Source organism: Molossus molossus, unplaced genomic scaffold (assembly GCF_014108415.1).
Source record: "Molossus molossus isolate mMolMol1 unplaced genomic scaffold, mMolMol1.p scaffold_m16_p_1, whole genome shotgun sequence".
In the NCBI taxonomy this organism is placed as follows: domain Eukaryota; kingdom Metazoa; phylum Chordata; class Mammalia; order Chiroptera; family Molossidae; genus Molossus; species Molossus molossus.
Window position 1 is genome coordinate 131,229,494 of NW_023425344.1, and position 60,948 is coordinate 131,290,441.

At 38.9% G+C, this 60,948-nt stretch overlaps 1 long non-coding RNA gene across 2 annotated transcripts; it reads right to left on the reverse strand.

Moving 5' to 3' along the window:
- Positions 1 to 9,908: 9,908 nt before the first annotated feature.
- On the reverse strand, positions 9,909 to 59,923 carry LOC118626623. Of its 2 annotated transcripts, XR_004958928.1 has the most exons (4): positions 59,646 to 59,923; positions 26,069 to 26,273; positions 10,354 to 10,537; positions 9,909 to 10,111 (listed from the first exon to the last, which is right to left on the reverse strand). It is a non-coding gene; the product is annotated as an uncharacterized LOC118626623 (long non-coding RNA). The 2 variants fall into 2 exon arrangements; XR_004958927.1 differs by lacking the exon at positions 26,069 to 26,273 and having other exon boundaries at positions 9,913 to 10,111; positions 59,646 to 59,921.
- Positions 59,924 to 60,948: the final 1,025 nt, after the last annotated feature.

The window sequence follows — 60,948 nt, forward strand, 5'->3', positions numbered from 1 at the left end:
ACTCCTACAAATACTTTTGCATATTATCTCAAGAAATATTGATTTGGGACCAATCTTTTCATGGGTTAATCTTATTTTTCTACATTAATTCTCTTGCCCCTATTTACAACTTATATTCACCTTCTCTTCTTATATTACATACATTTTAGTAGGCTGCCTTATCTGTTTTGAAATATGGTGGGATACAATAAATTAGTTGTTGTTGTTTCTTTAATGTAATGCCAAGATGGTAACATGAAGCCATGTTACTTAGGTCCAAACTTCAGCCTCAAGTCCACCAACACTCCTTTCCCACTCTTCCCTGATGCTCACTGTTCTTTATCCTCCACTACAATCTTTACCACATTTTGTTACAAAGATTTTCTCAGGGCAAGGGTAAGAGTCTTGCCTATCCTGAAGCAGAGTTTTTTATTAATCTCTATTGGGTTAGCCATGTCAAAAATTAAAATCACTATTAATTACACCATTTATTATCATGATCAACCCAACTTTCCTCCTTATCCCATTTCCAATACCCTACATAGCTAATTGTGGGAAATTTTCTCTTTCTACTTTATTCATTTCCAAATGACTTGTAATTTTTATGAGGATAGTCTCTTTATTGTGACAGGGAAAAAACTATAAGAAAGGGGGACATCTGTAATACTTTTAATAATAAAGATAAAAAATAAACAACAACAATAAATAGAAAGTTCTTATCATGAGAAAAAATTTTAACTATGTGAAAAAAAAAAAAGATATATTAACATTTTTTTCTGGGTTAACTTCTAAGTGGTTTTAGTCTTGTCCTCCCAACCATCATTATAATGAAGTTTTAGAATAACTAAGATGTATATATACAACAGAGAATACCAAACAAACAAACAAAAACCCAGAAATTTATTTTAGTCTAGCACTGAGAATAGGAAATCATATTATGGGCATATTTTCCCCTCACTCTGATGTCCTATGTATACTTAATCAATAAGGACAACTGAATCAGAAAGAATACCAAAAAATAGATGAATCCATACAGAAAATGGAATGGGTTTCATTACTAAATAGCTAAATCTGTTTATTACTAGAAAGTAAATTTATTTGACCACTAAAAATTTAAGGAAGCATTCAAAGAATCTGATATTCAAGATTCATGTGAAATTAAGAGAATGAGTGAACATCTTATTTAGAATGATTTATGGCCCCTGCTGTGGTGAGCAAGCATGAAAAATATATATGGCCTAGTTTTATGTTTTGGCTACCAGATGATGACTAATCCCATCCTTCCCCTGAACCTGCCCTCATTCCCACCCATGCCAACCCCTGCCTATCCCAAACTCTCTCCCTTGTCATCCCCAGTCCCTGTAATCCATCCCCCACCAGAAGTGGAGGTTGGGGTGCAGTTAAGTGTGAGTCTCAGGTGTGAAGTACAGATGTCTCTTTTGTATATTATTGAAAACGAAAAGCTTAAAATGGAATGATTTGTTTCCTAGGACATATGTTGCCTGCATATAAATATTATGTACCTATCTCTCTCCTATTTGAAGCTCGTCTTTCTATCTTCATTGCCAAGACGGTTCCTAGAACATTGTAATTATGTAATAAATAGTTATTGTATGAATAAATAAATAAAAAATTAACCCATATGATAACCCAATAAAAAGGAAATAAAGGGAATTTGGCATAATCTTGTCTCTGTAAACCCAGTGTTCTTGAGCCACTTGTGTCTGTTGTAGAATTTGCTGAAAAGTCACATTAACCTTCTTGGTTTGTCATTTCTGACCTATATCATTTTTCCCTCTTGGAGAGCTGTGACATCACTTGCTTCTACTCTAGTCTTCCTTGCTGCTCATGTTTTTCAAATGATACCCCCAATGGAAGTGTGATCCCATTTGCAATCACTTTCTATTACCCAGATTATAATTCATCTGGTTTTACAGGCCCAACACTCTTCAGGTTACATGCTCTTTTACAGGAAATCAAATCCTCCCCCTACCCTTTATTTTTTTTTTTACATATTAATGTATATTTTTACTATGATAGTATCAAAAAATCTAGAAAGTAGGGACAAAGGGAGAAAAAAAAATCACTCATAAGACTAACTCAATGTCTGATACAACCTCTATTAAAATTTTGGTAAGTTTCTTTCCAAGGTTTTACCTTATGCATCTGATTTTACATCGTTGCATGTGGTGGTGCTCATATACTACAATTTTATTCACTGACTTTTCTAACCAGTCAGAAAAGTAGAAACAACGCTATCTAGTAGAGAGAATTTAATATAAGAAACTGGTTAAATAGGTATTAGAGAACTAAAAACGCACTAAGAGGACCCGGAAATAAAACAGTTATAATAAGTGCAGGAAGCAGCTGCTATCCCTAGGGCTGGAGGAACAAAGGGAAAAGGTCCAAGTACTCAGAACTAGAAGCTTCAGGGAAGTGGCTCCAGACCTATGGGAGGGACACCACCAGGGCTGGTGCTGATAGCTCTGAGAGGAGAGGTGATGAGGTAGCTTCCGGGTGTGGGTCCAAAAGTTGGAGACTGGAACTAACTTCTGGTGAAATCAACTGCCCCGCATCAGAGTTAAGGGCCATAGTAGGGTAACTGACAAGTTAGGAAGCACATTGGAACTGGCCTGTTCCTTCTCCCCTCTTCCGACTTCAATCTCCCTTTAGTACCTCCTATTGGTAAAGTCTAATAGGGGACCAGCATCCTAAACAAATGTAGTTTGCAGAGTTCCAGCTCTGGCATGACAGAGCAACATGGTTCCAAGGTGGGGGCCAATACCCTAATAATCCATCCATACCTAAGTTTTGTTTGGGGTGTTACTACACAACCTACATTTTAAGTGGCTCTATCATATTCCATATAGCCACTGTGCCTCATTTACTTGACCATCACTTTATTATTGGCATTTTACTTAATGGCCAAGATTTTACTTTTGAAGATGATGGTACAGTGGAAATTGTGCATTTGTTTTTCCATTCCCTGAGGATAAATTCTCAGAAGACGCATCTCTGTGTCAAAGAACAATGAAGTGTTATGACTCTTACAGTATATTGCCAAAATGCTTTTCAAACCAATTATTTCAATTTCTTCTGCCACTACCAGTATGTGAAAACGCAGCTAGCATGGAAAGTGGTTAAAGCCGACCCATACCCATAGACAATGCCGTGCTCTTGTACAATTCAGGACAGTCTTTCCTCCTCAGAGCCTCCAACCTGATTTTGTAAACAAACATAAACAGACAGACATCTCTATATAGCTTACATCAAGTAACACCAATGTTAACTCTATTGCTAACATTCTAGATTAGCGTATAGTGATGTGATTTGCTAACTTTTGGGTATAGTTCAAAAGTCATCTTTTTTATTTAGGCAACTCAGTTGAAGAAATTTCTTTTTCCTCTTCTCTCTTTACTTTTCATTGTTTTTGAGTTCATACACCCCAGGCATGCAGCCCTCTAAAAGGTTGTTCAGAGGAATCCTACCCAGCTCCTGGACCAAGAGCCCAGCTCTCCTAAAGCCATATGAGTAAGTAGTGTCTGTGGGACCCATTCAGTTGGTGAGCTTGAAGACAAAGAATAAAGAGCTTAATGTAAATACAAAACTCATGACAGACTGTATGCAAAAGCTGACTTACTTTTTCCAAAAATTTTTGAAACAACAAAAATTTAGTTTATGTCCTTATCTTTTAATTTTTAATATTATATGTAACCTCATAACATCGATTTTTTAAAGATGCCAGTGATCTGGAAAACAGAAGTCTGTACAGAATTCCTTAATGTCTTTAGATAGGACCTTTTAAAATAATGTCCTGTGTTGACTGTGCAAAGGAGGGTGGAATACATAATATGGGGAAACAGGCATACCCAGTGTGCATGTGTGTACCAGTTATTTTGACATAGAACAAACCATATAAAATTTTATTCCTTATGATAATAGTATGCATTAACCATACAATAAAATACTATTTGATTCTATATCTTTACAATGTTCTTTGTATGAATAAATTCACAAATCAGAAAAAATCCCTTTGGGTCTCATTATTTAAACCAGAAGAAGTTGTATATAAATACAGACAACACACTATTTTCTACACACATAATACCCACATGTATGGACAAATGTATATGTGCATTTGTATTCACAAAGTATTCCTTGGAGGGCTAGATTCTGTTAATAGATGACCATTTCCACTTCCTTTAATTAACTTTAAGAAGACAGATTTCATATAGCAGTTTGTTCTATTAAATCCAAGTCATCTCCTCCCAGCTCCCAAATTTATGATCTTTAATTTCAGCACACCTCATATTTATCAAAACCATGGAAATGATGGCACACATTTCATGGTGACTTATGATGTGTTGTAAAGATATTTGTTTTATCCTTTGGCCCTGCAAAGTTCATGGATCTCTGTGGAACACTTTTCTTTTTTCTCCAAGGGGATGGAAGGTAAGGTAAATATCCATAATGTGGCCCCCAGCTCTTCCTCAGTGTGATGCGAGTGATGGGGTGTGCAGGGCAACATTTACCTTTTTATGTTTGTTCCCTATTTATAAGTTAGTCAACAGCAGAGCAGAAGAGAAGGTAGAGAGACCATATCTGTAGCCAGCATTGGGTTGCCAGGCTGATGACCTTAGTCCTTAAAGATACATAAATAAGAAGCAACATTTGGAGCCAATTTTGAAGGACAGTTACAACTCTGCAAATGTGTGATTGAGAGGAAAGAAGGGTGGTGGGAAAAAACAGACGTAAATTCACAAACACCTGAGCAGGGGGCTTGGGAAGTGAGTGGCAGGGCAGAGGGGCAAAGCAGGGATGATGGTGATGGAAGAATTTAGAAGGGAGCTCAACACTGTACCTCTGCTGACAAAGAGGATGCATCCTAGTGACACTCTTTGTTGTGAAAACATTGTTATCAGAAGTAATAAATATATAAGGCACCTAAGGATGTACTTTAGAATGAGAGCAAAGAAAGACTTATTTAGAAAAACGTTCTAAAATGCTCAGGAAAATAGAATCTACTGAGTTGAGCTGTGTGGAGTGTTTAGATAGTAACTAAGATGTACGCTTGCTGTTATTATCAACAGCAGCACATGGGCCAGAGGAAGGGGAAAGGTTCACGGGGAGAACAGAGGATGGACAGCTAGAGGAATAGCGTCCAAGCACGCGTCTGTCTTAGGTCTCAGGGGGCTCTGGGTTACAGGGCAAGTTGATAAGAAAGTTGGCCAAATATATGCAGTTTCTGAAAATAGGTTTGGCGATGAGCCCAGGAAGCTCTGGCCTAGTCCTCCTCCCAGATCTCTCTGTAAGTGGTGGGGCAGAGAATGCTGACCTCTTCAGATCACCCACTCGGGCTAGATTGTAAGAATTATCAATCTAACTGAAGCACACCTGAACAATTTCAATTGCTCCGTCACCCAGCCCTCTCCTTCCTGTTGCCTCCAGTCCTTTTCATTTGGGACCCAAACTTTTGTTCCACAATTGAAGATAAAATATCTTAAAACATAAATCCTGAGTGCAGTAACCTCTTGCCTAAAACATATGTTCACTGTTGTAATTAATACATCAGTAGCTATAATTCATTCTTATTAGAACTTCAGCAGGGTGGCAAAAAGCCTGGGTTTTGATATCCAACAGACCTAGATTTAATTCCCGGGTCTGCCAGTTGCTTGTTAAGTGACCTTGTGCAAGTTGCTTAATCTTTAGGAGCCTCAGTCTCCTCATCCGTAAAATGGGGATAATAATAATAATAATACCTACCTTTGGGATTGTTGCCAGGTTTAAATCACCTCTTGTTTGTAAAGGATGTAGCACATACTAAAACTCAATAAATGAACATAGCTGTTTCTATGATTACTCATAATGTGAGTGGTTTAGAAGGCAGAGTGATGCTGACTACAGAGAGGGGAGTAGGGCAAGGACAGGAATAAAGACCCTGGATTGGCATGAGGTTGGCCTGTGCAGCTTCAGCCTTGCACGACTGTGCCGTTGTGATGCACAACACACTTAGGTCATTTGGTTATGTGATGCCCACTAGTGTTGCTCATGTAACTTAGAATAATTTTAGTTTAGAGGACTTTTTTCCTCAGAGGCATCCTCAGCGGAGGTATGGAGGCCTGGAGAAGGGAGGGGTTTGGAGTTTAAGTTCAGGGTAGGCTCACTTCTGTCTTACATTTCAAAAGATCTATGTGAAGTTTCTGAAGAAATGAGAGCACCCTACTAACTCAGATTATTAAATGGTATAGATACTGCAGCTCAGAAGACCTGCAGCAAGGCCATTTGCAAAGCATTTAAGCTAGAAGGCCCATCCCCACATCACATTGTTGTCACCTGTTCAAAAGGCACCACTATCTTCTGTGTTTCTAGACTGTATCCTGAAATATTTGCCCCTGTCTGTCCTGCTGGCTACTTCCCTTCCCCACCTGGTCCTGATTGTCCCAGGTCATGGCTATAGACCTGTTTCCTGTCCCTCTGACCTGTGGTCCAATACTGTTTCCATCAGGCTGATCTCTGGCTTCCTTCCTTAGCTCCACTGTTCACTTGTTCCTTTATAACATTGCTTTACGGCTGCTCTGAACCTCTGCTGGTAATAGTTTTCATGTCAGAATGCCTGCCCTCCAGGTTCACTCTACCTGCAGGAATGAAACTTAAACCCCCATCAGCTTTTCTCCCATAATAAATTAGATTTGAGCCACTTTAAAGAACTGGCTGACATTAAGACTTTAGAATTTGGTTATCAATAAGAACATAAATATAGATCGTGTAGCTAGAAAGGCCATGTGTACAAAGAATTGACTTCACCAGGTGTGCACATGGTAAGAACCAGACCTCACTCTTGTATAATTAAAGAGCAGTGCTATAAAGTAAAGCCATGCATGATAGTAGTCAAGCTGATATTCAGAGAAAGTAATTGAAATTGCCTGGTTACAAAGGGTAACATAAAGATTTTTTTTTTTCTTTCTGATTTTCTCTCTCCTTTATCTATGCATGATTAATCCAGAGTGTAACTATAATCCCATCTTCTTTTTAACTTATCTTCATTGTTAAATGTATTACAGATGTACCCCCTTGATCTCCCCATTCCCACCCCCCTCCTGCCTTCTCCACACTATTTCCTGTGTCCTTTGGTTATGCATAAATGCATAAAATTTCTTTGGTTTATCTCTTTCCGTTTCACCTCCCCCTTTTCTTTTGAGGTTCCTCAGTCTAACAACCAATTTGTACTTCTTAATCCCTTCATCTTTTCCACCCATTCCCCCAACCCCCATCACATCTGGCAACCAACAAAAAGTTTTCTGTATCTATGTTTCTGTTCTGCTTGCTTATTTTGTTTGTAGATTCAATTGTTGATAGATATGTATTTATTGCCATTTTATTGTTCATATTTTTTTGTCTTCTTCTTCTTCAAGAAGGCCCATCAACATTTCGTATAATACTGGTTTGCTGGTGATGAACTTCTTTAGATTTTTCTTGTCTGGGAACTCTTTATATGGCCATCAATTCTAAATGACAGCTTTGCAGAATAGAGTAATCTTGATTGTAGCTCCTTGCTTTTCATAATTTTAAATATTTCTTGCCACTCCCTCCTGGCATACAAAGTTTCTTTTGAGAAATCGGTTGACAGTCTTATGGGAGCTCCCTTGAAGGTAATTAACTGCTTTTCTCTTGCTGCTTTTAAGATTCTGTCTTTAACGTTTTGCATCTTGATGATGATATGTCTTGGTATGGACCTCTTTGTGTTCTTCTTGTTTGGGACTCTCTGTGCTTCCTGGACTTATACATCTGTTTCCTTCACCAAATTAGGGAAGTTTTCTGTCATTATTTTTTCAAATAGGTTTTCAATTTCTTGCTCTCTCTTTTTTTCCTTCTGGCACTTCCATGATGTGAATGTTGGTATGCTTGAAGTTGTCCCACAGGCTCCTTATACTATCCTCATTTTTTTTTCTTTTTGCTGTTCTAATTGGGTGTTTTTTGCTTCTTTATATTCCAAATTGATGGTTTGCTTCTTGGCTTCACCTGCTCTACTACTAATTCCTTGTAAATTATTCTTTATTTCAGTTAGTGCATCCTTCATTTCTGACTAGTCCTTTATTATGCTCTTGAGTTCATTGACTGTCCTTATAAGCAGTGTTTTAAATTCTGCATATGTTAGATTGCTTATCTCCATTTCGTTTAGTTCTTTACCTAGAGTTTTGTTCTGTTCTTTCATTTAGGACGTTTCTTTGTCTCCTCATTTTGGTTGCCTCCCTGTGTTTGTTTCTATGTATTAGTTAGCATTGCTATGTCTCCTAAGCTTCCTGCGGTGGCCTGTTGTAGTAGGTGTCTTGTAGGGTCCTGTGGCACAGCCTCCTGGTCAGCCTGCTGGGTCCTTGAGGTGCATCCTTCCTGTGGGCTTTACACTCTCTATTGTAATTGAGTCTTGATTGATGTTGGCAAGTGAATGGGAGGGATTTACTCAGGCTTATCAGGTGCAAGGACTGGCTGTGCCCACTATCCACCAACCTCTGATTACCTAGGATGATCAGAAGTGCAGGGGCCCACCACACAGAGCAAGACTTACTTTAGTAGGCTTTACCACTGAGTTCATTCCTTGAGTGTGTCACTTGTGGAGGTGGTTAGGTGGTAGTGCTTTGACATCGTCTGAAGCTGTCCACTGGGTGTGCTGACTCTGGGGCAAGGTCAGCCACTGCCTGTGTTCTACCCAGGGCCACCAGACATAAGCTACAAAGTGGTCTAGAGATGGCTGCTTCTTGTGCTGGGCTTAGAGGTGCCCAGGCAAAACTAAGCTGTGAACAAAGGCTGGCTGCTTCTAGTGCCAGGTCTGGGGCCACTTAGCAAGACATATGGGGCTCACTGTGACCAGATGCTGCTTGTTTGAGAGAATTTAGGAAAATCTGAAGCAGGAGCCAAAATAGACCAATCCTATGGTAAAGACACTGGAAACAGCTTGGGTGGACCCAAAAGTTAGGTGGAGCAGGGCCTCAGGCTATCACCAGGGCAGGGCAAACAGTGTGAACCAGGTTGCTGGAGTCTCAGATATGGCTCCCATCTGCTAGCCTCATGGAGGAAGGGCTCACCAAAGGAACGCTGGCCTCAGCTAGCGTGTATGTCTGGCAGAAAGTTGCCTCTCCAGCCCTTGCCTCGATGCCAAACAACTCAGTTCTTATTGGTATGTTTCTGGTGCCTTTCAAGCTGCCTCCCCCAATCTGGAGCCTGGAAGGTGTGAGTCTTAGTAAGTCCATGCGTGGGCCCTTTAAGAGGAACTGCCTGGGGCTCTAGGAGCCTCAGCTTCCCTCAGCCTCAATTCCCACTGGTTTTTACAGCCAGATGTTATGGGGACTTCTGTTCCTGGCGCTGAAACCCTGAGCTGGGTGCCTGGTGTGGGACGGAGACCCCTCACTCCTCACATTGGATGTTCACAGCTGAGGTAGCCCTCCTAATTTTTATTCGCCACATGTGAGTGTGGGACCATCTGTGCCTCCGCCCCTCCTACCAGTCTTGTTTAATTTCATAGTTGTAGGACTTCCATTCAGCTCTATTTCAGACAGTTCTGAAGGATGTTTGTTCTGTACTTTATTTGTAATTTTGATGTGGTTGTGGGAGGAGGTAATACCGCGTTGACCTATAGTGCCATCTTGACCAGAAGTAACATAAAGATAATTTTAATGACTTTAAATTAGATGGCATAATGTTCCAGCCACGCCTTATAATGACTTTCCAGGCACTATGTCCATGTACCAGAATATTCATGATTTTCTGAATACTGCTCTTTTTCAGATGAGAAAAGTGAAGCACAGAGGTTAAATACTTTCCCAAGGTCACAGCTTGTAAATGTTGAGCTGGAATTTAAGCCTAGGTAGTCTAGCTCCAAAGAGCTTTCATGCTTTCAATCCTTGCATTATGCTACTTCTTAAAAGAAAAAATTTAATCCAAACATCTTGCAATAGGTATTATTTTTATTTATTTGCTTGCATTATAGGATTCTTCAAGCTGGGGGTAAATTTATTGGACAGATGGTGCTATTTTATTCAAGGTGGCTACTGACTATTTCCAAATGCTAAAAGAATGAAGAGTTAAGGAGCCAGAAATACAAATGAGCTTGTTAAATTCATTCGTCCAGGCTTGGTACCTGCAAGCCAAGAGAGAATGTAAGTTATTATCTAATGTTCAATCGTTTTGAGGTCCTAATCTCTCATCCATGTTTGGGCAACTAGTCATAGAAAAACCTAGAATCAGCTGTCCCAGGCTTATTAGAACACTCACTTATTGGATTTTATTTTTTTACCCCCCCCTCCCCCCCAAAGAAGTCACTATCAACAAAATACTCTGAGAGTCTGGGTTATTTATTTATTTATTTACTTACTTACTTACCTATACAGCAACTTTTAGTGGCTGCCTTAAATTCATATAGTTTTGATCCAATCTTCCCCATTCAAATAATCTTTAGAATGAGGACTATAAGATGCTCCCACAGTTTCCATTTTGTCCTTTGACTGTGTTCACCAAGTCAGGAAAGTAGACATGTGTGCTAGATTGGTTCCCAAAATCACTGGCTCTGAAAAAATATCAATAACATTCCCTAAAATTTCTGTTTGAATACAGTTTTTCTATTGATCAAATTCATAATTTTCTATTACTATAATTAATAAGAAAAATACTTTGTGCACCTATCCTACATAGAGTGTTATATGGACACAGGTTGCCATGGGTGTTACCTTCATGACAGTAACTGTTTCGAGAGCACGCAGATCAGGAGCACTCAGCTACAGTCAATTGAATTCTGACAACATCCATTGAGTCTCCTCTGTGCAAGACCTGACCAGGCTAGGTGATATGAGTGAATCAAAACTCTGTAAGATATAATCTTACAGATGACTACAACATAAAGCAAACTAAAGAGCTACAACACTAAAAAAAAGTCATAGAAATGATCTAACTCAGAAATGGCAAATATGTGGCAATGAACTGCCACACTCCTTCCCATAACCATGGCAGATATTATCAATAAATCATAGTACTCTGTTAGTACTCAGCCCAGAATTAGCCTTAAGGAATAATAATGTCTATACTAATAGCTCTCTTGTTCACTTGCATTTTCTTTTTGAATAGGACAAGAAGGAATGAAGTTACAACTGCCAACTTAGGAACATCCATTGGGTCATGCATGTAAACAGAAACAGACTGTCACATGTATCACAGCATGGAGAATACTTAGATTTTGGGGAAGAGGAGCTGTTTTCAGGTATTCAAATTTTCACAATATTCATTTAAAAAACCATGGTGGCTTCACTTGCACACTTCTGGAACTTTATAATTGGGAAGAAATTGCTACATGCCTCATAACTCATTCTAACACCCAGTTTGTTGGGACATCTTCATATAAAATCTGCTTTGGAGGTTTAAACTCCAAAGATTATTTTAGACTAAGGTGAAAGAACAAAATAACTAAATAACTACACTGAGAAGTGACTAAGCCATCCAAAGCAAACTATTCCCTTCCCTCCACATTCCTGAGCAGCTATGTATGTTCTTCCTACTTTTAGATGCTTACAATTCTTGGTCACCGAGTTAGTTATGACAAGTTAAGAGCCAACGTATTGGTTTTCTTCCTTTATGGACACCCCCTCTGAAATGTGAGTAAAGCAGATGTGGCTGCCCTCCCTGGCAGCCTCAGAGTTCTCAGTGCCAGTCTTGGCGAAGTCGCTGAGCGCTTCCTCCCTTCTCCAAGAGAAAATTTGCTCTAGGAGGAAGTGAGATATTTCAATGAAGGTGCTTGAAGGTCAGTGTCTGCCTTATCTCCACTATCTAGCACAGAGCTGGTCACACAGCAGGTGCTTAATAAAGATGTCTGAACACAGCAAATTAATCAATGAATGAAAAAATCAGTAGAAGTTCTCAGTGCACATCTCTGTCCCCTCCCAGATCTTCTCTTCAGACACAGATAGGCCTTACTTTGCTCTCCTTCTCTCCCCTTCAGGGTTCTGAGGCAGCCTTTCCTGGTCAAGGATCTTCTGCCATCCAATAGGTGCTTTACCCATGCAGGGCTACCTGACCCTCCCTAGAGACTCTAAGTCTGCCATCCCCATGCCCATCACTTCGCTCTGCAAAGAGCCTTCTTTAGGATCCTCCTTCCTTCTAATGCAGCCACAAAATTGTAAAATAGCAAGGCACTTTTCTTTCTCACAAATAAAATTGTCTTGTCACTAACGTATTTATCATTTTCTTGCTCCCCAAAGGGAGTAATCTTTTTCACAGCAAAAGATTTGCCTTTACATGCAATTCAGTGTGATCCTTGTGAGTTTATATGTGTGGAAGGAGGAACTAGTAATGTAATAGTCTGCACAGAGAGGGTGCCCTAGATGTTTTGTGACTCTGAGGACAATAAAACCCTACAAATATTGATATTATGTATAAATACAAATTGGCAATTAGAGGGACTTCAGCTCAGACCTTATCTCTCCATAGACAAAAGGCTTCTTAAGAGAACCAGGATTTCATATACTTAAGAAAAACACGAGTTTTCTTAAGACCATAATCTAATGAGTAAAAACACATTAATTTAGGCAGACTCTGTGAGAGCTCCCTAATTCTTTCTAGTAACAGGCTACAAGAAATAAAAAATTCCTATTTTGCTAGCTCTTTATCCCTTTCTCCTACCTTTTCTAAACATTCCCTACCCCTTTCTTTCCTCTCTGCACACCCATATGCACACACAGAAACAGAGAGAAGATGTGTTCAAGTTGTCAGATAGAGAATTCAACAAAGTAAAAACTAGGATCTCTGGTTGAAAAGAAACTATCTTTTTGCAACAATTTTCTACTAAAAAAAGTCAGTTCCAAGAACTCAGCTCCTTTTCAAATGCATTTTGCGTGGTAAAAAAATCTACATTCCATTCCTTGGAACTTAATTTTTATTTGATTTTATTGACGCTGCTCTATTGGAATGTGTATTGCTTGAGCCCCCACAGAGAACTGAGCAGGTGTGAGTAAAGCAAAACATCTTTTGTTAATAGAAGTACACCCTGGGAGTTCATGGAGACACTGTAATTTCAATTGCTTTTATGAAAATTCTGTAAATTCCCATGTTGTGAATTTCAAACAGAGCTTGGGAGCCCAACAGTTTTTAATACAGGCCAGAGATATGGTTATTTATATGACTGAAATAAATGATTTGCTTTCTTTCTTCTGAAAAATAAATTCAGGTATGCAATTAGAATGTTTAAACTGCAGAAAATGATATTAACTTTAGGTTGGTTCTCACAGGTAAAAGGGAGATCTTACTGTGATCAGCCTATAGAAAGATGACTGTGGGTTTCCTGGGAAACTTCTGAAGCATGAAGGAGAGCTCATCCCACCAAAATGACTTCATACCAGCACTGCTCATTCCCAGCTCAAGTCTTTACACATAATTATATTTAGAAACCAAAGGAACAAGCACAGGTTCCCCAAACCTTTCAGCTTAAGGGATGGTATATTAATTCTCTGTCTGCGTCTCAGCCTCTTGGATCAGCTGCCACAGAGAATCTAGGGGTGAAGCCAAGCCCAACTTTCTTCCTGATTTGGGGCCAGATGCCGATGGTGCTGCACTCTCTCAAGCTGGAAGGAAAGACGTAAGCTTGGTAGATTACAAAATTGCATGTGTCATTCGAAAAAGATGTCAGAATGCTTTATTTAAAACTTTGTTTTCTCAGGTTGTGTTGCCCGAGTGTATTTTGGCATAGACAACTTTAGCTTCAAAAATTCCAAGATGTATAAAGAGTTTCACATAGCTGAAGTTATTATATTTGGTTATATGCCACTAACACCTTTTCCCCCTTCATTCTTGTGGAGGAGTGAAGTGATGACTGAATTCCTACTAAAAATGTCATTCTCTTTTCTTTGTAACCATGGGGTCTATTCTTGATAGGGTCATTTATCTGCTCCAAAAAGAAAAATGTAGAGTTCATGATGGGATGAGACCTTGGAGGATTTCTTGGATAAGGTTTTTAGAGTGAAAGCTTTCACCATTCCAGGACAACTTTCAGAAAATTGTCTAGCATTCTACACTGGTAAGCTTGCCAAATTGCTCGTTCTTGGCTGGAACCATGGGCACTTGAAGGCCTCTCTTTCTCCTATAGAACAATCGAGTATTGCTTGACAGGAGCTAAGCATACTCGATGTCTCTGAGAGTGTTTCAGGCTGAGGATAAACGCCTGTAAAAGACCTGTTTCAAGAGACATCTTAACATCCACTTAGTCATGCCGAGATGAAGGTCACTTATTGAAAAGAACAGATGTACCTTTTAAAAACATATGTGCTCATGGTTTTCTCTGCTATCTGGCAATTGGGTGGAGTAAGTAGGGTTTTGATGACCCTTCCCCCCACAAACTCCTTAATCAGACTCATTGGGCATAGCTATTCTTAAGTGTAAAGGTTCTAATAGACTTGAGGACACTCTTGTACAATCCATAAACTTTTCTGAAAACAGTCCGTATGGGCAGGGACAAAGTTTAATCTCCCAGAAGTTCCCAACCCTTGCCAATGACCTAAGCACATAGAAACTGAACCGGGCTGGACTGTGTGTGGTAACATCTGTCCCAGAACCTTGCTTTATTTCCAAGCTGCATTACCTCAGCCTTTCAAAGTTACCACAAGCAATGTTAGAATTTAATTTTGATCCCCTTGGCCACAGTGGATAAGAACATTCTCTAGAAAATAATAAATGGGAGTCAAAAAAGTGATGCTCCATAATTAGTCAATGGAGAGTAAGAGATATGCCATGTTGCTTTCACAAGTGCTTAAGATCCTGCCGCCAAGACTGATTCTAAGTGGGTTGTGATTTTAAAAGGCCAGTAAAATGTGGTGATTCTAGGAGTGATCTGGTGATGGGGAAAGTGGGAAGATCAGGAAATTACTCAAAGGCCCAGCTGGGCCTGGTGTACGAGTTCCCTGAGTCACCTGCTCACCTCCATCCAGCCAGAGCTAAACCAACTCAAGCACATGATGAAAAAGAAGGAACAATGTGTTAGGTGTTAGGAAACCTGAGTTCAAGGTACAAAGCTGCCCTGGAGTAAGCCATTTTAGTTATCAGAGCCTCCTTTCTCACCAGCAAAATGAGAGGTCTGGTCTGGACTGGACAGCATCAGGCTTTTGTGGGGTCGGAGGTGAATCTTCCTGCACACTGGAAGTGCTGTACTGCTCACGATGGGTGAGCCAACTACCCTTCCTGCCCCAGGCAGGTCATGGTACGGGTGTAGCAAGGCCCTGGGAAGTTCAAGGATCAAAGTGCTGGGCTTCTGGGAAGGCAGCTGGGGCTTTTAAGAGGGCCCTGACCAGGGACAGGAAAGCCAAGACTGGTGGCTAGCTCCACCTTCTATCCAGAAAAAGGAAGAGATTAGTTATGACATCTCATTTTTCCAGCATCTCAGCTGTAGGAAACAGCTCCTCTAACCTCCCAGACCCCATGCTAGTAAGAGTTGGTGTGTTCCTCATCTGTATCCCTCTAACATCCTGCCCCTCTCTCCTGTTGATTGCAGAAATACTGGGATGGAAATATTTTGAAGTTACACAAATCACAATCATTTAGTGAACCAGATGCACATTTATGCCCAATTACCACACAGTAAGAGAGTGAGTAAGAGTGTTAGGGACACTGTCAGTATAACGAGGCTTATTCAATTATCCTACTATGGCCTGTTGGTGGATGCTCTCAGTCTTCATAGTTATGGAAAATAATTGGATCATTCTTCTCATTTATCATCCAAACACCCACATTTATAGATAGTAAATAATAAGATCTAAACTGGTGGTGCTCCAATACTCATATGTAGAAGAATGTTAAAGTTTTAGAATGTTTGTTGAAATTCAGATTCCTTGTCACCAGAAGTCCTGGGCTTGTGGGGTCTGGGGAGGAGCCCAGGAGTGAGCCCTGTGAACGAGCATACCAGTGTGTCTGATGCTTGTGGTCAGGGGAGATACAGACTAAACTGCCCACCCCTCTGCTGGCTCACATTACCAAAATGCCTGTCTCCCATCTTAGACCTTAGCTGGGTCTTCCTGCCTCCCATCCTCAAACCTAGTAACGTGACCCTCCTGAGCACTGAACCAGGATTCACGGCCAAACATTATCCCTGGTGGGGATAATTATCCCTTAAGAATCACCTCCAATAAACCTGAGTTCAGTTTCTCCTGTTATATTTCTTCTTTTCCCATCTGCCTCATTTAACTGTATTGAGCTAAAATGGGTGCCCTAAATGTTCCTATTTGGTTACATTATTTATGCTTACATTCCCTCATGTTTCTTCTGGGAAATCCCTTCCAGTTCTAACTTGGGATTCCAGAGTCCCTGTTCTCCAAGCAAAGGCCCTAGGGGTTCCTCAGTCTCTCCATACTTCCTACATGATGGAATTAGGGACAGCTGGCTCCCAGGACCTGGTGAGCAGTTCCTAGAGAAGGGAACCCCCCATGCCAGGATGAAGTGGAGTCACTGTAGGGGCTTGGCCTCCAAATGGCTGTCCCCTGGGCTGCTTCTTGGCCTTGGGTCAATGAATTCTTTTTTTCTCCAAGAATTCTTGACCTTGTCCAATTGCTTTGATTTCCACTCTACCCACCTGTTTCTTGGGATCAAGATTTCCTTCTTTCTCTGGCTCCTAAGCCTTGGGATCAGCCATAAATACCCTCCTACTCTCCAAGTCCTCAATGAGCTACAATCCTTTAATCCTTTTGAAGTTAGAAACAGCTGGAAACAGTCTGAGGGTAAAAAGAGCAAACAGAGCTCTGTGGATGTTAAGTCCAAAGTCTCCCAGGACACTTTGTTCCTCAGACTCCTCAGCCTGTCACTGGACACCAGCCTGATGCTGCTTGTTCCTCGGAGGCCTCCCAACCCAAGGGGCTCTGCACTTCTGCTCTCTCTCTTTAACAGTCCTTCTTCCTATTTCAGTTTATTGATTTAATTTCATGCCCTGCCACCTCCCTAGGACAGAAAGAAATTGGGAAAATGCTCATGATGAATATTGGGATTCCCAGTATTTGTATTTTAGAAATATAGTCAGACTGTTCTTCTACTATTTACTTTAAAAACAATAGCAGCAAAATAATGCTACACTTCCTTCTAGGAGCCAGGGCTGGTATAAAAGCATGAAAACGCATAGGACACTTGAGGTTGGCATCTGTGAGTATCTAGAAATGGTAGATGACAGTCCATGAGCTACCACACCAGGGAGCTGCAGTGTCTGTCTGCCCACCCAGCATGCTTTCCCTCCCTCCCAGCTCTGTCTGCTTAATTCAGGGGTTCGCCAGGAAGGTGGCCTAGAGCAGAAGGCTTGGGTTCTGATATAATGAGTGATTTAACCTTTCTGTGCCTCTGTTACCTCATCTGTAAAAGTGAGGTGGTGAAAACCTACCTTATAAGGATTGCTGTAGGATTAAGTGAATTAATTTACAAAAAGCACTTGGTGCATGTCAGAAACGCATTAGACAGTATCTAAGTATTAATACTTCTTATTAGTATTTTGGCTCCATCTACCTCACCCCTTTGCATATCTTTTAGTTCCTTCAAAGATCCCCAACACTTTAATTGAATTATAACTCTCTTTCAGGTAGTCAAAAGCAACATGTTCCTTAGTAAGTTGCTGTATCATTTTTCTAATGTATAAAATTTCTTCATATCATTTTGGTCACATTAGAGAACCCACAATGCAAATGAACTTACATGCAGCTAATCAATAGAAATGAGGTTTGTTGGACGCGGAAATTGCATTGGTTCATGATCTTTTTCTATGCAAGCAATCAGATTACAACATTAGTAGAAAAGGAAAAAGAAAACTCAGCTTGATTACCACACTAGTACCAGGAACCTATAAACTGCATTTTAAAAAGATAAACATTGCTGGCCTCTGGGGCACCCTCCCCAGAGAAGTAGTCCCCAGAGCCCACCTTCACAGCTGCCCACAGCCTCCACCACCTGCACGGTAGCAGCCCCACCAGCTCTGTTCTGATGTACATGCTGCCAGCGCTGCCCCTCATGTTCTGTTGTGGCATTTTCTAGACTGTGAGAGCTGCCCAAGTGGGCTCTTAAAATTATTGTTCCAGGAACCAATTTTTGTTTTTACAGTGCTCTGGTTACAAAGTTACATACTTTTGAGTGGCTACTCCAACCATATTTCTTCATAAACTCCTAGTACATAGTTTTGCAGAGCACCAAGTCTCTAAGGAAATACTATCACATTAGAGGAGAAACACCTGTATTATTATCATTACCTCGAAGACATATTTCAACACTTAATTTCAATGTGTTTACATTATCTTTGTAAATGTATTTCAAGGCTTAGCTTTAAGTCATGAAATTACCAAAAAGAAAATATATGTGCATTTGCCTGGAAATTAGATATTGTTCTAATACCCTTTCACCATAGGTAGCATTGAATAATTGTTGACTAATTTCTAAGATCAATTGAAGATAACATCTAGACTTTAGTTTCTAAGCTACATACTGATAATATTTTTATAAAACCATTTTATTTTGTTTATGTCCTATTTGTTCACTGTCATAGTTTCTCTCTCTCTCCTCCCATCTTCCTTCCCTTCCCTGTTTTTTTTCCCTCCCTCCCTTCCTTTATTATTTTTGAAGTAGAGGGCTAATTTTATTAAAGCCTGTGTCTTAGTGACTGTTTTTAGTACTGTCAGTGTGACCCATTAAGCTAAGAGAATATTTTATATTCCTTGGAAAAAAGTGAAGAAAAAAGATACACCATATTAATAATATAAACTTAGAGAGATCTGCCAATATTTCACAGATAAGTCTTCCATTACCGTTTCATGGATTATGTGATTCATTTGCTCTAAATGATGATGACATCAAATTGGGAAACTTAACTGGTGTTCATATAGAATATACGCTTTGCTATGAAACACATACAGATCAAATCCTTGCTATAGAATTTATTGAACATTATTTTCTTTATATACATTATTTATTTTAAAAATCATATGTAACAAATTAGTAACCAGTTGTTTTATTTTATTTTATTTTTTCCATTACCATTTATCCCCTCTATACCCTCTTCCACCTCTACCCCCTCCCTGCCCTGCCATCACCACACTGTTGTCTATGTCCATGAGTTCTCTTTTTTTCCCCTTTTTTGCTCATTCCCTCCCCATCCCATCACCCAAGTTTCCCACCAGGGCTGTCTGCCAGCTCTCTAGCTATGAGTCTGTCTTTATTTTGCTTGGTAGTTCAGTTTGTTCATTAAATTCCAAATATGAGTGAAAACAAATGGTACAGTACTTGTCTTTCTCTGACTGGTTTATTTCACTTAGCATAGTGTTCTGCAGGTTCCCCCATGCTGTGTAAAAAGGTAAAATTTTCTTCCTTTTTTAGTATTCCATTGTGTATATGTACCACAGCTACTCATCTACTGATGGACACTTGGGCTGCTTCCAAATCTTGGCTATTGTAAACAATGCTGCAATTAACATAGGGGTACGTATATTCTTTCAAATTAGTGTTTCAGATTTCTTAGAATATATGCCCAGAAGTAGAATCACTGGGTCATAAGGCAGTTCCATTTTTAATTTTTTGAGGTAACTCCATACTGCTTTCCACAGTGCTACACCCAAGTGCATTCCCACCAACAGTGCATGAGGGTTCCCTTTTCTCCACATCTTCATCAACATTTATTGTTTATTGATTTATTGATGATAGTCATTTAGACAGGTGACATCTCATTGTGGTTTTAATTTGCATTTCTCGAACAATTAGTGACATTGAGCATCTTTTCATATGTCTATTGGCCATTTGTATGTCCTCTTTGTAGAAGTACCTATTCTGGTCTTTTGCCCATTTTTTAATTGGAGTGTTTGTTTTTTTTGTTTTTTGGTGTTGAGTTTTACAAGTCCTTTATATATTTTGGATATTAACTCCTTATCAGATGTATCATTGGCAAATATGTTCAGTGGGTTGTCCTTTCATTTTGTTGATAGTTTCCTTTGCTGGGCAAAAACTCTTTAGTTTGATATAGTCCCATTTGTTTATTTTTTCTTTTGTTTCCACTACCCAAGGAGATATATCAGAAAAAATATCACTGCAAGATTTTTATGGTTTCCAGTCTAACATTTAAGTCTTGTTATAGAATTTATTGAACACATTATTTTCTTTATATACATTTAATTTCAAAATCATAATAATATCTAACAAATTAGTAGCCAATATTGTTTTAATGCTTGCTATATACTAAGTATTCCAAGTATCTGAGTGGTATTAATTAATTTAATCCTTAAATCACACCCTAGAAGATAAATACTCTATGCCCATTTATCTGGAAAGAAAACAGGCATAGAGGGGCCAAAGGTCATACAGCTTGTGTGTGTGTGTGTGTGTGTGTGTGTGTGTGTGTGTGGTGAAGCCAACATCGAAAGCCAGGCATTCTGACTTCAGAGACTGCAGAATAAAGATTCCTACCACTATGCCACCCCAAGTATCATCCCCATTATGTAGCTGAAGAAACTAAGGCTTGGAAAGAGAAAGAGCCTTATCCAAAGTCGCAGATGTTCAGTGGTAGAACCAAGATTTGAATTACAAACATAATTACTTGACCACATCAGTCCTTCCTGAATGTTTATGCTTCTCTGTCATCTCCATTAGATCCTCTGTCTCTTGAGTATTTTTAAGGCGTAAGGTGGAAAAGCCTCAGTGCTTTATTACTTTTGAATTTGCATGTTTATTATTTATTTCTAAAGTATACATAGAAATGAGAATATCTTGTTTAAACAGAAAATCTTTGGTAAAACTTAGATCAATTAAAAAAGTTCTCAAAGAAAATTCTCAAATGTACCAATACCCCCACCATTAAAAACTCTGAATTAATTTGGCAGAAAACTGGCCATTCCTAATAGCCTTGAGATATATCCCATTTTTTTTAGAATTCCCTGTAAGATAAACAAAAAGATAAGAAATAGAAACTAAACCTGAGAAGACCTTATGGGAAAGATCCCCCAGATTCTCCACTACCTGTATCATTCAAAGGGTTGAATAGAGAAGCGCATGTTCGGATTAAAAGGCACACACTCCACAGCCTGAACCAGAACAGGGCAGATGCTCCCAAAGGAAACTGGACAAGCTTCTGACTCTCCCGTTTTGTTACTGTGATATACTGGATTGGCACTAATTAGACAAATTTCCCCAAGTTTTGAACCGTGAAAACCACATTTCTGCATTCTACCCCACCTCTCCCTCCCCCCTCTGTCTCTCTGTGTGATCAATTACTTCACCTAGTAATTTAAAGCCAGAATGGTGGCAGAAGGTAGGATAGAGAGAAGGGGATGGGAATATTGGAAGAATAATTGAGCAGCTTCCACTGGAAGAAGCTATTTGCCAATAAACAGGCATGCTGTTTGTAGAAGAAAAAAAAATAGGATTTGGCTGATAAAACCTGACTGGAGTCCAGGAATTCTGCCCTATATGAGTACTAGATTTTATAATTGAGCTGGATTCGACATATCAATCATATTCTTCAACTTGGAGAGGAGAGGGGTGCTTGCCAATGTCCAGACCTCACTGGGCCAGTGCAGCCATCCCCCAAGTACTATGAGCTAATCCCTTCTCCAGAGTGACAGGTGCTGCCACATCTGGAAATGCAGGGATGATTACGCCCTCCCACTAGATATGTTGTTCAGCCAATTACTGCCATCAGAAAAATGCCAGACCCTTGTTCAAGGTGAGTTTAATCTGTGGGACTGTTCATATTTCAGAGCTGCCCGTTGGCTCAGGGTGAGGTTCATCATTCAGATGAACCCACATATTCACCTCGCTTCTTCCTCAGCTCCACCCTGGGTCACTCACTCCCTTGTAGGTTTTACCTGCAAGCACTCTCACCAAGTCACTACACAACAACTCTCATCTCAGGGTCACCAACCTGAATAATCTACTGAATAATTAATAGCCATTTAGGTATACTGGATATCTTATAAATACTGGTGACACAAAACTCTTTATACATGCAATTTTTTTCTTATTTTATAGATTTCAAATTCAGTTTCGAAAACTACAGAGCCAGGACATTTTTTGGATCTTGAACTGCTTTGCCAAATTATTTTTTATAAGGTTTGTCCCAAATGTACCATCTCCAGCACCCTTTCAAAGCAGGAGTGACAGCAAAGCAGCCAGCAGCGAAGCCAGCGTTATTCCAAATGATTCAGGTTCTCTTACTGCTGTTTGTATATACTGGATTGCTGATGAGGTTGAACACTTCCCCATATTTGTGTACTAATTGTAAATCTTTCTCAGGTGAATTTAAATTCTAAGAAGAAAACTGTATACCTGGTTTCTACAGTTTTGACACCACAAGATTTGTCTCACCATGTGTGAGGGCTTTCAGTTCTAGGTGAGACAATTCCAAGTTTAAAAACTGGGCGAAGTCAACAGGACTGTTTTTCCTGTGCAGAAAGGTTAAAGTAAAGCAGATGTGAAACTAGCCTCATATCTCTTTTCTCCTACTATATTATTTGTTAGGGAATGTTAACTGTTGAACCCACATGCAAAAGAATGCTGAAGAAATAATTTAATAGTCATTAAAAATACTTTTCATGTCATTTTATTAATAAAAAACAAATGTACTATATAACCTGAGCATAATTATAATAAATGACCTCATTGGCCTTTTTCCCTGTTTCCATGGCAAATTCTCCTTATTATTTTGTTCTACTTTCTTCCTTTTCTTCAAGTGCCCTGAAAGTGTATCCCCAAATTTCTATCCTTGTACCTTTTATTGTACCCCCTATCCTTTCTCCCTGGTGATTTATTTAGAGTGTGAAATTAAACTATCTAGAGTGGATTTTCCAGATCTTTCCATTTCATTCAGGAGTGTGAAATTCCTCAGGATTGCCCACAAATTCAGCAGTAGTCTCGCACTGACAGAGAATGTTAGCAATGAGAGCACACTCTCAGAAGAAAGTGCTGTTCACTGAGAAATGCCACAGAGATAAAAATGGGTGTTTCTATATCATTCCCATATCACCACCTGGCCACTGATCCGGTGAGTAAAGACAGCTTGTTTTCCAGTTTATGTGCTTCTTGTTATGGACATAGAACAGAAGTCAACAGACATTCAGCCCAAGGATTTTTCTCTTTAGCCTGTGTTACGACGTTAAGTTGCATACCAATATCAAAAAACTCGGAGATTTCACATCTAATTATGAGCTTCTATTAAAAAAGAAACTATGGTAATATTAAGCTCCAAATTCCTATATGAAGAGAATCTATAAAGCCTGGTAATGGCCCTGGCCAGTTTGGCTCCGCAGCTAGAACATTGGCCCATGGACCAGAGTCTCAGGTTTGATTCTGGTCAATGGCATGTACTTCAGTTGCAGTGTGGTCCCCAGCCCTGATCGAGGTCATGCGAGAAGCAACCAATTGATGTGTCTCTCTCATATCAATTCTTTCTTTCTTTCTCTCTCTCCAACGCTGTCGAAAATAAATGAAAAAATATCCTTGGGTGAGGATTAAAAAACAACAACACAAAAACCTGGTAATGACTCCCTTATTTAAGTGAGGCATGTACCCTCCAGCTTAACACAGTTCCCACCATTCCACATTGCCTTAAATCTCCTTATACTTCTTTACCTCTTTGCTAATAACTTTTCTCCCTGCCTCCTTCATTTCTTCCCTTATACACTCTTTTACTGTCTGAGATTCTCTCCCCTCATGTTCCTCAACTTTGCCCTCAATGTGTCATGGCCTCTTCAGAGTTAGAATCTGGTTTGGTGTCATTTCTTCTGTATACCTTTTCTGACTGCCCACCATCACTGCCACCTGGTTAATCATTGACTTCTACTTATTCTCTGCGACACATATACCTGCATGTACTTACCTATAAACATTGGACAACCAATGTATATTGAGAGACTAGCATGCTATAGACCCTCTGAGAGGAGCCGCATATATGAAATCAAATAAACTAAGGTCCCAGGCAGCATGGAGCACCCAGTTTGTGGAAAAGGCTAAGACAAAAGGTTGAGTAGGGTGTTGTAGAGAATAGAAGGCCACTCCATCTGAACAGGCTTTTTAGAGAAAATTATTTATTTGATCTGAGATTTGAAGGTCAAGAAGGAATTAGCTTAATTAATAAGTTGAGGAAAAATGAATTTTAAAGAAAAAAAGCTTAATCTGAGAAGGCACAGAAGCATAAAATACACAGTGTATACAATAAGTTGCAATCACTTCTATATTGCTACTTTTCTGAAGTAGCAAAAATGAGGCAAGTATTTTAACCTACTTCCTTATTTCAAAACCATGGTTTCTTTTGATTCCATTTTAAATTGTAGAATTACATATAACTTAAAATAAAATCAATTGTATTTTGAAGGAAGATTTAATGTTTAACATAAGACCTACATTTTTAATCTTAGTTATGTGACTTTATGTGCATATTAAGCTGGCTATTGAGCTTTCTTTGGAAGCAAGAGTTTGGAAGAGAGTTGGGAGCAAGAACACAATACAGGCCATTTTTAACATCAAGCCTATCATGCTGCTTTGTTTTCAGAGCCAGTAATATAAAAGTTAAAGAAAAAAGTTTCATAAATATAGTCAATAAAAACTAGATAAGGGCATGCAAAGCATGCTCATTTATTCTGGGTAAAATAAGAACCTATTTTACCAAAAAATTTTTCCAAATAAATTTCTGCAAGTTACAACAAAATCAGATTTGTTCCCCAAATCTCTTGGGGATTGCTTGGCAAATATGAAATGTTAACAAGTCAAAATTTCCTCCAAAATTTCCAAATGGAATTTTCTGTCATAGTATCAAGAAAATACTACCTGAATTTATCTTGCAAGCAGACTAGATGATATTTTACATTTTTCCCTGACATCACTTTTAAGAATTAGGTCAGAAAGAGAAGATACCTTTTTCTTTTTAAGAACAATTTGTTCTCCCTATAGCTGAGGTTTATAACTGTCTGAAGTATACTTAACACATAATAATATTGGCATTTAGCTCTTAAATTTTCAGGTTCCATATACAGAATTCCAAATATGCCTGCTAATATGTCCAAGGTTGAATTATTAGTTTGAAGATCTGAAGTAGTTGGTAGTTTCCTTGATGTTCTAAAAATAAGGCCCCTGCATTCTTTAGCCAAATATGTTTCTTTTTTATAACTAACAAACTTCAAGACAGAACATAAGAACTTTGTCATGAACATCCAAATATTCAAAGTAAGGCATATAAAAAACAAATAAAGTAAGGCATATATTCTCATATACTTTTCATAGGATTGACCACCTTGACAATAATATGAATAACTCTCATTCTCATAGAGTGCTAGGCAGTGAATAACTGTGATTGTCCTCCTTGATGAATTCCCTGGTCCATATAGACATGTAATTAGTTTTTATTTTAAAAAATACAAACATCTAAGATTAAAATGTGGATGGAATTTTAAAATCATACTATATTTCCATCTAGCAACAAGGTAAAAGTTGGCATTTATTGAGTTTTATGTCTTTCAAAAAAAGTGGTTTTCATATAGATATTGTAATTTTTTGTTAAATGTATTCTGTGTTTTTGGTTTTTTTTGCTGTTGTGAAAAGGAGGGTTTTATTTTCCATTTATATTTAACTGGTGATCACTAGTTTGGTAGACTGTATTATTATTGGTCATTATCTACTACTCCCTCTTTGATAAAAGGATTATACATTCATGTCCATTAGATATAATTTGCAATACCTTTTTAAGATGAAATGTACTTCCTATCCCCGTTTGGGCTGGCCATGTGAGTTACTTTGGCCAATGAATGTCAGTGGATATGACATAAACACATCGAAACAGAAGCTTTAAATTCAATTGTATGATTATACTTACTCTGTTGAGCTTTTGTCCTTTGGCATTAAAGTGCCCAGGTAGAGGTTGCCCCTTCAGCCTAGATCCTGGAATGAGAATGCTTGTGGAGCAGAGTAGCAGCCAACTGTCAAGAACTGTGAAAGGTCTCATATTTTACCTTACTTTCAAGCTAAGATATTAAATTGCCAGTTTCTTGGATGCTGACAGAAGATACTTAACTCCTGGATCAGAGACAAAATATAGCAACCAGAGTATCATCATGTTTGTGTTGGTTACCTGAGTCTCCACTCCCAAATTGGTGATGCAAAGGAGCCCAGATGGATGCCTGAACACATAGTAGGTTGCATTACAGGAGAGGAACACTGAACTTTAAATCTCATCATTTCATAGCAAGCAGTGAACAAGCCGGATTCTTGCTGCAGAGGTGAAAATTACCTTCTCCTGCAGGGTTGCTCAGTGTAAACATAATCCTGAGAAATAGCTGGGTAAAAATTAGTACAGAGAAAAAAAATCCACTTATATTTGTATATTTATCTTATATCTTACCACCTTACCTGCTCTTTTATTTTAAAAGATAATTTAATATAGTTTCTTAGGGTTTATTGGTATAATAGCATCTTCTGCAAGTAAATGAATGCCCCTTCCTGGATTTATATTGATTATTTTGTTTTCTTGTCTTTGGTATTAGCCTAGGTTTCCGAAACAATTTTGAATAATAATGATGATAGCAACTATGTCTTTTACTAAGCTACAAACCTACCCCTTTGATGCTATGCTTGAGATGCTAGGGCTGGAACTTTGTAAGCTATGTTTGTGCTTTGCAAGTTTACTCCCTGTTAAACAGTACTGATAGAGAGTTCACAGGCTGAAGAAAGAAGAAGGTACTTGTTCCTTCCTGTTTGTTTTCTGGGGCTTCTCATTTGCTCCCTGTTCTTATGAGCATCATCCCACCAATGCTTACTCATCTTGGCAGCTGCAGTTCCTTCTCATAGCAGCAGCAGAATCCCATGAACAATTTTTTCAACATGCGTTGAAACCAACTCATTGCACCGCAACCCCTCAGAGATACTAGAAGTCTTATTTCATTTCTAATAGGGCCCTTTTAAAAAATCCAACCTCCCTTCTTGATCCCATTCAATCATAGGATTGTAGCTGCTTTCTGCAACTGCTACCTCTGTGATCCCGAGTTCTCTGCTTTTTAAAAACTAATTTGTGAATAATTTGGGACCTAGTTAATATTTCTTTATATTTCATTTTCTCTGCTAATATAACTGGTATGGCTTCTGCCTCATGACTGACCCTGATTTTAATCGTGATGGCTTTAGCCATTTGCCTTTTAGCATTATGGTTGCTGTGATGTTTTTATGTTTTGCTTGTTTATTTTTTTTATAATTGTTGTGAAAGTTTATCAAATGTGTTTTTCTATATAATGATAAATGTATATTTTAATTATTAATTTAATAAACTAGACTTTCTTTGATAATATTGAATTATCCTTATATGTTTGGAATAAACAGCTAATAATGCATTTGTAGCCCTTACTATACATGTTTAAAGAATTTTATATATATTAATTCACTTAATAAACCTACTTGCTCATGCTTATAATTACATTGCCACATTTAAATTGCCAAATGTTTATTTAAAACATATTAATAATGAAAACTTCGGGAAGAAGGAAAAATGGTGGCGGAGTGAAAGGAGCTACACAGACCATCTCCCAGGACCAAACTGGATTTGCAACGAAAATAAAGGCAAATCGTCAGGAAGGGGCAACCAAAAGACACCTTGGAGGATCACATAACCAGGGACACCGACTCAATCCTGGTAGGCTTGCAAGGACGTGAGAGGGGACCAGGAACCCACGGTCCGCAGCGGCCTGGGCAGGGACCAGGGGACTGTTGCCGCCTCGGCTGCGACCTAGCATGAGTCCTGCGAACTCTGCTGCCTGCTAAGCCCTCGGCTGGTGCCGAACGGACTGGCTGCGACCAGGGGATTAGGCAGGAGGCTGTTGCCTCCTCACCTGCGAACTCTGCCTCCTAAGCCCTCGGCTGGTGCAGCACGAAATCGCTGGGACCAGGGAACTCTGCTGGAAGCTGCTGCCACCTCGGCAGTGTCCCGCTACCACGACTTAGTCCTGGGACTTCTGCTGAGTGCAACGCCCTTGGCTAGAGCTACAGCCCTGGCCACCCTTGGCTGGAAGCAGCACCCTCGGGTTAAAAGTCCCAGGCGGCTCCACAACGCAGAGTCTAGACAGAGGCTAAATTGGCAGCTGCCACTCACCTTGGGCTCCAGCAGAGGGAAGACAGACTGGACTGGAACTGTGTGGGGACACTAGGGTTTTGGAGGGTGCTAAGAGCTTTTGCTGAGTGCAGGACTGTGGTTATTTTACATCTTCCCAGGGCCCTGGGGAGAGGCGGAGGCCCCTCCCTCAGAGATTCAACCCCACCTGGTGGCCATTGAAATGCTAATTGAGGCCCATTAACAACCAGCAGCTGCCCCACCCTCAGGAAATCCTCTTACACTGAGCACCTGAGGGAGTTTTCAGGCAACTCAGAAACCAAGGTTCTCCAGGTGACATCTACTAATAGCCTCCAGCAAAAAAAGCTAGAGGATAACTACCATTTCCTGCGCTAGCAACACTAACCAGAAAAGCTAAGACTTGACGGTGGTGTTTAAAGTGGGTCCTTCCTGGCCCTGGCCGGTTTGGCACAGCGGTTAGAGCGTCAGCCTGCGGTCCACAGAGACCCGGGTTCGGTTCCCGCTAAGGGCATATACCTTGGCTGCAGTTTGTCCCCGGCCCTGGTTGGGTTGTGTGGGTGGCGGCCACTCGATGTGTCCCTTTCACATCGATGTTTCTCTCTCTTCCTCTCTCTCCTTCCCGCTCTATCTGAGTAAAAAATGGAAAAATGTCCTCGGGTGAGGATAAAAAAAAAAAAAAAAAAAGAAAAAAAGTGGGTCCTTCCTGGCTCATCCAAACCCAGGAGAGGGAGCCACAAACAGCAGAACACCAACACCCACAGGGAAAATTTGACAGACTCCAAAGACTACTGTGATAGCCAAAATGGTGAAAAACAGAAACAAAAGCCAAATGAAAGAACAAGAGACCTCTACGAAAGATGAGATAAATGAGGTGCAGTTAAGCAAGTTAACAGAACTAGAATTTAGAGCAATGATGTTGAGGAAGCTCAACAGCATGTGTAAGGATATGAGCACCATTAGTACAGACATAGAAATGTTGAAAATCAACCAGTTGGAAATTAAAAACCGACAAGAAGAAATGAAGAATAACATATCAGAAATGAAAAACACATGGGAAGGTCTAAAAAGCAGAGTAGGGAAAGCTGAGGACCGGATCAGTGAATTAGCAGACAGGGTAGAAAAAATCAACCAATCAGAAAACCAAAAGGAAAAAAAAACGATTAAAAAACAGGAAAACAGCTTAATAGAACTGTGGGACAACTGGAAACGGAATAATATTCGCATCATAAGAGTCCCTGAAGAAGAAGAAAATGAGCAAGGGTTAGAGAATATATTCAAAGAAATAGTGACAGAAAATTTCCCTAATTGGTGAAGGAAGAAGGTATTCAAGTTCAAGAAGCACAGAGAGCCCCAAGTAAGAAGAACCCAAACAGACCCACACCAAGACACATAGTAATCTAACTGCCAAAAATTAAAGACAAAGAGAGAATCCTAAAAGCAGCAAGAGATAAGCAACAGGTTACCTACAAAGGAAATCCCATAACGCTCTCAGCTGACTTCTCAACAGAAACACTACAGGCCAGAAGGGAATGGCATGAAATAATCAAGGTCATGAAAAATAAGGATCTGAATCCAAGACTACTCTACCCAGAAAGGCTATCATTCAAAATAGAAGGTCAAATAAAGAGCTTCCCAGACAAAAAAGGCTAAGGGAATACATTAGCACCAAACCAGCACTGAAAGAAATGTTAAAAGGACTGCTGTAATTAGCAGGAGAAATGGGAAGAAAAATAGAACCACACTAAACAAAAATGGCAATAAATAAGTACATATCAATAATCACCTTAAATGTAAATGGACTGAATGCTCCGATAAAAAGACACAGAGTAGCTGATTGGATAAGAAAGCATGACTCATCTATATGTTGTTCACAAGAGACCCACCTCACAACAAAAGACTCACATACATTGAAAGTCAAGGGATGGAAAAAAATCTTCCAAGCAAACGGAAAAGAAAAAAAAGCTTGGGTAGCAATAGTCATATCTGATAAAATAGATTTCAGAAAGAAGGCCATAACTAGAGAAAAAGAAGGCCACTACATAATACTGAAAGGATCTATCCAACAGGAAGATATAACCTTGATAAACATATATGTACCCAATATAGGAGCACCAAAATATATTTAAAAACTTCTGGAAAACTTCAAAGGAGAAATCGATTGCAATACAATCATAGCAGGGGACTTCAACACCCCGCTGACATCACTGGATAGATCCTCTAAAGAAAAAATTAGCAAGGACACAGAGACTCTAAATGAAGCACTAGATCAAATGGATTTAATAGATATCTACAGAGAATTACACACCAAAACTACAGAATTCACATTCATCTCAAGTGCACATGGGACATTCTCAAAGATAGACCCATGTTAGGGCACCAACTAAGTCTCTACAAGTTCAAGAAGATTGAAATCATATCAAGCATCTTCTCAGATCACAATGGCATGAAACTAGAAATCAATTGCAAGAAGAACATACAAAGACATTTGAACACATAGAAGCTAAATAGCATGCTATTAAACAATGAATGGGTCACCGAGGAGATCAAGGAAAAAAATAAAAAACTTCCTGGAAACCAATGAAAATGAAGACACAACAACACAAAATCTACGGGATGCAGCAAAAGCAGTTCTGAGAGGGAAGTTCATAGCACTATAGGCCTACCTCAAAAAACGAGAAAAATCTCTAATAGATCATCTAACCTCACAACTTAAAGAACTAGAGAGCAAACAAAAAGAAAACCCCAGAGCAAGTAGAAGGAAGGAAATAGTAAAGATCAGAGCAGAAATAAATGACATAGAGACAAAAAAAAAAAAAAAAAAAAAACAGCAACAATTGAAAGGATCAATAAAACAAAGAACTGGTTTTTCAAAAAGATAAACAAGATTGATGGACCCTTAGCTAGGCTCACCAAGAAACAAAGACAGAGAAACCAAATACACAAATTCAGAAATGAAAGAGGAGAGGTAACAACTGACACCACAGAATTACAAAAGATCGTTAACAACTACTATGAACAATTATATGGCAACAAATTCAACAATCTAAGCGAAATGGACAAATTTCTAGAAACACATAGTCTTCCAAAACTGGATCAGGAAGAGATAGAAAACTTGAACAGACCAATAACAATAGAAGAAATTGAAGATGTAATCAAGACTCTCCCAACAAAGAAAAGCCCAGGCCTGGATGGCTTCACAGGGGAGTTTTACCGAACATTCAAAGAAGAACTAATGCCCATTCTCCTCAAACTATTTCAAAAAATTCAAGAAGGAAGACTTCCAAACTCGTTTTATTAAGCCAGCATAATTCTAATTCCAAAACCAGAAAAAGACATAACAAAGAAAGAAAACTCCAGGTCAATATCCCTGATGAACATAGATGCCAAAATCCTGAATAAAATACTAGCAAATCAGATCCAGCAATACACCAAAAAAATTATCCACCATGACCAAGTGGGATTCATCCCAGGGATGCAAGGCTGGTACAATATTTGCAAATCAATAAATGTTATCCACCACATAAATAAAATGAAGAATAAAAACCACATGATCATATCAATAGATGCCGAAAAAGCCTTTGACAAAATCCAGCATCCATTTCTGATAAAAACGCTCAGCAGTGTGGGAATAGAAGGATCATATCTCGACATAATAAAGGCCATTTATGAAAGACCTACAGCCAACATCATACTCAATGGGCAAAAACTAAAGCATTTCCCTTAAGAACAGGAACAAGGCAAGGATGCCCACTTTTGCCACTCTTATTTAACATGGAAGTCTTAGGCACAGCAATCAGACAGGAAGAAAAAATAAAAGGGATCCAAATTGGAAAGGAGGAAGTGAATTTGTCATTATTTGTAGATGACATGATACTATACATAGAAAACCCCAAAGACTCCATCAAAAGTTTATTAGACTTAATAAATGAATTTGGCAAAGTAGCAGGATACAAAATTAATGTCAAGAAACAGATGGCATTCTTATACACCAATGATGAACTCACAGAAAGAGAACCTAAAAAAGCAATCCCATTTACCATTGCAGCCAAAAATATTAAGATACCTAGGAATAAACTTAACCAACGAAATAAAGGACCTATTCACAGAAAACTACAGGTCATTGAAAAAAGAAATAGAGGAAGATATAAAAAAGTGGAAGCACATACCCTGTTCATGGATTGGGAGAATTAACATCATTAAAATGTCCATATTACCCAAAGCAATCTATAGATTCAACGCAATCCCCATCAAAATACCAACGGCATACTGCACAGAATTAAAACAATTATTTCAAAAGTTCATATGGAACCAAAAAAGACCTCGAATAGCCACAGCAATCTTGAAAAGGAAGGACAAAGTTGGAGGGATCACAATAGCAGATTTCAGGATATACTACAAAGCCACTGTAATCAAAACAGCCTGGTATTGGCACAAGAACAGGCATATAGACCAGTGAAACAGAACAGAAAACCCAGAAAGGGATCCAAGGCAATATGCTCAATTAATATTTGACAAAGGTGGCAAGAGCATACAGTAGAGTAAGGACAGCCTCATTAATAAATGGTGCTGGGAAAATTGGACAGCTACATGCAAAAAAATGAAACTAGACCATCAACTTACACCCTACACGAGAATAAACTCAAAATGGATAAAAGACTTAAATGTAACTCATGAATCCATAAAAATCCTAGAAGAGACTGTAGGCAACAAAATTTCAGATATCATACGCAGCAGAATTTTACTGACACATCACCTAAAGCAATAGAAACAAAGGAGAAAATAAACACATGGGACTACATCAAACTCAAAAGCTTCTGCACAGCGAAAGATACAATCATCAAAACGGAAAGGCTACCCACTGTATGGGAGAGCATAATTGCCAATGATATATCAGATAAGGGGTTAATTTCTAATACATATAAAGTGCTCATACAACTCCACAAAAGGAAGACAAAGAATCCAATTAAAAAATGGGCAGAGGAACTAAATAGACACCTCTCCAAACAGGACATACAAATGGCTAAGAGACATATGAAGAAATGCTCATCATCACTAATCATCAGAGAGATGCAAATTAAAACAACAATGAGGTATCACCTCACACCTGTCAGAATGGCCGCCATCAACAAATCATCACACAAGTGTTGGCAAGGTTGTGGAGAAAAGGGACTCTAGTGCACTGCTGGTGGGAATGCAGACTGGTGCAGCCACTATGGAAAACAATATGGTATTACCTCAAAAAATTAAAAATTGAACTTCCATTTGACCCAGTGATTCCACTTCTAGGAATATACCCTAAGAAGCCTGAAACACCAATCAGAAAGAATATATGCACCCCCATGTTTTTAGCAGCACTATTTACAATAGCTAAGATCTGGAAACAGCCCAAGTGTCCATCAGTAGACGAATGGATAAAAAAGCTCTGGTACATATACACAATGGAGTACTACGCAGCTGTAAGAAAGAAAGATCTCTTATCCTTTGAGACTACATGGAAGGACCTGGAAAGTATCATCCTAAGTGAAACAAGCCAAACAGAGAAAGACAAGTTTCATATGATCTCACTTATTTGTGGAATATAATGAACATAACAGTCTGAGGATTGGGGCAGTCCCTGAGACGTGGAAGTGGAGTACAGACTGACAATCCCCAGAAGAGGGGGATGGTAGGGGAGAGATAAACCACAGAACTTACATGCATGTATGCATGAACAGTGGACATGGACAATAAACTTGGGAAAGGGCAGGGAGGGAGGGGGAAGGTGGAATCAGTGGGGGAAAAAGGAGAAACATCTGTAACAAAAATTAATTAATAAGAAAATAATAATAATAAAAATTTCATAATACTTAGTTTTATATCTTTTATTATTACTTATTTCCTGATATCTTATCACCTCTGTTGAACTCATAGACCCTTAAAAATCAATGCCTTAGTAGCTTTTTCTTCTATAAGTCAATATCAGTATTTTACAAAAGCATTGATTAATGCGTGTTGATTGAATAAACACAATAAATATATAATAAGTCTAATTTTTGAAAAATTAGCATTTATTGTGTGATATAAATTTTAATTTTACTTATTTAAAAGTATTTTTAAGAAATGAAAATATGTAACAAAATAAATTGAATATTAATTTTAGAGTTTTCTGAGCATATGTGCTCATTTCAGAATACTGACATCTTTTAAATGTATTTATTTATTTGTTTGTTTTTAGAGATAGAGGAAGGAATAGAGAATCATTGATGTGAGAGATATACATCAGTCAGTTGCCTCCTGTCTGCACCCCCACTGGGGATTGATCCTGACATCTAGATATGTGCCCTGACCGGGAATTGAACCACGACCTTCTAGTACACTCCAACCAACTGAGCCACACGAGCCAAGACATCTTTTAAATTATTTCTGATCCTGTCTCCTTAAACTCTCTTCATAGTTTTAAAATTCTCTAATATTTAGTTAATAGCAATAATTACTTCTGTATACTTTTTAGTTACTGTGTAATGTTTGTGATGTAGACTGTATCAAAATTATTTCTTTCCACAGATTAAAGACAAATTAGTAGAAGATAGGCATCAAGGACTCTTAATATATAAAACCATTTTCAACAAAATGCTTTGTGTTTAATTCAAAATTAGATTTCTGGGTTGGGCTTCAGGTCTTCTGAGGCTTTGCTCCCACAGGTTCAAGACCCGAACTAGACATTAAAGATTATAATGTTGTTCCTTCAAGTCACTAGCTAAAGGATTTGGCAACTATTTTCTATGATTTAGTTTTGCTTGAAGCCTTCTTTCAAAGCAGCTATTAATATGTTTTTGCAATTAAATTGAAGGACAAGATGTGTTATTTTTTGTTTGGATTTTAAATTGCATTTTAAGAAACTTCTGTGTGCAAGGCAAATGTTTGCAGACAGTCAAGAAAAAATTTATCCTCTACCAGCAAGGATCTTTCAATGTAAGGGAGACACCATATACAGACCCAAATTTTATATGGAAAATCATTTTTATATATTATAAAATCAATAATAATGTAGGACAAACTTCTTTCCAATCTCAACAGCAATAGGAGGAAAAAAACCTATCAAAATGAGGAGAGCACACGTGAGGAGGGGAGGGGCAATGGGTGGGTCACTGGACATAACCGGGGAGGGCTGCTGCATGTTTTCAGATTCCAGAGTTGGACTGAATCCTGCCCTGTGGGAGAGGATACAACAGCTATCTATATATTTTAAAAAAAGGGGGGAGCAGAGCACGTAACTTTTATTTCCTATCTGTTTTTGTTGTTGTTTTACATATGTTTTCATTGATTTTTTTAGCGAGCAGAAGATAGAAACATTTATGAGAGAAAAACATCGATCAGCAGCCTCCTCCATGACCCTCACTGGGGATCGAGCCCAAAACCCAGGCATGGGCCCTGACCAGAATCTAACCAGGACCTCTCAGTCCATGGGATGATGTTCAACCCTCTGAGCCACACCAGCCGGGCATGTTTTTTGTTGTTGTTTTAATTCTAGCTTCTAATTTTTTGTAGTTTGGAAGGTGATGATTGACATTTATGCTCATAAGCACTAAGGATCTTATTTCTTGCATATTCATGTCATGTTTGGAAGCAGTAATATAAATCATGGTAATAGAAATTATTTTATTTTATTTTATTTTATTTTATTTTTTTAACTTCCTTAAGTTTATACTATCCTAAAGTTTATAATACTAATACTCATTATAAGCAATAATTGCTTTGTATCCTTATTATTGAAACAGTTTCATAAAACTTGGGGTGGGTTTATTTGCAAAAATACTGTATATTAATTTATCGTGTAGCCTGAAAGTGACCTCAAATGCATTTTGTCAATTCAGTTCAGTTCATTTACCTCAGCCTATGTCTGTGTGTGTGTGTGTGTGTGTGTGTGTGTGTGTGTGAGATACTTCATATGATGGCAAAAACCTACACAAAGTTTTAAAAAACCACAAATATAGGGAGCTATTTTGATGACAGCCATCTAATTTTAGAAGTAAATTATGGCATAGAACTATACTTTGATTATATTATATTAAGTATAGTCTACATTGCTATCTATATTTTAATGTTTTTACTTTACCTATGAATATAGATCTTTCTTTTTAGAGTTTTTTTTTTTTAATTATGATTTAAGACAAGAAAATAAGAAGTACATATAGTTTATAGGGTATTAAATAGCAGACACAAGAATTGATTTCAGGAAATTAAAATGCCATCTTGGAAAAATTTGGTTGTTTAATTGGCCTTATTAAGAAAAATAGTTTTATTTATATCATATCAATTATGTGATATTTACAAATACTAGAAGATTGGTAGTTTAAAATTTCACACAATTGACTTAAAGATGGTGTTCAGAGTTTTTCACCAACTCTGAGGAATGCCAATCACAGGATAAAGCATAAAACATACTACGTTTTTACATTTATTGTTGAAAATATTACAGATGTCCCTCCTTTTTTTCCCCATTGACACCCCACCACTGCCTTTACTCCATTGTTGTCTATGTCTATTGATTATGCATATATGCACATATGTTCTTTGGTTTATCTCCACCTGCCACCCCCTAACCAACTTTCATCTGAGGTTTGTCAGTCTGTTCCCTACTTCCATGTCTCTGGATCTATTTTATTTGACAGCTTATTTTGTTTATTATATTCTACAAATAAGTGAGATCATGTGATGCTTGTCTTTCTCTGTCTGGCTTATTTCACTTAGCATAATACTCTCCAGGTCCCTCCATGTTGTCTCAAAGTGTAAGAGATCTCTCTTACAGCTGCACAGTATTCCACTGTGTAAATGTACTACATCTTTTTTATCCACTCATCTACTGTTGGATACTTGGGCTGTTTCCAGATCTCAGCTATTGTAAATAGCACTGCTGTGTACATAGGGTACATATATTCTTTCTGATTGGTGTTTCAGGCTTCTTAGAATATATTCCTAGAAATGGGATCACTGAGTCAAATAGTAGTTCCATTTTTAATTTTTTGAGGAAACACCATATTATTTTCCACAGTGGCTGTACCAGTCTGCAATCCCACCAGCAGTGTACTGGAGTCCCCTTTTCTCTACATCCTCGCCAGCATTTGTTGTTTGAGGATTTGTTGATGGCAGCCATTCTCGCAGGTGTGAGGTGATACCTCATTGTTGTTTAATTTGCATCTCTGATGATTAGTGAGCTTGAGCATTTTTTCATGTCACTTGGCCATTTGTATGTCCTGTTGGAAAGGTGTCTATTCAGGACCTCTGCCCATTTTTTATATAAACTTTGGTCTTCTTTTTGTTTAGTTGTATGAATACTTTATATATTTTGGATATTAACCCCTTATCTGATGTACGTTCTCCCATACAGTGGGTTCCCTTTCAATTTTGATGCTGGTTTCTTTTGCTTTGCAGAAGCTTTTTAATATTTGACAAAGGAGGAAAGAGCATACAATGGAGTAAGACTGTCTTTTTAATAAATGGTGTTGGGAAAATTGGACAGGTACATGCAAAAAGAATGAAACTAGACCACCAATTTACACCATATATAAGAATAAATTCAAAATGGTTAAAAGACTTAAATATAAGTTGTGGAACCATAAAAATCCTAGAAGAAAAGGTAGGCAATAAAATCTCAGACATTACACAAAGCAGAATTTTCACAAATACATTGCCTAGGGCAAAAAAAACAAAGAAAAAATTTACTATATGGCTTAAGGACTGATCAGTTTTCTGGGCAGTTTTTGATTACTTTTTTGATGGGTTTTGTTTGTTTGATTGATTTTTGTGGTTTTATTATGTAAAATATGTTGACACTATTTTCATAGAAAGAAAAGCAGAGACTAAAGGAAGAACGTTAGTGTGAGCAAAATATTAATAGTAAATTACCTAGATTTTAAATTGAAGCTGACATTTTTGAGTTGTGAAGTTTTGGGCTTTATTTTATATAAACCAACATCTCTCATATTTAATTAGAACAACTGAAGTCAAGAGACTGTCCTGAGTGAAAAAAAGGTGAAAATAGAGTAATGGAGAAACTTTAGCAAATGTCCCAGTTCCACAGCAACGTCTTTTCTGTTTTGGAAATAAGTCTTTGCAGGTGTGTTTTCTATCTTGATTCCTTGCTCAAGCGAGAATGTTTATTATTTTCTGAATTTACCAGAAATTGGTGTGTGTTGAGGGCTCATTTATTTCTTACAAAATGTCACTAACTCACTCCTGTCCTCCAAAATTTAAAACAGGTGCTATCACTGGTAGGATCTAAATCTTAACAGAGACAGAATTCCAGACTCTGTATGCCTGTATTACACCATTGCTAATAATAATCTCTGTCCATCAAGGTGACAAGTGAACAGTATGCATCTACACTTACTTTCTCTGTCCATATATAGAAAGCTAAAGCTTTTATTTTGTTAACAAAACTCATGATTTAATTAAAAATTAAAAAACTCTGATTGTTGATGCCATTTAAAACACTATAATTAAGTTTTGCTTGAAGCCCTGTAACTTCCAATTTTGTTTCCTTTCTGTGAAGTTATATTTTTTAAATATTATCTGTGAATTAGGGTAGCTTATTTACTGAGAGACTATAGCAGAGGGATCAAAACTAAATGTTAAAAGGCAAAGCAAATTTGGAAAAAGAAACAGTCTTTAATTTTAAATTGGTTATAATTCACTTTCAGATTACTTTTTCATAATTTAGAATTTATAATCTCCTCAACATTTTTTGTAAAGAAGACAATAATTCCAACTTTTTAAGTGAATGAATGCCTCACCATTCAATATAAAACTTTTGACATAATCATTAAATACCTAGATTTTCAGTCAAAGATACAAGATTTTTTTTTCATTTTTTTACCTTGTTTTTACATTGTTACCTTAGCAAAAATAAATCATTTCATTTTTCTTTCTCTTAGATTTTCATGCAGAACAACTGAATTTCTATGAAGATGGATTCATCTGTTTTGAAAATGCAAAGATTATTTTCATGCATAAGATAAATTACTGAAAGAGATAATAAGTACTCAAAAGTACTCCATATTCTTCCAGAGTGAAATCCAAATCATTCTTCTCCATAGTGAATTCATGGTTTCCTGCAAGATAAGATCTCATCCTGTTAAGGACTTTATCTTTGAAGAAAAGAATATAATTTCTCAAGGAAACTCCAGTATCATAATTTATAATTAAATTTATCAATAAGCACAACTCTAATTTTAAAATAGTCATCCAAGTCTCTAGAACTTGAGTCTAAAATATTAATGTTAAATTGTAATATTCTATAACATAAATATGTAAAAGAGAACTAGTAAGTATTCAATCATTAAAAAGTTTCCCTTCTCGCCCTGGCCGGTTTAGCTCAGCGGTTAGAGCATCGGCCTGTGGTCCAGAGATACCCATGTTTGGTTCCCGCTAAGGACATGTATCTCGGTTGCAGTTTGTCCCCGGCCCTGGTTGGGTTGTGCGGGTGGCAGTCACTCGATGTATCCCTTTCACGTCGATGTTTCTCGCTCTTTCTCTCCCTCCCACTCTATCGGAACAAAAAATAGAAAAATGTCCTCGGGTAAGGATTAAAAAAATATAAAATAAAATTGCTTACATTTAAAAAAAAAGTTTTCCTTCTCATGAGTAACATTAAAATGCCCAATAATCCTTAATTAATACATTTACATTCCTTTCCTTAGTGATAAGAATTAACTTTGCAATTTAATTTGACACTTTTCAGTGTGAAAAAGAAAGATAAAAAATAAGCTCATGGGAATGGGAAGAAAATTTGCAGTTTCTCACCAACCGATCTCCCTCTCCTTTGTTCTCTTTCACTCTTTCTCTCTCAATCTCTTCTTTTACCCACTTAATTCATTGGTGTTCCCAACCTCCCCAGTCCTCATTTTTATAAACAGAACTAACTTTTAAAACCTGAAGTTCAGATTTCATTTCATCTAGAAGTGTTTGCCTGGATTTGTTGCTGTTGACATGATAGTCATGAATTTAAAAAGGATTTTTAAAAAATACGGACTCTTTAAAGAAAATACATGATAGTGTAGATCAGCGATTTCCAACCAGTGTGCCACAAGACTTTTTAAAATATGCAATACCTGATTGTTTAGTCAGAGGCACTGACCTCTGTTCCCTTAGATTGTCAAATAAGAAAATGCTAACAACCAACAAACCAATAGCTGTCTAATGTGAATGTCCTGTCTTGAACCATAAACATATAGGTCATATAATAGAGTTTCACCTTATTGGACATTGTCGCATAATGAGGTTGTATCTGATTGGTTAACTCTTGGTACCAGAACTCCTTACATACAAGTATAGGCACTTGATATTTTAAAAAGTGACTTTGGAGTAAAAAACGGGAAGGTTATTATTATTATTATTATTATTGTAAACCAATCAAAATGATACCTATTTTTATGCAAGACTGGCAAAAAAATATGTTTTGGTGTGCCACAGAATTTTATTAGTTAGTAATTTAGTAATTTTAGTAAATAGTTTATGTGTGCCATGAGATGAAAAAGATTGAAAATCTCTGGTTTAGATGTAAGATACCAGAAACCAAGTATGGCAAAAATTTCCAAATAGTATTTTTTACAATGCCCAGCTTTTCTTGGTATTTATTATTAATTCATTCACCAAAAATGTATTGAAAATCTATAATCTACTGAAGACAGCACAGGACCCAGGATTCAGTTCCTGTGTAGAGAAACTCACAATTTAATAGGAGCGTCAGATACGTAAATAAATCTGTTTCAACATTAGACGGTAAATTCTCATACAAAGGGTGGCATGGTGCAGTGGGGAAAAAAGTAAGACGACTTCCCAGAAGACATGACATCTGATCCAAGGCAGAAAAAGATAAGCAGAAGGTGAGACGTTTATCCCTGAAAGAGACCATATATGCAAAGATGTGTGGGGGGGAAATTTTGAGATACAAATATATGAAGTTATTGGAAGGACAGAGTCAGTGGTGACAGAAGAGAAAGAGATGAATTGGAGCCAGACTATGTAAACCTGTATATGCCAAATTAAAAAGTTAACACCTAGTCTGTAGGCAAAGGATTTTAAGCAGAGGAATGGCATAATCAGCTTTATGATCAGAGGTTAGACTCCCTAAGTAACAGTCCCTGAAACCCCGATATTTGCATGCAGCAATTCATAGGGAAAATAATTTGTGAAACAGTTCTTTTTTTTTTTTATCCTCATCCGAGGACATTTTTCCATTTTTGTTCAGACAGAGTGGAAAGAAGAGAGGGAGAGGGGGAGAGAGAGAGGGAAGGAGGGAGGAAGGGAGGGGGGGGAGAGAGAGAGAAAGAGAGAGAGAGAGACACCTCAACGTGAAAGGGACACATTGAGTGACTGCCTCCCACACGACCCAACCAGGGCTGGGGACAAACTGCAACCGAAATACGTGCCCTTAGCGGAAACTGAACCCAGGTCTCTCTGGACTGCAGGCCGATGCTCTAACCGCTGAACCAAACCGGCCAGGGTGGGAAACAGTTCTTGTAAGTGGGTGAAGGGAAGTTGGCTGTGATGCAGATGCAGCAGTGGCTGCATCCCATAGAACCTCTGTAGCAGAAATAGCCCTTCAGAGTTGTACCACATTGAGTTCAGGTGACCAGGCCTTCTTACCCACAGTGAGAAGGCACTGGATGTGATCAGTTCCCAGGAGAAGGGGTATAGCCTTGGGCAAGGCTGATTCCTAAAGGTCAGAGCAATTCCTAGGGAGGGACAAAACTGTGAGCCATCACAAACCAAAACATCCAGCCATTGGAATGAGTGTCTCTGTCCTGAAGAGCATCTGGGCAATGTCACAGAATCTTCTACAGGGTTTTATATGTTTTTTATTTTAATTCTGTTAGTTTATTCATTCATTTACTAATGCATTCATTCATTCGCCTTATTTATTTGCCTAAATATGACCATAGCAAGAAGGATGGTATTGAGTGAGGAAAGACTGGTTAGAAGGAAATCAGATGGGATATTATGAAAAAGGATGATGTTAGAGATGATGACAAAGGCACCATGGTAATTCATTGGGGAAAGCTAGTCTTTCACAAATGATGCTGGAACACTTGACTATATGGGGAAAAAAGAACTTCAATCACCTTTTACAATATACAAAAATTTAATTAAAAATGAATCATAGTCCTAAATATGAAAGCTAAAACTATAAAACTTCTAGAAGAAGTCAAAAGGGAAATCTTTGTGACTTTGGTTTAGTCCAGGGTTTCTTAGATAGAACACTAGAAAATAAACAATAGAAGGGCCAAAAGATTGACAATACCAAATGTTGATGAGAATGTGAAGGCACTAGAACTCTCATACATTACTGATGAAAATGTACAACTATACAGACACTTTGCAAAACAGTTTGGCAGTTTCTTATAGAGAATATACTTATATATGAAATCCACCCCTATTACAAGATATTTAGCCAAAACAAATGAAAACATTGGAGTTGTATTCAAAATTTATAGCTGTTTAATCTATAATGGGCAGAAACTAGAAACAACTCAAATATCTGTCAACAGGGGAATAAAAAAATAAATAAAATTAATTAAATTAAACATAAATATTATATACTACTCAGCAATAAAAACAAAAACATTTGAACTACTGATATAACAATATGAATACATCTCAAAGACATTGTGCTAAGTAAAAGATGCCAGATACAAAAGACTATAATATTCTATTTACATGCCTCTCTTTCTGTTAAGGCATAAGAATCTATAATATACATCATAACTATGTGGTGGGCATATGGCTATACATATTAGTTTAAACTAATTGAATTATATATTTATTATTTCTGAATTTTATTCGATGTATGCTAACTGTAAGAAAGTGAAATGCTAACATAAGTGAGTAGCATTTATGTGGTCACCAGGCCTGATTTTATTTAGTTCTTCTCAGAAAAGATCTTTTGTATAACCTTTAGTATTCATTCATTCAATGAGAACTGACAGTGTACTAGGCTTTGTGCTTTTTATAAATGTCCCAATTTTTTTTTTTAAAGAGAGGGAAATCTAGGAATTCGATGACACTATTTTTAATGCTTTAGTTACTACTGAATTGATCACCAAGCCCATATTAAGAAACTTGTCTACTTTAAGTGACAAAGACAATATAAAATTTTAAATAAGAACCTCTAAAAGTAATATATAAAACAAAATTCAAAGCAACTTAGTGTAAAATGGACATCTATTTTCCTAGATTGTGTGTGTGCTTGTGTGTGTGTGTGTGTAAGTAAAAATGTAGTAAGTGCCTACTTAGTTGAATAGATATGGCAGGAATAACCTTTCAAAGGGAAAAAATACTATGTTTGCTTCTGTAAATAAGAAAATACTGATAGCAAGGAAACTGTCTAGCTAGGAAAATACGACATTTTTCTCAACTGTAAGAATCAGAAAACACAAGCATCTCTCTGAATGAGAGTCTCATGATCTATGTCTGGGGCTCTTTAGGTATCATCTAAATTTCTACTGACATTACCTCTCTACATTTTCCTTACTTTTTTCTAAATTAAACCCAATCTGACTCAGCTTCCACACTAGAGACAAAAATACTATCATCTAACTATATCTATTTACCTATTATCTATCTATCTATCTATCTATCTATCTATCTATCTATCTATCTATCATCATCTATCTATCATCATTTTCCTGGTTCCTAGTCTCTTCCTTGGGGTTGTCCACAACCTTCACCCAAAAATAAATTGGTAAGAACCTCAGATCTTCAGTGCCCAGTGGCTGCCACTCCTGGTCATCCCTGCCCATGGGTCTGTGTAGTCTGTTCACAGACATAAAGCCTCATGTTTCTTGATGAAGTTTGGCCTCAGGACCATCTGTCCAGAATCCTAAGCTGGGCTTCCTGATGTTTAGCTTGCCTGAGTACACATACTCCATAGGGCCGTGTGCGAGTCCCTGATAGAACCTTCAATTGGTGAATCCCCTCCTTAACACCTTCCTACCCCACAACTGTCAGTTCTTTTTACTTTATTGATATTAGAGAGAGAGGGAGAGGGAGAGGGAGAGGGAGAGGGAGAGGGAGAGGGAGAGGGAGAGGGAGAGGGAGATAGAAACACCAATGAGAGAGAACATCAATTGGCTGCCTCCTGCTCCTTCTGGGGATCAGGCTCACAACCTGGGTATGTGCCCTGACCAAGAATCGAACTGGCAACCTCTTGGTGCATGGGTTGATGCTCAATCACTGAGCTACACCAGCTGGGCAGTCTTTTTTTCACCTTTGCAGTTGTTTTCCAAGTACAGGACTTTCTCAAATAAGGTGGTTTCATTCAAGTAGTTTTGTTCAATGTCATTTCATTACAACATTGATGAGATATCATAGGAACCTAACTCATGTATATCAATTAACGTATAGTAAAAATGGTTTTGTTATACATTGTTTCACTTGAAGTTGCTGAACTGAATGATGACATTAAGTAAGGACTTAGCGTATGGATCCTGGACTTGAGAATTGCTTTTCATTCTAAAGTTTGTCAGGCACCTCTAATGTATAGTCAGGGTTGAGAATCATTGATTTAAGAACAATCATGATGATGCCCTGGCCGGTTTGGCTCAGTGGTTGGAGCGTCAACCTGAGGACCACAGAGTCCCGGGTTCAGTTCTCGCTAGGCCCTAGCGGCTAGGGGCACGTACCAAAAAAATAAATGAATAAATAAATAAATAAAAGAACAATCATGATGATAAAGATGTTGAGAATATACATAATGTAAATACATTTCAAAATATTTAAATGACTGAAGTCTAGTATGGTAGCTTTTAAGTGAATATGGAAGATAAATTATCAGTCTAGTCTCTTAATTAGCTGAAGAAAAGTTTCTTGGGAAAAGTGGAATTTAAGGAGTACTAGCTACCAAATATTCTAGACTTTCTCTTTTCTGCACGCTGTGAGATTACTAGAGCCAGGCTGCCATCTTGGACTAAGATGACTTTGAGAATGTAGGTCATTCATGACTGAGCAACAAGATGGAAAACAACTGAGTCCCTGCAACTACTATGGGCAAAGTGGCCCTAGGTCACCTACATCCAGGCATTTTCATATATAAAAGAAATAAACTTTAAACTTGAAGCCTTTTCTTGCAATGTTACTATCACTTGCAACCAAACCTAATGCTGACTAATGTCAATAGCAGTACCTTCTGTATGACTGGTTAAGAGAATCTCACCCAAATAATAGAGTAATTAAATATGCACATTCTATATGACTTCAGAGCTTACTTTTAGGTATAAGTTAAAAGTGACGGTGACTATCACCCATACTATAGAACAAAACATCAATGTGATAATTAGCAAACATTTACCTCCCTTTTCCCATGTGTTCCATGAGAACAGAGGCAGAAGGAAAACAACTGGTGATTCTCTGATAGATTAGACTAAGTGTTCTTCAAATGAAATCAACACAACAGTTGAATGTGTTGGCCATACTACGAACCCAATATCAATATTCTATTTTGCTGTTCAACTTTTTTTTTTTTTTTGAGAAACAATGTTTATCTTTATTATTGTAAGTATTAAAGATTTCCTCATTTTCCCCCCATTGACACCCTCCTCCCTGCTTTCATCCCCACCTGTCTTCATCACACTTTTGTCTGTGGCCACTGGTTATGCATATATACATGTAAGTTCTTTAGTTTATCTCTTCCTGTCCCCCAACTCACTTTCCCTCTGAGGTTTGTCAGTCTGCTTCCTAATTCTATGTCTCTGGATCTATTTTTTTTTTTTTTTTTTTGTCAGCTTATTTGTTCATTATATACCACAAATAAGTGGGATCATGTGATACTTGTCTTTTTCTGTCTGGCTTATTTCACTTAGGATAATACTCTCCAGGTCCCTCCATGTTTTCTCAAAGCATAAGCGATATTTCTTTCCTACAGCTGCATAGTATTCCATTGTGCAAATGTACTACAGCTTTTTTTATCCACTCATCTACTGATGGACACTTAGGCTGTTAGTTTTTGTAAATAGCACTGCTGTGAACATATGGGTGTATATGTTCTTTGTGATTGGTGTTTCAGGCTTCTTAGGATATATTCCTAGAAGTGGGATCAATAGGTCAAATGGTAGTTTTATTTTTAATTTTTTGAGGAAACACCATAGTTTTCCATAGTGGCCGCACCAGTCTCCATTCCCACCCAGCAGTGTACTAGAGTTCCCTATTCTCCACATCCTCTCCAGTACTTGTTGTTTGATGACTTGTTGATGGTAGCCATTCTGGAAGGTATGAGGTGATACCTCATAGTTGTTTTAATTTTCATCTCTCTGATGATTAGTGACCTTGAGCATTTTTACATATATCTCTTGGTCATATGTATGTCATCTTTGGAGAAGTGTCTATTCAGTTCCTCTGCCCATTTTTTACTTGGATTTTTTGTCATCCTTTTGTTGAGTTGTATGAGTACTTGATATATTTTGGAAATGGACCCCTTATCTGATGTATCATTGGCAAATATGTCCTCCCATACAGTGGGTTCCTTTTTCATTTTGATGCTGCTTTCTTTTGCTGTGTGGAAGCTTTTTAGTTTGTGCTGTTTTTTTTTTTTAGTTTCTATGTCATTTATTTCCTCTCTGATCTTTATTATTTCTTTCCTTCTATTAACTCTGGGTTTTTCATTTGTTCTCTTTCTAATTATTTAAGATTTAGGCTTAGATAGTGTACTACAAATTTTTCTTGTTTCTTGAGGTAGGCCTGAAATACTATGAATTTCCCTCTCAGGACTACTTTAGCTGCATCCCATAGTTTTTTGTTGTTATGTGTTCATTTTCATTAGTTTGCACAAAGTTTTTTTATTTCTTTTTTTTTTACTTATTAATAACCTTTCCATTGTTTAGTAACATGCTATTTAGCCTCCATGTGCCTGAATGCTTTTGAGTATTTCTATTGTAACTGATTTCTAGATTTATGCCATTGTGATTTGAGAAGATGCTTGATATGATTTCAATCTCCTTGAACTTGTAGAGACTTAGTTTGTGTCCTAACATAAGGTCTATCCTTGAGAATGTCTTCTGTGCACTTGAGAAGAATGTATATTCAGCAGCTTTGCTGTGAAATGTTCTGTAAAGATAAAATCCAGCTGATCCATGGTCTGTGTTTCCATGTTAATTTTTTGTGTAGAAGATCAAAACAATGATGTCAGTGGGATGTTAAAGTCCCCTCCTATGATTGTATTGCTGTTGATATCTCCCTTGAAGTCCTCCATAAGTTTTTAAATATATTTTGGTGCCCTTATATTTGGTGTGTGTGTATATATATATATATATATATATATTTTTTTTTTTTTTATCCTCACCCGAGGACATTTTTCCATTTTTTGTTCAGGTAGAGTGGGAGGGAGAGAGAGGAACAGAGAGAGAGAGAGAAACATCGATGTGAAAGGAACACATCGAGTGGCTGCCACCCGCACAACCGACCAGGGCCGGGGACAAACTGCAGCCGAGGTACGCGCCCTTAGCGGGAACCGAACCCGGGTCTCTCAGGACCGCAAGCCGACGCTCTAACCGCTGAGCCAAACCAGCCAGGGCTGGTGTATATATTTTTAACAGGGTTATATCCTCTTGTTGAATCTATCCCTTTAATATCATGTAGTGACATTCTTTGTCTCTTTTTACAAAAATATTTTTTTCTTTATTGATATTTAGAGAAAGAGGAAGAGAGATAGAAACACTGATGAGAGAGAATATTGATTGGCTGTCTCCTGCGTGTCCCCCACTGGGGATTTGGCCCACAATACAGGCATGTGCCTTGACTGGGAATCAAACTGGTGACCTCTTGGTGCATGGGCCAATGCTCAACCACTGAGCCACACTGGCCGGGCTCTTTGTTTTTTATTATGGCATTCATTTGGAAGTCTATCTTATCAGATATGCATATCACTACACCAGCTTTTTATTTTTCTTTTCTTTTTGTTTACTTTCTAGTTCTTTAATCTGTAGAGTTAGTCAATTATCAATTTTTCTTGTTTTTTGAGGTAGGCCTGTAGTGCTATGAATTTCTCACTCAGGACTGCTTTAGCTGCATCCCATGGATTTTGTGTTGTTGCGTGTTCATTTTCATTGATTTCCGGAATTTTTTTTTTATTTTTTTATTTCTTCCTAGATCTTGGTAACCCATTTGTTGTTTAATAACATGCTATGCTATTTAGCCTCCATGTGCCTGAATGCTTTTGAGTGGTTTTATGATTTTGAGTGTTCTTATTGTTTTTATGATTTCAATCTTCTTGAACTTGTTAAGACAAGACTTAGTTTGTGACCTAACACATGGTCCATCTTTGAGAATGTCCTGTACACACTTGAGAATAATTTATATTCTTCAGCTTTGGAGTAAAATGTTCTGTAAATATCAATTAAATCTATCTGATCTAGTGAAATCACTTAGGGTCTCTGTTTTCTTGTTAATTCATTGTCTAGAAGATCTATCCAGTGATGTCAGTGGGGTGTTAAAATCCCCTACTACAATTGTATTGCTGTCAATCTCTCCCTTAAATTCCTCCAGAAGTTTTAAAATATATTTTGGTGCACCTATGTTGGGTGCATATATGTTTACCAGGGTTATATCCTCTTGTTGGATCAATCCTTTCAATATTATGTAGTGCCCTTCTTTGTCTTTTGTTCTGGCCTTCATTTTAAAGTTTATTTATTATATATGAGTATTGTTATCCCAGCTTGTTTCATTCCATTTGCATGAAATTTTTTTCCCCATCCCTTCAGTATCATACCGTTTGAGTCTTTTGTTCGCAGTCTCTTGTAGACAGCATATATATGGGCCATGTTTTCTTATCCAATCAGCTACCCTATGTCTTTTTATTGTAGATTTAAGCCATTTACATTTAAGGTTACTATTGATAGGTACTTATTTGTTGCCATTTTTATTCTTTATGCCAGTGTCTCCCCTCTCTCTATTTCTACTTCTTCTTACAATAATCCCTTTAGCATTTCTTGCAATGTTGGTTTGGTGGTAATAAACTACTTTAGCTGTTTTTTTTGTTGTTTTGTTTTTGTTTTTTGTTTTTTTTTGTCTGTGAAGCTCTTTATTTCACCTTCAATTTTGAATGAAAGCCTTGCTGGATAGAGATGTCTTGGATTCAGTCCCTTGCTTTTCATTACTTTGTATACTGCATGCCAATCCCTCTTCCCTGAAGTATTTCTATTAAGAAATCAGCTGTCTGTCTTAATGTGAGGTTCCTTGTATATAATTTTCTGTCTATTTCTGCTTTTAAGATTCTTTCTTTGTAATATTTGCCATTTTATTTATGATGTGTCTAGGTGTGGGTCTTTTGGAGTTCATCTTGAGTGGCACTCTTCTGTGTTTCCTAGACTTGTGGGACTTTTCCCCTCACCAGGTTAGGGAACTTTTATGTCATTATTTCTTCAGACAGGTTCTCTATTCCTTTCTCTGATTCTTCTCCTTCTGGTACCCCTATGATGTAAATGTCACTATATTTCATGTTGTACCAAAACTCCCTTAAAGTCTCCTCCTGCTTTTTAATTTTTACTTCCACTTACTGCTCTAATTGGGAGGGTTTTTTTTTTCCTCTAACTTGTCTTCTATTTACTTCTTTTAATCAACTGCTAAATCCTTCCAAGGTGATCTTTATGTCAGCTATGTCATTCTTCAGTTCCACTTGACTCTTAATAGGTTATACATCTTTTTTCAAGCTCCTTATGAGTTCTTTATATTCTCATTAAGTTGCTTGTAATTCTCACTAAGTTGTTTGAGCACCCTTACAACCATTACTTTGAATTCTTTATCCAACAAACTGCTTGCCTCCATTTTCATTTAGTTCCTTTTCTGGTGATTCATCATTTTCTTTCATTTGGGAGTTGTTTCTCTGTCCCACCATTTTTGTGGTCTGGTCGTTTGGGGTGTACCAGGTGGCAATGGCAGGTCGTTGCATCCAGGGGCATTGGGTAATGGTGAGGCAATATCTGGGATCCAGTCCAGTTGTCCAGGGGTGCTGGTGGCTCTTGGCAGTGGCTGCAGCGTGGCCCACAGGGACAGTGCCTCTTGTCTGCTGTATGTCCAGAAGGACTGATGACTGGTAGCTCATGTCTGTGCATCATCATAGGTACTGCTAGAGTGTACAACCTGGCTAATGTGCTACTGTGGTGCACAGTTACAGTGGGGTCTTGAGGCACCACTACTGCCTGGCTCAACTTGGCTCCAGCAGGGGTGCTGCTTCTGGGCTCAGCTGGACTCCTGTATCATTGCTGCTGCTGGATGGGGCCCCGCTTCAGAGGTGCTGCTGCTGCTACACAAGGCAGGGCTCAGCTCCCAGGCTCCCCTGCTGCTGGGAAGGGCTCCACTCACTCCCAGGGCTCTGCTGCTGCCAGGCAGGGTTCAGCTCACTCCCAGAGCTCCACTGCTGCTGAGCTCCCGCCAGCTCCCACGTTGCCACTGCTGCTAGGTGGATCCTGGTTCCCAAGGTACTGCTGCTGCTGTGTGCAACTGCCCTGGCATTGTGGCTACTATGCATGGGCTGGCATTGGCACAGCGGAGACCACTGGTCTGACGTCGACAGGCACACATGTGGCCTTGGGGCACTAGGCCCTAGCTATTCCCCACTTCCTTCTCTCAAGGAGGACCCAGTGGATCCTCCAAAATGGCAGGGCCTGCCACCCCTGAGTGAGGAAAAACACCCAGCGCACAGTGGTAGCCAGCTGCTCCCCCATCCACAGGTCTGGAACCATCTGCCCTAAGTTTCTGCACAGCTACATGGATGCTTATCCACACCCATATGCACTCACACTCTTTCTCACACACACCTTTTCACACACTCACTCTCTCTCCAGTCTTGCATATACCATGTTCTAAAAGCCCTCTTCAACTTTTTTAAAGTATTTTTTTCCTTTTGTTTAAATACCAAAAAGGCAATATATTTTATTGGAAAATCTCTAATGCACACACAAAAAAGTTGCTTCTCTAGAAGACAGACATAAAAATTGTGAAAAACTATTTGCAGAAGCAAATGTGATTATTGAAAATTATTCACATAGAGCAATACTGAAATTTCCAGGTAAAGCTGTTCATTTTACAGGCTTTATGACTCTTATTAAGTTATAGACTTACATAATCAAGGCCTTCACTTCAACATCAACATAAATTCTAGTGCCTTCAGAGGCCAAGTGGGTAGGTTAAATAGCCACCATGTCGGATTGTGGGAAAATGGGGAACATTGACTCTGAACCAGGCAGCTTCCCTCCAATAAGGACTGCCTTGAGTGAGTGGGGTTCAATATCATTAGAGTTTCTGATTTTTTTTGAAAAGAAGACAAAATGCTTGCTCTTTTAATATGTTATCTTCTAACAGTCAATTCAAAAATTTAAAAACACAATGAAGACCAAATCAAACACCTCTGTGAGCTGAGTACCATTTTCAGTTTATAGCCTAATTGTAATTGGATCTGAGCTTGCAAAATCGGATTTTAAAGTATCACTTTAATTTGGCTTTAATATAACTGCTTTCACTGATGAAAAGTCATCTAAACCAACATAAAGGGTAAATAATAAATGATAATATGTCAATTAGAGCAAATGACATGCTGGAGGATGATCACATACTTTTAGAGTGAGACAGAACTTATCCGGAATAAAACTCAGAAACTCAGAGAAGTTGTGACTTTGTTTTCCCAGGCCAACAGGGCCTTGGGGATAACCAACAGCTTTAGTGACAATAGGGATTACTTTGTCTTTTAGATTGTACCTACCTGTCACCCTGTCAGGGAGATGACATTCCTTTTTCAACTGAATTAAAGAAATTTGTCAAATGACTTTTTTTTAGTTTTTTTTTTTTTTTAAATATGTTTTATTTATTTCAGAGAGAGAAATGGAGGAGACAGAAACACTGATGAGAGAGAAACATCGAGCAGCTGCCTCATACATGCCCCTTACTGGGGATTGAGCCCTCAACCTGGGCAAGAGCCCTGACCTGGAATCGAACCAGTGACTTCCTGGTGCATGGGATGCTCAACCAACTGACCCACACTGACTGGGCTGTAAAATGCTTTTTATATGCCAGAACCTGATTTAGGTGGTAAGGACACAAAATTGAATGAACTAGTCTCTGTCTTCAAATAATTCATAGCTTAGTGGGGGAGGAAGAAGTATAAACAATTATAATACAACACAGTATTTATTAAAAAAAAAAAAGACTGCTCAATTAAAGAATACACCATTATTTCTTATACCTCTAAGAAAAAACTGTTGTGAAGCTTAAATAAAGATTTCATATAGAGTGCTCAGAAGTGCTTTTAATCTAAGTAAGTGCTCCATAAAGGTTGGCTGAGATATTAACAGAGATAACTAATGATACAACTTGAACTTGAGGGACTTCCAGTCAAGATGGCAGCGTAGGTAAATCCATTACTTGCCTCCTGCCACAACCACATCAAAATTAAAACTAAACTGCAGAACAATCATCATTTCAGAACTGCCTGAAATCGAGTTGAATGGAAGTCCTACAACTAGGGAACTAAAGAAACCACATCAAGACTGGTAGGAGGGGCAGAGGCATGGAAGGACTGGTCTCACACCCATGTGTGGTGAATAAAAATCAGGAGGAACACCTCACCTGTAAAGGTCCTCCCCGAGAAGCAAGGGGTCCCAATCCCACACCAGGCCCCCAGATGAGGGTTCTAGTGCCAGGAAGAGAAGCCGCCATAATTTCTGGCTGTAAAAGCCAGCTGGAATTGAGGCTGAGGGAGGCTGAGGTTTCTGGAGTCCCAGGTAGTTTCTCTTAAAGGGCCCGTGCATGGACTTACTTGTTGACTTGCTCCTTCTGGGCTCCAGCATAGGGGAGGCAGCTTGAAAAGCACCAGAGACATATAGGGAAGAACTACGTTGTTCAGCATTAGGGAGAGAGCTGGGAGGAAGCTTTCTTCCAGACAGTCACGCCAGTGGAGGCCCTTGTTCCTTTGGTGAGCCTTTCCCCACGGGGCTGACTGAGGGGGCACCATATCTGGGATTCTGGTAACCTGAATCACACTGTTTGCCCTGTCCTGGTGATTCCCTGAGGCCATGCCCCACACCAGCTGTTCCCAGTGGCTTTATCACTGAAAAGGCCTTTCTTGGCCCATGCTTAAAATTTTCCTAAAACCTCTCAAAACAAGCAGCATCTGGCCTCAGTGAGCCCTATAACTCTTGCTAAATGGCGCTAGGCCTGGCACTAGCAGCAGCCCACCTTAGTTCATAGCTTGGCCTTGCCTGGGCAACTTCAAGCTCAGCACAAGAAACAGCCATCTGCAGATCACTTTGTAGCTTATGCCTGGTGGCCCTGGGTGGAACGCAGGCAGTGGCTGACCTTGCCCCAGAGCCAGCATACCCAGTGGACAGCTTCAGACCATGGCGAAGGACCACCACCCAACCACCTCCACAAGAGACACACTCAAGGAGTAGACTCAGTGGGTATCAGAGCACTGCTAAAGTAAATCTTCCTCTGTGTTGTAGGCCCCTGCACAGCTGATCCTCCAAAGTAGAAAGGTTAGTGGTCAGTGGGCACAGCCAGTCCTTGCAGCTGATCAGTCTAATTCCCTCCCCATTGATGTGCCAACAGCAATCAAGACTCAATTTCACCAGAAGGGTATACAGTCCACAGGAGGGGTGCACCTCAAAGGCATAGCTGGGGAGATAAGGGAGGCTGTGCCACTGGACCCTATAGGACACTGACTACAATAGGCCACCCTACCAAGCCTAGGAGATGTAGCAGCTCTACCTAATACATAGTAACAAATACAGGGAGGCAGCCAAAATGAGGAGACAAAACAAAACAGCAACAACAAACATGTCTCAAATGAAAGAACAGAACAAAACTCCAGGAAAAGAACTAAATGAAATGGAGATAAGCAATCTAACAGAGGCAGAGTTCAAAAACACTGGTTATAAGGATGTTCAAGGAACTAAGTGAGGACCACAAGAGCATAAAGGATGAGTCAGAAATGAAGGATGCACTGACATAAAGAATAATTTACAAGGTACCAACAGTAGAGTAGGTGAAGCCAAGAATCAAACTATTGATTTGGAATATAAGGAAGCAAAAAACATCCAGTCAGAACAGCAAAAAGAAAAAAGAATCCAAAAAAATGAGGATAGTATAAGGAGCCTCTGGGACAACTTCAAGTGTACCAGCATTTGCATCATGAGAAGAGAGACAGGAAGAAGCTGAAAACCTATTGGAAAAAATCATGACAGAAAACTTCCCTAATCTGGTAAAGGAAACAGACATTCTAGTCCAGAAAGCACAGAGTCACAAACAAGATGAACCCAAGGAGGCCCACACCACATCATAACTGAAATGCAAAAGTTTAAAGACAAAGAGAGAATCTTTTTTTTTTATCCTCACCCGAGGACATTTTTCCATTTTTTTGTTTAGATAAGAGTGTGAAGGAGAGAGAGAGAAACATCGATGTGAATGGGACACATGGAGTGGTTGCCACCTGCACCAACAAGGCCGGGGACAAACTGCAACCGAGATACGTGTACTTAGCGGGAACCAAGCCTGCGTCTCTCTGGACCGCAGGCTGACGCTCTAACCGCTGAGCCAAACCGGCTAGGGCCAAAGAGAGAATCTTAAAAGCAGCGAGAAAAGCAATTAGTTACCTACAAGGGAGCTCCCGTAGATTGTCAGCTGATTTCTCAAAAGAAACTTTGCAGGCCAGAAGGGAGCGGCAAGAAATATTGAAAAGTGATGAAAAGCAAGGAACTATAACCAAGATTACTCTGTCCTGCAAAGCTATCATTTAGAATCCATAGACATATAAGGAGCTTCCCAAACAAGTAAAAGCTAAAGGAGTTCATCACCAAAACCAGTATTTTATGAAATGTTGAAGGGTCTTCTCAAAGAAGAAGAAGAAGATAAAAAATATGGACAATAACATGGCAATAAATACATATCTATCAATTTAATCTACAAACCAAATGAACAAGTAGAATGGAAGCAGACTCACAGATAAAGAGAACTTTTTGTTGTGTGGAAGGCAGGAAGTGGGTGGGAGTGAGAAGAAAGGGCTAAATTGGGGGACACAAGGGGAGACATCTGTAATACTTTCAACAATAAAGATGAATTAAAAAAAAAAGAAAACATGAACTTGTAGAAAGACTAGGTCTTTTCCAAGAGACAAGGGAGAAAACAGAGTCTGAGGGGAAAAAACAGACACAAAGACCTAACGGTCTATTTTTGAAACATTCTTTCTTGTCTGCTGCACTGTAGTAGATGAGGCTTTTTCCCTTGGGAAACTGTAAATCTTTTTGACACTATCTTCTTTGTCCTGCACCTTCCTTCCCTGCCCTCCAGTCCAACATACCCACAAAGTCAGCTTGATTTTTTTCAGCTTTGTACTCAAAGTCATGCACCTGGCCCTGTACTCAACCATGAATTTGGCTCCTCAGAGTAATGACACTAGTTACTTGTCTTCCATTTCCCTCCTCACTACCCCATCCCACCCTCTTGTTGTTGGGAGAATCCTTTGTCCAACATCTTTTATTTAAGTGGATTAATTACTATTCCCCAGTGCCTGTTAGGTTCTTTCAGGAGACTTCATGCAAATAATGCTCCAGGTGGCCTGTCCTGATTTCCCAGAGTTCCCTGTAGGGGTAACACCCTATTAAGACAGTCACTACAAATAACATTTTAGTGAGTCTAACCCCCTTTGAGGTTTGGAGAAGTTATTGGACATGCACAAAATTAGCCAGTTAGTAACAGAACTGATCTGACCCTGCTCAGTGTTTTGCTATGTTTTGCTGCATCATTATTCAAAATGTTCTTCCTCCTTTTCTTCTTCTTCTTATTTCGATTAACACAGTGGCCCCTCCCCCACCTTTTAGAAATAAATTAGTATTTTCAGTAAGAAACCTAGCTGGTCTTGGAATTTGAGTTCATTCATCCACTTATTCCTCTACACGTATTTACTTGAGTACCTGCTTAGGGTAAGGCACTCAGTTACAAGTAGAAGATTGGAGGTTGAGCAAGATGAGGATTATCCCTACTCTCACAGAGCTTACAGTCTAGTAGAGGAGGAAATTAATATAATTTCCAAGGATGAGAGCAAAGGCGGCTTAGGGAAAGCTTCTCTGAGGAAGTTCCTGTAAAGTAGAGACCAAAAGGATAGGGAGAGTAAGCTACAGTGTGGAATAGGGATAGAGAAGTGATAAAATGAGATTTGAAATATTTTGCAAAAAGTGTAACAGCAGACATATGTAAGAATGTGTGGTTATTAAACATACATCCCTCTGTAGCTCTGTAATCTCTATCCCATGTCTTCTTCCCACCAACCTCCCTGTCTCTGCTCCTTTCTCAGAACAACCTCTTTTTTATTCTATGTAACTATCGTCTTATGGATGTTTATTATATTGTTAGGGTATCAGTACACTCTTGGGTTTGTGCTGGAGATAAGAGCCTTTCTGGATGTAGGATTGACCTGATTATTTTGTTAATTGATTGGGAAGAGATCTCTCAGATCAGATCCTGGAGCTGAGAGGGATGTGAGGGGGTTGCAGAGTGAAATTAGGTTTCTTTTGGTTTTGCTTCTGAAAGATGAAATACGCATAGAAGTCAGGCAAGGGCTGGTTATAATAGTATTTAAAAATTGTTTTGATTGAGATACAGTGTAAGAAATACATTAACATAGCAATCTAGAATACACATATATTATTAAAATACTAGTTTCCCAAAATCTTTGTTGAAAAAATTATTCTAATCACATGTGATACAATCTGATCTTCTATATTTTGGATTCTGATTAGTGTTTTTCAGGGTGGCATTCTATTAATAGGTCACAAAATCAACCTAGTGGATGATGGTATGCACCTTAAAAAATGAAACAGAAACAGCATATGGAGACAGCCTGGAAAAGAGTGAAGATGCCTCTATATTGAGGTCAGTCTTTTGGATCTAGAATTTCCGTATCTTCGACTTTCCAAGTCTCTGTTTCAAGCAGTATTTGTACTTTGTTATATGAAACTTGATACAGATCAGTAGTTATGGCTGTGAGCTCTCAAGTATGGGTTCAAATGTTGACTGCTACTTAGAGGCCACGTGACATGGGGCACTTGACTCAGTCTCCTGCACAGTGGTTGCTTTGTGCAAAATGGAGATAACAGCCCTTACCTCAACTAATTTCGAGGATTAAATTAGATAATGCAGTGCCTGACACATATGCACACTCAATAAATATTAGTCATTATATTTTGTTCTCTTTTATTTTCCCCTGGTATTAAGTTTCAGCTTTTCTCAGTTTGCTAAGTAGGACCAAGGGAAGTGTTATGGAGCAGAAGAATATGGAAGCCAGCGTGCTAGGGGAAGGAGAACCAACAGGGGAAATTGAAACCCCAAGGGCCAGAGTGGAGGTCCTTAGTTCTTCCAGTGCTCACCCTTGAACATCCAGGATTTTCTTTTATTGATTTGAGAGAGAAAGGAAGGGAGAGGGAGAGAGAGATAGAAACATCAATGAGAGAGAATATCAACTGGCCACCACCTGCATGCCCCACACTGGGGATTTGGCCCACAACCTGGGGATGCGCCCTAACCAGGAATTGAACTGGAGACCTCTCAGTGCATGGGTTTATGCTCAACCACTGAGCCACACTGGCCAGGCCAGGATTTTATTTTCTTAAAGAAGTTATCCTTACAGTTCCTCTCTCTAATATCAATACACTTTAACCCTAGCTTCTGGTTTCTTATCTAGATTAAGTATAGAAACTACACTAAATCTGATTGTATAATTCGCTACAAATTTATATGTGACATTCCCTGAGGTTTCTCTCATGTTTTAGTACTCTTTCTGCTTGTCAGTCTTTTATTGCTTACATTATTTCTTTCCTGCATTTGGCAATATAGGAGGTTTTTGTTTTGGGAGAAAAAATAATGAATGAGAAGAAAAAATATATTCTGTCATTACCATCTTATAAAGGCCAAAGTATTCTATATTAAAAACATTTGGTGCATTTAGTATAAACTTCCTAAATTTTTTCATTCCAAAAAAGTAATGACAGATGACATTTATCTGTGGGACAGTCCCAGAGGTGTGTTGACCCCAAGAAAAAATACACCTGTCAAAAAGGACTCCTTGTAGTTAAAAAGGCCTACATTCATTATCAAAGTCTAGCAGCCATTATTTGCAGGGGCCACTCATGTACACTGTTATCAGAAAAAGCCACAGACTGAGCTGTTAAGGCTCACTGAGTTCCTGCCAGCTGACCTAGAATTGTATTTCCACCAACAGGCAGAGACCTGCCCCATCTAATCAGAACTGCACAGCTATATTCTTATTTGCATCTTTACTGACCAATCAGAGCAGCTCTGTAACTACCAATCAGAATGTACTACTTGAACCAACCAAATTGTGCACATTTGAATTCCTCAGCTGCATAAAAATGGACCATTCAGGGATCTCATGGTGAGCACTGTCTCTATATAAGTGGGTCTCTACTTTGGTTTCCACCAGAGGCTGTTTTGCAAACTGTTTACCTGAATAAAGTTTCTCCTTTTATTGCACCCCAAGTGGGGACTCCTGTTGCCATTCCATTGGTGGCAGTAACTTTTGGTTGATAGGTATATCTAGATTCATTAAAAAAGAATTCTCATTTTTGGTATGATATACATAAAACATGCTATAAACCTGTAAATGATGTAATTAACAATTTAGAGGTTGCTTAAAAGTGTTGTTTTGCAAGGAAAAATATAAATATTGTTATTTTAAATATATGTAGAATTTTTTTCAATTGCTAATTTTTCTATAACCGCTCCATATAACAAAACCGTATTATGGTTAAAATTATTATGTACAAACTTCACAGATTTCTTTTTTTTTTTTTTTTATCCTCACCAGAGGACATTTTTCCATTTTTTGTTCAGGTAGAGTGGGAGGGAGAGAGAGGAACAGAGAGAGAGAGAGAAACATCGATGTGAAAGGAACACATCGAGTGGCTGCCACCCGCACAACCGACCAGGGCCGGGGACAAACTGCAACCGAGGTACATGCCCTTAGCGGGAACCGAACCCGGGTCTCTCAGGACCGCAGGCCAACGCTCTAACCACTGAGCCAAAGCGGCCAGGGCTTCACAGATTTCTTACATCAGTTGATAATGACATTAAAACCTCATATGAAATCATATTTAGATTAAATGTATAAATATTCTTTAAAAATAAGAAAACTTTTTAAAACTTTAATTACTTAAGTATATTTTTCTGAATAATATGTTTATTTATAACCAGCTCAGATGTCTTAGTTAAAAGGCTAATGTTCTTACTGTCATTCTTTCCTATGAAATTACTACAGTGTTGTCAATGAGAGTGTAAAGGAACCATTTTTCAGGTTTTATTTACACTGGATCTGCCTGGCAAAATCCCAGGTCTAATCTACCCATTTGTCGTGATTCCAAGTAAGTTTTTAAGTGTCCTTGCTCCCTTCAACTTAGGGTCTATTTCCAAGGCCTGTTTTTCCCATTTAATTTTTGTCCCTTTGACAGATTTGTCCCAGACACTTTTTACCATAAAATTTATTATTTATGCTTGTAAGAGTACTCTAAGAATCCTACAAGCCAGAAATAATCTATTAATATGTTCAGTTCTTGAAGCCTACCTTTTTCCTTCTGCTGAGCCATCTTTACACCAGAACTCCTCGTTTGTAAAATTGTAAGAGCAGAAACCCGGGTTGGGCACAGGAAGATGTCGTCACACGAGTGGGAAGGGGTGGAAAGTTAACACTAGCGAAGAAGTGTACATATTTGTTTACACAGATCACTGTTTGTTAACTTTAATAGAGGTTGAGCCAGAACGGGAAAGTCAGCAGCAGAGAGAGAGGCTAACATCTCAAACGAAAAGGCCAGCACGGGGCGGAAGGCGGCGGGCGGCCGGGCGCTGCCGACCGGCGAGCAGAGCCCGAGGGCGGACTCCGGGGGCGGGGCCAGTCGGGGCGGGGCCGGTTGGAGCGAAGCCCGGGACGGGACCAGAGGCGGGGGCGAAGGCCCGTGGGAGACCGGACACCACCCCGCGAGGACCCGTAAGCATCTGATGCAGAGCAAATGACTGTTTCCACACGTGGAGAACTTTTAACGAACACGTGAGGGCAAAACAGCAATTTCTGTGGAAAATCTGCCTCAGAACTCTGGCGTCCTACCCTACTCCCTGACCAACAGCTGGTTTGCTGTGTTCCTGGGGGTCTTCGCCCCCTTCTAATGATTGTCCCAGCTGCTGGTCACACGCTCTGAGTGAAACGCTCTCGAGCAGTCCCCGCCCTGGACACCCGGATCCACGAATTTCACCAGCAGGCGGCCAAGCAGGCGGTCTGCGCTTGCGCCCTGAGTTCCACAACGGAGGCGGGGCCCTAAGAAAAGGGGCGTGACTCCCGTCGGCGCGCAGGGGGCGGAGCTGTGGGGCCTGTGCGGTCCGGCGACCCGCGGGTTGACCTTCCCGAACGCCGGGTCCCGTGACGTCACCTCGTCGTGACGCGCACGCTGTAGGAAAACTGTAAGTTTCGGAGGATTCCTGCAGCTTTCCGGGCCTGTGAGGTTCGTCCTGCTGCTCGTCTTCCCGGTGTTGGTTGTGGCTGTGGGTTGTTAGATCCTGGTGCGACCGAGGGAGCCGCGGAACCTGGTCAACGGACAGGTGCCCGCCAAGAGCTGGAGCGCGCCCTCTATGGTGGGAGGGCCGGGAGTGCCTGGAGGCGAGGCCGCACCCCGCCGGGCAGGGCCCGCATCTTTTTTTCTGGGATATGTAGGGATTAAAGAGCCTGAGAGCGAGGTTCAAATGGGAGAGTCCCCTTTTTTCTTTATTGTTAAAGGGACATTGATTCCCTTCAGCCTAGGAGTTTGACATTAAGTCTGGGGAGAAGTTTCCTTCAGATATTCTTTATCCTGGCTTCCTTTGCGATCCCACAAGTAACC